Here is a 72,089-nt window from a genome sequence, read left to right on the forward strand (position 1 = left end):
CACTCTTCCTATCAGCTGCAGAAAAAACTCTATGTGCCTCATATCCCCCATGAGGTAAGCATTCCGGAGAAAAGCAGAGAGAAAAGCCCGGTTTCCCCAGTTCCACAGGATCCAGCTTCCACAACCACCAAAGCGCATAGCTGGGAGCCTGACTCTGGCTCTTTCTGATTTAAAGGTTTACAGAAGCACCAGCAGGTCAAAACACAGCTCCAACACGGCTGTGTAAACCGAGGCACAAGCAAATCATCTCGAAAGAATTGCAAAGGAAGGGCAGAGCAGACGGTCTGCTCTCAGTCCACTGGCCTTCTACTCATCTTCACTCTTGCTGCTGCCAGGGGACTGTGTCTGTATTAATAACCACTGCGAACTTGTAACTTACCACACATACATACATGAACATGCACAAATATGTACACTGTAAAGAATGATTGCCGATTGCCTTTGCTCATAGAAATAGATCCACGTGTGCATTGTAAAAGTGCCTGAGTGTTTCTAGCAGGCTTCAAAGCCTGTATGGTATGTGCTCATGGTGTCTCTTGGTTAGGACAGCCTTTGTCCAGGGCGCTATCTTTGCTAGGCAGTGCGTCTCAGGGGAGCCACCGAGTTTCCCGCAGAATAGGAGAGATGGTGGTTGAAGCTCTCAGAAGTCAAGGTAAGAGGGCTGTTTCTTCCCAAGAAATGCAACCCTGCAGCTGCCAAACCTGAGAAAAGCAGATGTGAGAAACAGGCTAAGCACCGGTGCTTTGAACATGAGGTGTTGGTGAATGGGCTCTGCAGGGCTCACTTGAACTTTGTAGATTTTAAAAACTCTTTTTAATTACAAAGGCGTGGTATCTCTATTAAAGCAAACTGGGGGGGGGGGGGGTTCGGCAAACATATGAAATGGCATCTTTCCATGGAGTTCAGCTAAAGATAACACAAAGAATAGATCAAGATAGAGCCTTCCTCATAGGCAGAGTGCTTCCCAACTTCTGTGAGAAGTGAATCCATTTTCTTCCGTGGCTCATGAATGTTCTATGCTTTTGTTCATTTTGTTTAATAACTTCCCTGCTGTGTTACTGCAGAACAGCCCTCAACGACAGCAAGATCAAGGGAACCCTGGCCAAGCTACCATCCAAGACAGCATCCTCGAGTCTTGTCCCAGATCCTGACGACTTTGTGATACCTGAAGGGACAGGCCCCATTCCTTAACTCCAGCCAGGCTGGTAGACCACATGAGACTATGCATGATAACATACAAAAACAGTCGAAGTCCCTGGCCACGGAGAGTGCCATCCCTGCTGAGGTGAAAACTGAGTTAAGGGGCACAAACAAACAAACCACCTGCACAGTATCCGCTCCCTGGGGGAACTTCCTCCTCCTCTTCTGCATTACTCATGACCCCTGCTTTCTCTGCTCATTCTTCATTTTCTTTTTAAAGGGTGTGTGATACACCAGGCCTGGCCTTTTTTTTTTTTTTTTTTTAATTTATTTATTTTTATTTTATGGGTTTTACTGTTAGCCTGAATGTATGTACCACTCGAATCACCTGAATGCAATACCCACACAGGCCAAAAGGGGGCACAACATCCCCCACCCCAAGGGCTGGACTTGTAGACCATTGCGAGTGTCCGTGTGGATTCTGAGACTAGAGTCTGGAACCTATGCCACACCCGTCAGTGCTCTGACCTGTTGAGCCATCTCTCCAGCCGTTGCTGTACTCCCCCTAATGCTTCCTACAGAATCGAAGGTGGCTGGGGCTCCAAAGCCATCGTTACTCATCAAAGGTGAGTCACCCCAACAGTGAGTCTCAACATTAGGTTTGAACCCCTGGTTTATTCCTCTCACCTTCACTGGTTCTGTTATTAGGTGGTTCTAGGAAAGGAGGGGGAAGGAAATAACAAAAAAAAAAGTAAGAACGAACGCAGAAACAGATCGCGAAGGACAGCTATTTATGGTTCTGACGGCCTCTGCAGTGTGCAGACCTGAGGCTGGTTTCCACTCCACATGCTCCTCTCAAGAGCTGGAAGGCAAAGACGAGCAATTTTTCAGGTGTAAGCCTGAAACCCAAGCCACTTCTCTGCATACTTTTGTAAGCACTCAAACGCAACTGCATGTTTTAATGACATCTATTTCTTGTGAGATTGGCCCCACCCCCAAGCTGAACTCACTCTTTAGGGAGGAGAAGCCCCCAGTGTAGGGAATTGACTGGTCCCATCGTCACGTCACACCGTAGGCTGGTCTAAGTTCCGAAGCTTCCTGGGACCAGACAAGGTGCAGACACTGTACAAAAGAGTTAAAGGGAACAAAAGCAGTGATTTTCACTCTCTGAAAGGATGGGTTTCTTCTAGCCAGTTAGGCTGTGTCCCTGGATAGGCATCGCTGCTCTGGAGTAAGGGCAAAGACCGCCACCTGGCTTTTCTTTGAGTTGCATCCCATCCTTTTATTGACTCTGCTTTGTGAAGTCACAGTGATGTTTCCGGCAGTTTCCTCTCTGTGGCCAGGAGGAGTAAACTGAGTTAAATGATGCTATAGATATGAGATAATATGAAGGAAGCAGGTTATAAGTATAAAATGGCTGGTTTTCAGTAGGAACACTGTCAGTGCTGTGTCCCTGTCTCTCTCTACACCTGAGGTTATACTAAAGAAGGCATCAACCCACAGCTACATAGATCTCTCGTCTTAGAAGCCTAGGCTCAGAGAGTGTCTATGATTTGGGAGTTTAGGACAGGGAAGCAGGATGTTGACATAAACAAAGCTCAAGTAAAAATGCTGCTGCCATGGATACTATGAACTAATCTGGTGTCCTTGATGTATCCTTAGGATAGGCAGCTTTCCTTTAAGACAATGGCTACAGGTTTGATGTGGGGTCTCTGTGGCCCTGTGGACTCACAGCAGTCTCTTAGAATCTGGGGTATTTGCTATAGAGATTTTTCCCGTTCACTTAGAATTCTAGCTGACCTGGTTCTACTCGCCAAGTACCTCCCATGTAAAAACCTGGGACCTGCCTTGATCTGTATTTTGGTGAACTTGGTCAAGGAGAGGTGACAGCTAAGGATGGGGTGCACACAAGGGACAGATGCCTTATTCATTTACGGGAAACTAGCCTGCCACTCTACTTATACCTGGAGTCAAGTCATATACTTACACACGCCAAACACCATACACATACACACATGCACATGTGCACACATACACATGCATAAGCACACACACACACACACACACAAACACAGCTTACTGCCAATGCCCCATCCACAGAGAGAAGCAGACACATGGAACAAACCATATTCTTGAACCACTGGTCAAAGTTGTCAGATTGGCAGTCCAGAAAACTGGCAGCTACCTGTTTTTCACCTGGCCCTCAGACCATTTTGTCCTTTCCCATCTTCATCAAGTGACATGTGTTTATAGAGTATCTAGCTGGGAATGATGGACCATCATATCGATGCCACCTGAATGAGAGGAAATGGCTTTCTTGGGCTTGACAAGGACCTTGAACATCCATTGAGTAAGACCTCATAAGACTCCACACTTTAGCAAAATAATTATTCAATAAATAGCCAAGCATATAATACTGAGCTTACTGATGAATCACACTCAAACTATACCCATGCCAGCCCAGGTCACGCGCTACCATTTGAGGCTATTCTGTTACCTGGCTCCAACACAGTTTGGCATATTCCTATTGCTCTGTTTCCTCCCAAACTCTGTTTTCCATTTGAAACTTCCGTTTTTACCATTTCCACTCAGTATTTCATGATCATTTAAATTTGATCATGGCAGTGCAGGCAATTCCATATGCAAATATGACTGCCAATGTCGGGGTCTCCCTTGGGAGAGCCTGCCACAGGCCCCAAGGGTTGTGACATGGGTAACAGAGAGGAGGAAGGGAGGGTTGCTCACTGATGCATCTACCTGGTCAAGGTCAAAGTCTTGATGAACATGGCAGAAGTGTTAATCACAGCTTCCGATCCCCATCCTGGAAACCCCAAAAATGAGGCAAACCAAGATTCTTTTGAAGCTTTCAGCAAACTCACTGGGTGGCAAAACAGACCTGAGTTGACATATATTTATTTATAGCTTAACATTTATTTTGCTTTATATGAATATTTATACATTTCATTAAAGAAATATTAATACATGTAATTCCAGATGCCACCACATACCCTGTTTGGGTGTTATGTAATTTATGGAAAATGCCTCAGAATACCTTTCTAAAATTCAAACATGCTGAATTCTTAAGCAGAATGATCTCAGATTTTCTTTATCAGAGTGGGTGTGATATGATACTTTTTTTTTCTCCCCAACCTGTCTTGTTATCTGACCTTAATTGTCCTTCACAGAAATGATTTTTTTTCTTCATTTTTCTGAGAGTCCAAATAAGGTGATTTTCTTTCTTTTCTCCTGTTAACTTATATATTTTTCAGCTACTAACTCACAAAATGAGCTCTCATCTCATGTATACTATACCCAACACCTTGAGTATTTTTGTAATTAAAAGATGTTGCTATATATTTTTCTTAAATGTTATGTGTTTTTCACCTTTTAAAAAAAAACAACCTTACTGAGATAATTTGCATATTCTAGTATTCATTTGTTTTGGGGTATATAAGTCAATGATTTCACGGTAAATTTACGGAGTTGCATGGCCATCATTATAATCTAGCTATTATACATTTCCTTTATTCCCCTCAAAGAAGCCTCAGGTGACACTGCGGTCACCCTGATTCCCACTTCTGTCCACCGCCACTCTCCTGAGACACCGGGCATTGTGCACTCAGACAACCTCATGGGGAAACTAAGGTTAACGTAACATGTAAACGATGAAGCTAAGCTTTGGCCCACGTCCTTCTAGAGCCCAGACTTCACGGCCTTTCTGAAGCTGCCTGTGGAGCTCAAGAGTGGCCTGTCATGGGGGGGGGGGGGGTACAGAAGTAAGAAGAGCGCCAGTCTGGGTGCTGGAGGATCCGTGACCCACAAACAGATTGTGACCTTTAGGCTCCAGGCAACCGAGAGCTCCTAGGGGGTCACCAAATCCATGAAATACATTCAGCTAAGCCAGGGACTTATTTTAATGACTAGATAAGAATGATGTGTCATGAACAGACTAATTGCATATAAAAGGAGCGCTTCTGAAGTGGGCAGTGTGTTCCCATAAGCACTTTAAATGACCCCCAGAGATGCTGTTTGAGCTGCCATTTGCATTATCAATGAAGAGGGGGTTTGCTGATCAAGGAGGGAGCCTAAGCCTGGTGCTGACTCAAATCTCCCTACATTCCAACATATCAATGGCTAAGTTAATGAAATGCTCTCCTAGGTTAATTTCTCTGCTCTTGAAATGTGAAGTTGGTCCTCCGATGTGATTGTCTTGATATAGCGATGTTACCAGGACCCAACAACCAATGATAGAGTACACACAAACCATGCTGCTTCTGTGCTGTTATTATTACTGAGAATAAATACCAACTTCTTTCGTGACTATTCAGAGAAGTCCATTTTTAAAGCCATCCCAGCCATCTGTTCTGCATCACACCTCTCTGAGACTTAGTGTCACCTGCATCTTCTGCCTGTCTCACCTTGTTGGAGTGTATTTACTTTCTATACTTTCTGACTGAGCTGAAGATAGCCTCAGGATCAGATATCCAACCCACAATTTATGATGACACTGAAATAACCCAAATCCCAAATACAGGGATTTAGGTCCATGGGTTTTAAACCTTGTAGAAATTTTGGAGTAACATAACCTGGGGTCTGCAGAGTGGGTTCATCACTCTGGAGAAAGCAGTGCTCCATGCTGTGAGACTGAACCCTGGAAGAGCATATAACTCACAGAGCAGAGAAACCCAGTGACCCTTTTCTGAGCACACTGAGGAGTGATGGAATTATGGGAAGGAAAATTGTCCCAGGAAATGGCTCAGTGGGTAAAGCACCTGCACTGCATATGTGATGACCTGAATTTTAATCCCCAGAACCCACATAAAAAGCCAGGCATGGAGCACCACACACCTGCAATCTTAGCACTGGGGAAGCAAAGACAGGATCCCCAGGTCTCTCTCAGACTAGCTAAGCAGCAAGCTCAGGTTCAAGGAGAGACTCTGTATCCAAAATGAAGACAAGGAAGACATCCAACGTCAATCTCAGACCTCCACACCCATGTGCACACACTCAACTGCATGCATAAATGTACACATAGAGAGATTTAGCAGGCACACACACAGAGAGCACAGGGAAGTGGTTGAGATTTCTTACCAATTTCTCTGCTCCCTTGAAATTTAAATAACATGGCCTTGTCCAAGGTCAGAGCTAAGAATCTAGATACACTAGATAATTGAATTTAATAACCTCTTCCTCTAAGTTCTAGGCCTTTTTAAAAAAATTCAAACTCTGCTCCTGCCATTGGCAGATTCCTGAATCAAGGGTCAAGCACAAGGCTTGCACTTTGAAAACACAGTCTAGACCACGGGGTTGTTTACCTTGAACTCCAAGGAGCAATTGTTTTGCAACTAAGCAGCTGTATATAAACTTAGAATGGCTATGTATAGATTTCTCAACCATCCTAATGCTTCAACCCTTTAATACAGTTCCTTGTGTCATGGTGACCCCAACTATAAAATTATTTTTACTGCTACTTCATAACTGTAATTTTGCTGCTGTTATGAATCATAATGTAAACATCTGATATACAGAATATCTGATATGAGACCCCCAGGTTGAGAACCATGTAGACACCTATGCACTTGAACAGTTTCAGTAGGAATATTTTTCTGCTGAGATAGACAGGACATTTCTGTACTGTGGGTGGAACACAGTGAGCTATCTCACACTCAGATCTTTCCAAAGACAAATTAACCCTAGCACAGCTGTCTCATCTTGACCCCGGGTTGTAAAGCAGAGTGTACAGACAAAAAAAAAAAAAAAAAAAAAAAAAAAAAAAAAAAAAAAATCAGGCCGGGCAGTGGTGGTGCACACCTTTAATCCCAGTACCTGGGAGGCAGAGGCAGGCAGATTTCTGAGTTTGAGGCTAGCCTGGTCTACAGAGTGAGTTCCAGGACAGCCAGGGCTATACAGAGAAACCCTATCTTGAAAAAACAAAAAACAGAAACAAAACAAAAAATCAGGCTTACCAAAATGTTTTATTTGACTCATAGGATTTTCAAAAAGTTTATTAGTGGGCAAGTCTAAACTATATGGGGAGATTCCATATTAAAACTATCTTTATTTCTGCTGTGTTTTAATGAGTCAAAAGTTCTTCATACTGTAATGACAACCCTCTAGTTCTGTTTTGCTGTCCTTTTAGAAGGGACATACTGACACCAGACTGTCTCCATTGCAGCTCTTCCTAAGGTCCTAAGCAAGTCTTAGCCCTAGAAGTTTGTTCACTGATTCTTGCCACAAACAAGCAATCAGAAAACAATTGGTGCTTTTGCAGATTTATTATAAGAATGCAATACAACTGTGGTATTTCAGAAAGGAGCACAGAGGTCAGCAGACACCACAGCATGTGCTTCCTGATTTATTGCAGAGGTGGGGCATCTCATGCACTATGTAGCCATGCCCTTCCCATCTTCCTCAGCCCTGGAGTAGGCAGAACTCTGGACTCTGGTGCTTCTTGGGCATCCATTGCCCCAGTATTCTCTATAAACTGAACATGAGGACTAGATAAACATACACATGTTTGTACATCCAATCCACATCACTACCTGGGCTGGTTCATTGTAAAAGTCAATTTGATGGGACCCAAAAACCACCCGCAGAGTCAAGCTTCCAGGCATGGCTGTGATGGAATTTCTAGGTTGCTTTAATTTAGGCCAGAAAACACACCCTAAAAGCAGGCATTTGCTATTGCCTACTTGGGCTTGGGTCTTGGATTGGGTGCATAAAATGGAAAGAGGAAGCTGGAGCAGGAACACCCATCTCTCTTGTGTTCCTGACCACTGACAGGCGTGACCAACTACTTTTTGTTCCTGCTACCATTCTTTCCCTGTCAGGATGGGCTGTGTGCCCTCAGACTGTAAGCCAAGATGACTCCTCTTTCTGCAAGTCCCTTCAGTCAGGTGTTATGTCAGCAACAAGTAAGGCTACTACTAGTCTATCACCCAGCACTTGGCCCCCTTGTCACATCAGCAATTAGGTTGAACCTTGCAAATCCCCTTACAGAACTGACATCCAAATTAGTTGGAAGGAAGGAAGGAAGGAAGGAAGGAAGGGCAAACAGAATCTTCCCTGTGGGGGAATGAAATAATGTGGAACTCTACCGGGTACAGACAGACCTTTCTGTTGCAGCCTGGACCTTTTAAAAGGTTCCCTGAAGGTGGTGTGTTCCCTCAGGGTGGACCTGACCACCCTTTGTCACACTCACCATGCAGAACATAAGAACGGGGATGAACTGTGATGCCTTTGAAAAGAAGGGCTGCGAATGTGAGATCAGATTTCAGCTTGAAGCCCAAGGCTTCCAGTGAAGTGTGAACATGGAGAGGTAACAATAGGGGGTGAGATATGCTAAAAGTGTTGCATATGAATTTACATTCAATAAAAAAACCTCCCAGCTATAATTATCACATTTTTGCTAATATTGAGATTCTAGATGTCAGACTTAATATTTGAGTAAACCAATTAAGGAATGTTTCTTCCTCAGCTTTGACAAACAATCTTGCTGAAAGTTTCAAATGTGTTTTTTTTTTTTTTTTTTTTTTTTTTTTTTTTTGTCTGTTGATGTCACTTTGTTTTTGAAACAGTATCCTGTAGCCCAGAATGGGTCCCAAACTCACTGTATAACCAAGGATGACCTTGAAAGTTTGACCCTCCTCTGGAGGGCTGGGATTATAGACACACATTGTCACATCGATGTGTCGTGGTGCTGAGACTTTTTAAATGCTAGGCACACATTCTGCCAACTGAGCTACATCCCCAGTCCCCAAATATGCTTACTAAAACACCAGGTCAGGGAATGGGGCTGAAACTGCCACATGGGACCAATTGACATTGTCTATGATGAAATTATCAGAGTCTCACTCACACCTTTTGCTTCAACTTCTCCAGCCTTCCCATAGCCCCCACCAACCCTCCCAGTTCTGTTTGCTCTCTTCTTGTTGGGAGCTGACTCCTAGCAGAAAGCGGCTACCATCCTTGCAGCCATCTCAGGCCATATACCCTGACAAGAGACTTGTTTTCAACAGCCTACACCAGCTGAGCACACTCTGATAAACATCTTGTTTATCCCACATAGCTTGTTTTGTTGTTTAGTGCCCCCAGCTGCAAGGTGCACGTGGTAGACTAGAGACTTGAGACTTGATCAGAACCCTCTGTCTTGTCTCCATTCTTTGTGTCTCTTCCCCTCCATCCCCACTCCCTCTCTTGCTAGACCAGGACACAGTGGCCCCCAAGCCGGGCATTGTGGGCCTCAACACTTCTAAGCCTTAGTACCTAAGGGTGCAGTGTTCGGAGTCTGTTAATGTATGTGTCTGAGCGAATAGAATCACCTCTGCAGATTTCCTCTTTGGCTGTGGTGCATCCAGACTCAAAGTGTCCTGTTCAGTAAGGCTGTTGCCACATGAAAATAGAGAAACGCTTTGTCACGTGTGGCAGAACAAGATGGACTCTCCTCTAAGAAGCTTGGGGATCCAAGTACAGGCAAAAGATTAATTTCTGTGCACCAAGTCATTATGGCGGGAGGAGGAGACAAGGAAGATTGCTGAAGATGTTTCTCATCTTACATCAACACAGAGCCTGTGTGTGGAGAGGACCGTGGGCTCAGTCCTCAGATTTGTTTTTCCCTTTAAAGTGCTCACATCTAGGTCATAAGCTTGTTTACACATATTTCAGGTTTCTGAAAGAGCCTCCTTTTCAAAAAGATATCATTTTCCCAGGATTTAGACACATTTGAAAATATTTTGATTGTTCCTACTCCATAAAAATGCACAGCCACAGTTCAGGCTGTATTGAAATAAAAGGAAAAATAACCACCACTCCACTCCTTCCTTTCCTCTCCTAATCCAGCGGCTCTGTGATGCTGCTTCATCTTGATATTGTACCTGTCAGAAAGCATACATGATCTTCAGTTCTGTCTCACTTGTTCCCCAATTTGATGCTGTAGACGGTTTTCCGTGCCTTTACACGGATTCTATCATGCACATGTGCCAATTAATTAAGCTTCTCTGTTGATAAGCTCCAGTTTGTTCTACACACACACACACACACACACACACTCACACACTACTGGAAATTGGTTGATAATTATGAAGTCTTCATTAGATTTAGGTAAACAGTTTGTTAGTTTTTGAGATAGTTTCGTTGTGTAATCCAAAATGGCCCCAAAGTCATGATTCTCCAAGCTTAGCTCAGCCTGCTGAGTACCGGGATTACAGGCAGGTTTAATTAGTGAAACGTACTAATCTGGCTTCTTTGTTTGCTTTTCTGTTGCTGTGTTAAACACCATGACCAAAGGTAGCTTGGGAAGAAAAGAGTTAATTTCAGCTTACAGCCCTCAGGCCGAGCTCCCATCACTAATAGGACTCAGGACAGGAACTCAAAAGCAGGAACATAAAGGCAGGAACTAAAGTAGAAGCCTTGGAGGAGTGATGCTTACTGGCTTACTTCCTGTGGCTTACTCAGCCTGCTTTATTATAAGAGGACCAGCTTTTCAGGAGTGGCATAACCCACTATAGCCTGAGCCCTTTAGAATCAGTCATTAATCAAGAAAATCCCCCTGCAAACTTGTCTATAGGCCAATATGATGGAGGTATATTCTTAATTGATATTCCTTTTTTCCCAAATGACTCTAGCTTGTGTCAAGTTCACAAAACACTAACCAGAATGTAGAAAACAAGTTATATAGAGATTTCTGTTTCCAGGTCAGCACAGTTGGCCAAGCTGATGCCCTGTACCAGGTAAAGTCTCTAAGTGACAGTGGACAGCACAAGATGAACAGAGCTTAAGAACCCTGTAGTTGGGGCTGGAGAGATGGTTCAGTGGTTAACAGCACTAACCGTTCTTCCAGAGGTTCTGAGTTCAATTCCCAGCAACCACATGGTGGTTCACAACCATCTGTAATGGAATCCAATGCTCTCTTCTGGTGCGTCTGAAGACAGCTACAGTGTATTTATATAAATAAATTAATTTAAAAAACAAAAAACAAAACAAAACAAAATAATCTGCAGTTGGAAGATGACAGCTTTATCCCAGCACTTGAGACAGAGGCAGAGGGGCAGAGGGGCAGAGGGGCAGAGGGGCAGAGGGGCAGAGGGGCAGAGGGGCAGAGGGGCAGAGGGGCAGAGGGGCAGAGGGGCAGAGGGGCAGAGGGGCAGATGCAGGTGGAACTCCTTGGGTTTAAGATCAATTTGTCTATATAGATAGAGAGTTCTAGGCCAGCAAGGGCTACAAAGTGTCTACAAACAAACAAACAACAAACCCTACAGCCAGAAGAGGATGGGAAATGTTTGTGATAACAAACTCCTTTCTCCCCTCCTCCTCTTCCTCCTTCTCTTTCTCCGACCTTCTCCTCCTCATCCTCTTCTTTTTCCTCTTCCTTCTTCTCTACTTTTCCTTATTTTTTCTGCACAGGCTCATCCAGGAAAAAGGAAAAGACACAGTGCCTGTGAACTACACAGGCAACTGAAAATTATCTGAATAAAATAAATAAATATAAATCAAACCAAAGCATTCAACTCTGTTGCTTAACACACATACATTCCCTCTCCAGGTACCCAGGCCGGACGTGATTCTCTCTAGCTTGTCTCTTTCTTAATTATCTCTCCCTCCCTTGCGTTGAGTGAGCAAAGGGTATTGTAAAAACTTTAGTGAGTGTTAAGTAAAAGTTATTCTTTATAGAAGAGGCCCGATCTTGGAGATTAAAATCCTTGAGTGTGAGGCCCCCAGTACCCTGATTTTGTTCCTGTCTCTTTATCTGCTCATGACATAATAACTGCTAGTCACAGATGTCCAGGCCAGCCACTAAAATTAGTGGGTGGGTTCCCTCACCCAGTCAATGCACCCCAGAGTCCCCAAGACACTACAGCGGTGACTCTACCCTGTAGCTACTCACTCAGACAGGAGCGGGTCCACATCAGCAGCTGCCACAGGCTGTAGGGCACTGGATTTTGCACCACAAGCCTGCTTTGTGACAGGTGAAACTAACTTCTGAAAAGAGACAATGTCACTTGACCAGACCCAAATAATCACCCCCTTATAACCATCACAGATGTCTTCCTTTGTTTTCCTTTTCAGCTGAGCTGCCTCCCCTCAATCGGTAGAGGGGTTATGTTCTACACACCTGTCAGGAGACAAATCCACTGTGCTACACTGACGTTCCTTTTGGCTTGGAGCTCCCAATGCTGTGGCTCAGTGGGAGTCAGGTGACTCAGCTAAACCTGATCAGAAAACTCCGTGGTAGCTCCAGCTGAGATTTCCTTTGCTAATAATTTGATTTGGGATTTCTGAGCAAATGTCGCCCAGCTTTGTAAAGGTGACTAGATGCATCTGGGTAGAATTGCAAAAACGGATTTAGCCAGAGAAATAAAATATTCTTATGCATGGCCATTGGGGTCCCTAAAAATGAGAGAGGATAGGGTAGGGGGTAACTGGGACTCGCCCATTTAGAATGAGGCTGTATGGCTATTGCTGACATCTGCGCAGCCAGCTACTGGTCCTCTATAGCATGTTATGTTATCCATGGAGAGTGATGTCTGGGCCCTCCTGATAAAATCAGACACGGGCAGTAAATGCACTCAATAAGTTCTGCATCGTTGTTGAGTCAGGAGCAAAAGAAAAAGAACTCAATCAAAACACTTTTTTTTCCCTCACTCTCAAAATAAAATACAGCTTAATTCAACATATTTCAGCCAAGTATGAATTAAGCTGTACCTTCTCTTCTCTTGCCATTTCTTCATAGCTGAAGCCACCCACCCCCTCCACCACTCTGTGCTTTCAGAAGATAATGATACCACTCATCATGTCTGTGACTGACAGGTACTTTCAAGTGGATAAACACATTCCCACACCATGGGGCCTTCTGGAGACTTTGTGCTATTATCCTGTTGTGCGGATGGGGAAACTGAGATTCAGATGATAACTTAGATGTCTTTCCCTCCTTTAATCCATGAGACACAGAAGACTTGCAGTGAGGCTCTAGAGCTCCAACTGCCCAGAATGCTTTCTTCTTCACCCTAGGAATGCTATGAATCCAACCTGTGGCCCATGGGCCACATGCTTCGCAAGGGCTCAAGACATTTGTAGATGCCAACAATGTGTCATAATGTCAAAAGGTTGGACACCCCTCCATGTCTTGGATGTTGCCTTCACTGCCTTTTGTATCAAAATATTGGTTTATAACTCCCCTGCTGGGATCGTGAGTTTAACCTGATGCAATCATTGTCATTGAGGGATTGTCTAGATGAGGTTGGGCTGTAGTCCTGACTGTGGGGGATGGTCTTGATTATGTTAACTAATGTGGGAAGACCAAGCTTACTATGGGCATCACCATTCCCCAAAGGCAAGGGTCTCACAAGGGTGAGAAATCAAGCTGAACATAAGCACACAAGCAAGCAAGCAAGCATGCACGCATTCATTTCCCACTGCTCTTAGCTGTAGGTGCAATAGGACCGCATGTCTTAGCTTCCCACCACTTTGGCTTCTCTGCAATAAACTGAAACCTGGAATTGAGAGCTAAAATAAACCTCTTTCTTCCTTAAATTGCTTTTTGTCATGGTATTTCATCTCAGCAACAAAAACAAATTCAGGACACATATGGGCCTGTATGGTACCACAGGAACAATGGGGGGGGGAACAACAGTACATCACCAAATTTCCTTTACTCTGCACTTTACCTGATGAACATCTGCCTTCACTCAGTGCTTCTTCTGGGAAGTGGCTGCCCTTCGCAGGGCAGAGGACACAGCTGTCCACATGGAGAGGTTTTACACAAGCATCTGAAGGCCCTGTGCTCCAAGCCCTTCTGTATCCAAGGACTGTGGTCTAAAAGTCCATGCTCCTTTGGGTGCCCCACTCTCTGAATCTCATTGAAAACACAAACATCCTTGAATAAGGGACATTGATTTCATCTGTGCTAAGGTGCCACCAATTCGCTCAATTCCCCTTCACACAGAGACCCCTGGCACAGCTGGGAAAGAGTCCTGCACAGAACTGGAGGGGCAGACAGTGATGAGGAGTGGCGCTTAAGTCAACACAGGTGTGTCTGAAAAGATCTCAGCAGCAGTTCTTGAGACCGAGAGCTCAGGAGTCCAGACTCCAGCACATGGCCACCCAGGAGCTCATGAGTACCAGCCCCACCTCTGTGGTTAGCAAAAGAACCTTGCTAGGCAAGAAGAGGCCTGGGCTCCCTGGCATCTAAGCTCTGGTCTCCAAGTGGCTGCCTTGTCTGGGCTGCATTAACAGCTATAGAAGCAATAGTGTAGACAGTCCCAACACAGTCCCTGGGGGGACCTCACACACTGTCAGGCTCTGGAAGCCAGGAGTAGAAAGTTTTTACTCTTGACAAAGCCTCATGTTGCGCCTAGCACAATGACTGATGCAATCATCCTGGAAATGGGTACAGAGAGAGGAACCTTTTGGGAAAGAGCTCCTGGTTATTGTCTTAAACTGACAAAGATTTGGGATTAAGGTTTAGGGATCTCTAGCCTCTGGCTCTTTTGTGGGTTGTTGGTCATAGGCAGAGAAATGTGGAGTCTGTCATGTTGGGGTTGAGGCAGCAATGGCCAGGGAGGAACTGCCTCCCTGCCTGTTTCTGGTCCTCTGGGTTTCTGTTCCTGTCCCCTTCAGCTTTCCAGAAGACTTTTCTGGCCAATTTGTTGTCTTGTGCCACTTTTAATGCCCCAGCAAAGTGATTTGAGTCCAGTGCTGTGTGAGAGGCATACATGACTCGAAAATGGAAGAACCTTGTCTTCCATACTCTATCTTCCAAAATGAGAAAGGGCTTCAGTCCTGTTATGTGAATCAGGTCCTCATACTTGTCCAGGATGCTCCCTAACTGAGCCATCTCTCCAGCTCTTTTAAATTTCTTTCCACAGACTCTGCATCTGTCAGAGGATGAGCTGGAGTACCAATGTGGCTAAACCCTTGCATAAGCAACTGCAGACCCTAGAAGACCTAGCATCCTGTAGACATACCAACCATTTGTCTGACACTGCAAGTCCTCCTGGCTCTGAACTGTTTATTCCTGAGTACCAAGTATGATGCTTTAAATAAGAACTGTTCCTAGAGGCCCATGCATGTGAACACTTAGTCCCTGGACAGTGATACTGTTTGAGGAGTTTGTGGATATGGAGCCTTACTGGAGGAAATACATCACTGAGGGGCAGGCTCTGAGTACCTTTGCCCCACTCTCTGCTTTCTGTGTGTCTGTAGATGAGATCTGTCAGTTTCCCACTCTACTACCTACTACCATGCCTCCAGACTCTCTCTCCAGGACTGAAACCCAAAATATGCCCCTCCCCACAATATGTCTCATTTGATCATAGTATTTTATCACAGCAATAGAAAAGTAAAGAATGCACTCAGTTATAAAAGGGCAAGGACTTCAAGAAAATGCTTCAGCTTCATAAACCATCAGAGTTCTCTGGGGAAACACACTGGAGGGGGTGGTGATAGTGATGGGCAGAGAGGGTCCTGATCCTCTTGTGCCAATGATTGGGGTGCATCGTCATGCAATCTCACCACAGGACAGGGTGCTTGAGATGGAATGTGCTAGAGAAACCCAGGAAGCATGGGCTATAATTACTAAGTCAATCTGTACAGACTAATGTCCAAGACACTCAGCTCCTTCTAGAAACAGTTTTACAGTCTAGAAATCCCAGTTCAGTATTTTCCCAGAGCCATGCAAAAGATAGTCTGGGTAAGTCTCCCTGGATACCTGAAGGGCTCAACACAAAGACTGAATGAGTTAATGGGTGGGAGAGAAACACATGGTCAGCTAGTGTGTGCTGCTGCCCATACGGGTCACCCTGACTGCTTCAGCTCCCTGAGAAGGAAACTGAGGCCCAGGGATGCATGGCCTTCTCTGCACATCACAGAATGCTGGTGTTGGGACTGAAACTAGACCCTCAAGACCCTGGTGATTTGCACACATTGTTCTTTAAGTCATTTCTTAGGTGCAGACTCCAGCTGGGGACCAGAAGCCCAACAGGAGCTTCTGGAAGGTGCAAGTGAAGAGCATGACCCATACATACCACAGGCGACACCTGACTGGATCCTGAAGATGATTTCCCAGTGATGCAAATAGTTTTGAAATTGCCAGTGACTGCTCTGAATAGTTATCATTCCCAGCACCAGTCATAATGATTTATTTTTAAGTGCTTCAAAGTGTGTAGACATCTGTGGAATTTTTGTGCAACTCATCACCTATTCAAACATGCTTTAAAGAGATGAGTGTACACACTGGCAACCCTTCGCCATCCACCCACTTCTTCCAGGAGCCATCCTTAGGATGCTTTCCTCAGAAGCACGATGGACTCCCTCAGGATCTGTTTCATTTTTCCAGATCCTTCTTGAAATGGTATCAGAATATATCAGGACAGTGAGAGCTGGTGCTGGATGCCACCTCTGTCTCCTCTTCTTCCAAGCCCCCTCCTTTCCCCCTTTTCCTTCTCTTCCCTTCCCCTTTCCCATCCCCCTTTCCTTTCTCTTCCCCTTTCCCTTCTCCTTTCACTTCCTTTCTCCTTATTTTCCCTTTCCCTCCCCCTATTCTTTCACCTTCCCTTGTGCACACACACCTGCCTCCCTTCTTTTCTCCTTTTCTTTCTCTTCCAACTTAGTTAAAATAAATGAAAACCAATAAATAATATACAGATGATTAGAAGTTAAATTGAGTACCATGTGAATGACTGCATACAAACTGACTTCAGCCACTGCAAGGACCTGAGAAAAGGTGACAATACCAGCATTGCCCTGGAGATGACATGACCCCATATGATGAGGGTAAGCCTTTCCAGGATCCTTGCCTATCGGAGACTCTGCCCCACACCAACATCGTGCAGATATCAACTGATGCCTGTGTTGAGATGGAATGGTTTGAATTTCTCATGTGAATATCATGGCTTTCCTTCCTAGTAAAACCCTTCTGGATAATGTCCCCTCGTATAGTGAGTCATACCAGGAAGTCAGTGAGTCTTCTTGGAGGTGGAGATGCTGGTTAGTTTTTGTCTAGTTGACACAAACTGGAGTCATCATGGAAGAGGGAACCTCATTTGAGGAATTGCCTCTGTCAAATAGGTCTGTGAGCATGTCTGTGCGGCATTCTTTTGATTGCTGGTTGATGTGGGATAGTCCAGCCCACTGTGGGTGGTGCCATCCCTAGGCAGGTGGGTCTAGGCTATAAAACAAACATAGCTGAGCAAGCCAAGGGAAAAATAATCCCAGTAAAGAGCATTCCTCCCCATCCAGTGGTTCTACTTCTGCTCCTGCTTGAGTTCCCTCGGTAATGGATTATGACCAGCAAGAGTAAGCCAAAGCAACCCTTTCCTGCACAAATTGGTTGGTTAGTGTTCTTTGTTCATTTGTTTTAATGTGTATGGGTATTTTGCCTGTATGTATGTCTGTGTACCACATATATGTCCTGTGTGTATTGGTGTTCCCAGAAGTCAAAAGAGGGTGTCAGGACCTCTTAAAACTAAAACTATAGACAGCTGAAAGCTGCCTTGTGGTTGCGGGGAATCAAACTTGGGTCCTCTGTAACAGCAGCCAGCACTCTTAACCACTGAGCCATCTCTCCAGTCAGTCTCTTACCACAGCAACAGAAAAGCAAACTAGAACAATATGGGTAGATATTTAATCATAAAAGGAATCAGATACTTGTGAAATCTGGACAGAGAAACCTTGAGAAGAAGAACATCCAAAAAAACTAGAAATACCCAAGAATGACTGTTTTGTTTCCAAGAGTAAATTCATCTTTAAAGCATTATTTAAGAACAGTTTCCCATTAAAACATAGTCATGGCAGCCTTAATATTTCTGTCACCCAGCATTTTAAAGATGCTTCTAGATGCAAGGGATTTGGATCTCTGCAAACTGGAGAGACCAGGCTTAGCTTCTTCAGAATCTGCATCTGAAAGAGGACTTTGGAGGCCACCATCCTGGTCCTGCATATGAAGAAAACAAGGCCTGAGAAGAAGGGAAAGGATTTGTGAACATCCACATAGCTCTTTAGCAACTGCGTTATAGCCAGAACCCAGGGCCTTTTCTATTCTGAGGGAATAGGGAACTTGGAAGGTACAATTGGAAATATTATAATCACCCTCCATCAAATTGATTCTGTAATCTGTACCAGTCATGAACAGAGATCTGAGAAGGTAGCTATACAGTTTGACCTTCTAAGATTCTGGCTGGAGTAAATTTGGTCAAGTAGCCAGAGATGTTAAAGCGGGTGGCTTTTATTTTCATGGTCAAACTCCAGCACAACCTCAAAAAAAAAAAAAAAAAAAAAAAAAGGCCGCAGAGGGGGGCTCAATTTGGGAGATAATGACCAACTTTTGGGAGGAAGAATAAGAAAACCAAAGAGGAAGGAGACGGATGGCAATATTACAGTGTAGAGCAGACTCCCAGGCAGGGGGCTGAGTTCCTCTTTCCAAACTTACAAACCAACACTGGCAGAGAACAGCAACACTGTGGGACCACCACAGTCAGTCAGCACCAGGCAGGGTGTGGGAGACACAGCATTGAAGGAACCTAAGATGAGGAAAAAAAAAAAAAAAAAACTCATAAATACTTTGGCAAGATGGAATTTCTAACACATTGTGTGCCTGGGGCTTGCAGGTGGGCTTTTGCGATCTTTCCTGGGGGTTTGGCAGCGTCACAATGCTCTCTGTGGGCCTTTATTGATGTATCCATTAGAAAGTGACATGATTTGCTTGCTAAGTTTCTGTTTAATTTGCATCTTAATGTCCTATCATTAGGGTTTAAATACAGGCAAAGGGGATTGAGCGATTTAGAAAGTCCCTCTGGGGATTGGTAACTTGGAACTCTGAACACACAGCACAGAAGGCAGAGGCTGGGAAGACATCTGAGCAGGTCCTTGATGGTCTGAGGGGAGCTTGCTGGAGGAAGCATCTTAAGGGAAGTCCTTGGCAGCCTCTGATGATGTCAGAGGTCTGAGGTCAGGGTGAACCCTCGGTGATCTAGGAAGTCCCAGATGGACATGTTTTCCTCTTTGTATTTGGGGATCCCAAGGTTTGTAGACAAGGCCACGGCCTCTCCTTCTGGTCCACTTTCTGAGTTCTTAGCTTAGCTCACAGAGCAAGTGCTTTAACCACTGAGCCATCTTCTCAGCCATGTTGTATACATTTTACAAAGCAAACTGATAACCGCTAAAACCCATGTTTATCTTTCAATTCAATGAATTCGTACGTGTCCCATGTCATGTTCAGCGTGAATCTGTTCTTTAACCTCAAGAGGTCTCTAATCTAGTTGGTGACAGATGGCAACGGTGGGACATGGACACTATGGTCTCTCTTTTCTGGTGCTCATGATAGGCAATGCTAATCGATGACAAAATGTTTTTAAATGTTTCAAACATGCATTCCTTTTCATTGATTGATTCTCTGTGAGTGCACGTGTGTGGGCGCACGTGTGTGTGTGTGTGTGTGTGTGTGTGTGTGTGTGTGTATACATGAGTGTGCCTGCATGCATGTGCATCTAGACCATGCATACTTTCAGAGGTCAGGACACAGTTTGTGGGAGTTGGTTCTCTATTTTAACCGTGTGGGATTCAGGGTGAAACTCACTGTCCGTTCTCTAAGGGTGTACCTTTAACAATTGAGCCGTCTTCATCGGAACCTATGATAGAACTCTCGATGCTTCTAAACTTGGCCTTAGAATCTTGTACCCATGTGGCAGCTTACAACCATCTGTAACTCCAGTTTTGGGGGACTCTGATGCTCTTTTCAGAACTCCTTAAGTACCTGCATTTATATATGCAAGAGAAAAGGAGAGAGAGAGAGAGAGAGAGAGAGAGAGAGAGAGAGAGAGAGAGAGAGAGAGAGAGAGAACATACACTAAAACCAAAAACAATCCAAAAATGATAGGTTTTTTTTCCCCTTCAAAAAAAAATTCTGTTCTCCTTCAGCTGGAGTGCTGAATCAGGGGAGATGGCCCTGGAACTTCCAGTGGAAGAACTTACTGGAACAAAAAGCAGACCTGTGTAATGGTGAGAGGAATTCCAGAGGAGTGTGAATCCCTGGAGTGAGACGCGCCTACAGTGCAACCCCTTGCACATGCCCACTCTTCTCATGCCAGTTTGAGTTGTACAAGACGGATTGATTGACTGTGGTCTCAAATCCACTCCACAGGCTTGATACTTCTTGCTTTGTTAGGAGAATTACTGTTTAAGGGTGGACTCACTAAGAGGTTATCCATGTTCCTGCAGATGACCCCACACCCATGCACACATGGGCAGCACGAACTGACTTTAGTGTTTTGGGATGTTTAGTGTTTTAGTGTTTAGATGTGTGTGTGTGTGTGTGTGTGTGTGTGTGTGTGTGTGTGTGTGTGTGTGTGTTTAAAAAAAGAAAGGAGCATGAAGTTGGGAAGTAGATTGAGATCTAGGGACCTTTGGAGGAGGGGAAGGTGGATAGGATCATATTTCATTGTATACAACCATGAAATTCTCAATAACAGAAAAATTCTAGAAGGAATTTTAGTAAATACTGACTCTAGTTACTGCTTGGTGGTAGAATTTTGATGACTATAAATATACTCGACTTTAAGAACAAATTGGGGGATGGGCAAATACTTTCTATCTCAAATAAAACAGTGCGTCCTAAGGAGAGGGTGGTCACCCTACAGCAGTCCATGTGTCTAACTGTGTCTTGACTTGTCTGCTTTTATTATTGTTTGGGATTTTTAGCCCACACTTGGTATCACAGAGCTGTCATGAATTGAAAGTTCAGGGGTACAGGTTTCAAGAGACATCTCTAATGGAGTTTCATATTTTGGATAGGGGTAATTATACTTTCCTGCTTAGAAGACCCTGGTGATGTATGTGTTTATCTTTGGAAACTATGTGGAGAATCCTGAGGTGACAATCATTCCAGGAGTTCTCCTCTTTGCTCACTAACACAAGATTTATGTTCCCATTCACAGAGCACAGTAAGGATAATGAATTAGACCTGCTGACAACCCTTCAATAAGGGAACTATTTTTCTGCAGTTAACAGTCCTTTTTTGATATTAATAAGCTTATTTAGTGTTAATCATCTAGTCATAGCAAAGCCTCTCCCTAAAGCCCAGTAGAAAAGCCCTAAGGAAAACCAACCATATTAAAAATGCTTTCCAGCTTATGCTTACTTACATTCTTGAAGGCAGCTTGTGTTCTTTTTAGGGCGTTGTACAGAACTACTGAAGGGATGAGGAGGCTAGACCCCTCAAGTCATTTTCCAGGGAAAAATGACAAGTGTGTTAGTACCTCTCAAGATGTTTGTCAAAATAGTAAAATGCACATTACCATCAATTATAAAAAGTTAAAAAATTTGCATCAGCTCACTACCATTCCAACACTAGAAATATTTTAAGATTTATTTTATTTTTTATTATTAATGTGGTGTGTGTGTGTGTGTGTGTGTGTGAGAGAGAGAGAGAGAGAGAGAGAGAGAGCGAGAGAGAGAGACAGAGAGAGAGAGAGAGAGAGAGAGAGAGAGAGAGAGAGAGTCATATGGGCACAATGAACACAGAGGCAGAAAGAGGGCATCAGATCCCCTGGAACTGAAGTTATAGCCATTTGTGAGCTGTCTGACCAGCATGCTGGGAACTGAACACAGGTTCTCTGGAAAGCTAATAAGTACTTTTAACTGATGAGCCAGATTTCCAGACCCCCAAACACTAGAAATATTAAAAAATTAAAGTACTTTGTCTATTCATAAAGAAATTTAAAAGTAATTTAAACACTCTTTGCCTTCTTACCACTGTGTAACACAAAGTTAGAGCCCAACCAGAAGCAGGATCTTTTCTATGCCTTGATGCGCTATGCAGCTCTCCCCAGGGGATTGGTCTGGGGTCCCCCAGTTCCAGACTCTTCCTCCTGTAAAAGGTATGTTTGCATATAAGCTACACACAGTGTCCTATATACATTTAAAAAAATCTCTGTATCACTTGTAATTCCCAATACAATGTAAATAGTTAATATACAGTACTGGAGAAAAATGAAAAGAAAAAACACCCTGTACATGTTACATACACACCTAATCCCCAACCTCCAACATTTCCAGTTCTCAGGTGAGTTGGCTCTGCCCACAGGGCATCTCTTCTAAGCTGGGATGGGCTTCAGGCATCTTGTCCTAAACATTTTTTGTTGTGTGAACTATTTCCCAAGACTCTTTTAAAGTGACCTAAAATTTCCAACATTTTGAGAGAAAAAAAAAGGCAATTTAAGATGCTTTATAACCTTCCTCTAATCATTTAAAACTCTGACTTATTCTCTAAGATATGCTTTGATCAAGCTCCATAAGATTTGGTGTGGACGACACTCATTGTCACACTTGAAATGTTTTCTGCTTGGTTTCTTATTCAGAGAGAGCATTCAAATGTGTGTTTTGAAATTTCCAAATTATTAAGTTTTCCCCTTGCTCTCCTTTTTAATGTAATTGCATTTTGGCCACACAAAATGAATATTTTAGACACTGTTTATGATCATGTAGGAATTCAATGTTGAGTTCAGCCAGCATGGTCAGAAGAGTAATCGTCTCCCACAGATGTCTGTACCCTAATGCTGGGTACACATGAGACAGTGTACATAAAAGAATTTTGTAAATGTGCTTAGGAGTATAGAGTGTGAGGGCTTGAAGGATGCCTCAGTGGTTGAGAGTACGTGCAGCTCTCCCAGAGAACCCCAGTTCTTTTCTATTATTCTGATAGCTCATAACTCCAGCAGCACCTGCAATTCCACTTGCAAGGGATCTGACATCTCTGGCATCCTCCGGCACCTGCACTCATGTGCACATACCCATACACAGACACATATGTATACATAATGAAAAATAAACATTTTTAAAATGTGAACTGTGGAATGGGGAGACCATCTTGGTCAGATTACCCAATAGTCCCAATCTAAACAATCTAATCTAAACACATGGGCACTTAGAAATGGGCCGATCTATTGTCAATCAAAAATATTACAAAAAACCCCTTTTTTGGGGGGGGGGGGATTTGCTGAATAGCCTAGACTGTCCTGGAACTTGATTTGTATAAGGCTGACCTTGAATTTGCAGAGATCTGCCTGCCTCTTCCTCCTGAGTGCTGGGGTTAAAGGTGTGAGGCACCATCAGCTGGCTGGCATTTTTTTGTTGGTTTGGTTTGGTTTGGTTTGGTTTGGTTTGGTTTGGTTTGGTTTGGTTTGGTTTGGTGAGAGGTTTGATGATTGTCTTTTAATGGTAGACACGGTTCCAAAGGATGTTTTCTTTCTCATGCTCAAGCACCCTGGTCTTGCATTTGGTGGGCTAATAGGTAGTCAACTTCTCCAGTCCCTCAACAGGAACCTCCCTATGCTAATTTTAGATGAAAAGACTGAACAAAAGCCACCAATCACCGAACAGAAAAACCTACCAATCCCTGATCTCCCCCAAGCTCAGGACTTGAAATTCCACCAATCCTCACCCTGGAACTCTTTACCCTAGAAAGCTCCTCCCCACACCCAAGAACCCCTATAGGAGCACTAAACTTTGTCTAATTCCCTGCTGCTGTCTGCTCCCTCCCAAGAGCATAGGCAGCCACTCCTGGATCCATCCCTCCACATCCTGGACCCTCCAATAAATCTCTTTCATGAGCTTTGCCGCCTGGTGTGAAGAAAAAGGCAAGAAGCAATGAGAGGAAGGGAAGAGGTGAAAGGGGGGGGGGCCTAGGCTCCTGAGCTCCCCAGCTCAGCTGGGGATCCCCTCCCCCTGGGAGCTGTAATGCTTCTGCAGAGGAGGCTTCCTCTCAGTGCTGTGTGGTTCCTGGCCTTCCATGTTTCAGAATGTCTTTCCCTTAGGACACTGTTCCACCTCAGATCAGTGTAGTTCCTGGGTTTCCAAGTCCCAGCACACTTTCCTTTCCAAGAAAGGTCAACAAACCCGTGTTAGGATGAGGTGCTTAACTGTGACTGGCATGTTAATTAGGTCAGCCAAATCGGGGCTTTTGATTGCTGGCCTTCAATACTTTGATAACTGTGTTGGTAGTCAGCCTCAGGAGGAGGAAGTAGTCAAATAAGGAAATAGACCTTGGTGGCTAGCTTTAGGAATGTATCTAATGGTTTTTAAAAAGGCAGAGGGAATTGGGGGGTGAGGGGAAGGCCAAGGCCTGCCAGAGCTGTTTGTTAGTCTGCGCTGGCCACAGTCTCTTAATTTCCTTTTCTTAGAAAGCCATAGGGTATGCACCTGCAACCCCAGCACTCAAGAGGCGAGGCAAGAGGAGCTAGAATTTGAGGCCAGTCAAGATTGCACAGTGAAGGTCTCCTCATCCCCCCCAAAGAATAGGGCTTTCCTTTCTCTCCTTTATTTTCTTTTAGCTCAATAATATTTCTCTATCTCATTCTCTCTTTCACTCTCTACGTTTAGTAGAGATAATTTTACACTTTATTTCTATACTTTTCTTGACTATCCTAAACACCTTTTAAATTTTTTGAGATTTATTTATTCTATTGTATGTGTATGAGTGTTTTGCGCACAGGTATAACTATGTACCAAGTGCATGCCTGCTGCTCAAGGAAATCAGAAGAGGGCATCAGATCCCCTGAAACTAGAGGTAAGGGGTGGTGGTTGTGAGCCACCACGTGGGTGCTAGAAGTCAAACCTGGGTCCATTGCAAGAAGAAGTGCTATTAACCATCTCTCCAGCCCCTATCCAAAAACATTTTAATATAAATAACTTTATATCTTTGTATAAACTTTATAACTTTATACAAAGTTTATATTTCAACCTTATAATATAAAGTTTATATTTCCATCCTCAAAAATAATAGGACTCCCTTTGTAAGCAGGGTCCTATTTTCTTCATATTTTACTTATATCTTCTTTTTTATTATTCTCACATATAAGACAATGTTTATGTTGGTAAATTTTATTTGTTCTTGTATGTGTGGGGTGTGTTTGTGCTTGTATGTTTGGGGATGTGGTTGTGTGTGTATGTTGTATGTGCATGTGCACATGTGTGAGAGTACATTCCTTCATGCTCTGACATATGACAGTTTGGGACAACGAGGTATTTTCCTCAATCTCAGCTCTATCTTATTTTTGAGATGGGATCTCTCACTAAACACGGATCTCTCCATTTCAGCCATACTGGCCAGGCAACAAGCCTGGCTAACCATCCGTCTGTCTCAGCCCCCAGCCCTGGGGTCGCAGGCATCTCACCACCATGCCCAGACATTTACACAGGTGCCTGGGATCCAGACTTGGTCCTTGTGCTTATGCTCCAAGCACCTGACTCACAGACTCATCTTCCCAGACTCTTTATTTAGTTTTTTCAACACACTTTATCTATTTTTCCTTTACACCATATACTAGTTTTATCAACATTTATGCTTGTTGTTGTTTTTTTCTCCTTAAATATCAGACTTCCATTTGTGATCACGTGTATGTGTGTGCCTCTGTGCACATTTGCGCATGTTCACATGCGTACCTATTGTTTGTGCCCACACTAGTCATGTAAAACATGAGTGTGCAGAGGCCAGAGGACAACCTCAGGTGCTGTCCTTCCAGTGCTGTTCACTCCTTATTCTCCCTTATGCATTTGTGTATTTATTCTTAGTGTCAGGGTCTCTGTTGGTCTGGAACTTGGCAACAAGAGCGAGCCCCAGGGATGCACTGGTCTCTGTCTCCTCGGGACCAGGATTCCAAGCATTTTGATACGGGTTCTGGGGAGCCAACCTTGGACCCCTGTGCTCGCAAGGCAGGCGCTTCACCCACTGAGCCATCTCACAAACTCCCTTCTTAGAGCTTACCGCATATCCACCTGTCCTATTCTCTCTCTAATGTTTCTGTTCTCATGCTGCCATGCAATGAGTCCCTTTGGGTGTGTCTTATCTGCAGCTCCCTTTTTCATGGGATTTATCTTATCCATCAGATTTTTACTTATTGGTTGATATTTTATTTCCATGTTTTGCCTTAGTTCCTTTTCAAACCTACTTTATTGCCTTTAAGAGTCTATTGTGCCTTTCTTATACTAAACATTAAGAAACAATTCATCCTATTTGCATTCTGGAGGCTGTCCCCTGGTCCCCACTTCTTGCTTGCCTCTGTCATTTATTGTGTGAGACTACTATGATCTTACTGTGAACTCAGACTTCATGGAAATATTGAGGTATTTAAGTGTGCTCCCTAGAGAGTTTAAATATTTGCCTTAATACCATTTAAAAATGAAAATGTTGGGCCTGGCCTAATTGAGAATATTCTGCTAGTGTCTTTCGAAATGAAATTCTGTGTCGTGGCTGATTGGGGGCTACACAAGATCTGTTTGCTCTGTATCTAAGATCATGACAGGCAAGTTTCCATTTTGCAGCTGCATTGACCTCTGGTCCATTGTCTCCCTAGTGATACAACTTCCTGTGGTCCTGGATTCATGCAGGTTGTCTCCCATCACCCATCCCGGCTGGTCCATGAGCTTTGTCCTGTGTTTCTTCCTTCTATACAATAGTCCAAATGGATGTTCAATGTCACCAAATTCATCAGAGGCTCCCTAGGCAAAAAGCTGACTTCTCGCTCAATGAATTCCCATCCACATCTAAGAACCTCCATTTTATTTTCAGCTTAATAAAACATTTCTGAAAAGACTCTTTGTAATCTACCCAGGGAGAGATATTTAGGGATTCCATTCTACCATCTTATTAGAAAGGAAATTCCTACAAACACTAATGATATTCACTCGCCTACTGAGGATTTGGCGCTAAGCACATGACACACGAAGAATAATGAAGCCCAATCCCTGTTCTCAAGAGATAGCCATGGCAGTCGCCAGCTCTCTGAGGTTTCTTGTGGGAATTCTCAACATTATACATATTCTATTTATGTGAGAAAATAAATCCAACCAGTATCCTTTCAACAATTATTTAACAGGAGTGTATAAATGGAGCAGCAGAGTTGATTCAGTTGATCTACTGCTTGCCTGACATGCATAAAGCCCTGGGTAGGATCTCTAGTACCACATAAACAGTGTGATGCTGCACACCTGCAGTCCCTGCACTCAGGAGGTGGAGGCAGGAGGATCAGGGCATTATCGGTTATACAACAAGTTTGAGGCCATTCTGAGATATATGAGACTCTGTCTCAAACAAAAAAAAGCACACAAATATCTGTTGACTAAATATTTAAACTAAATGTTAACTGCTTAACGAGACAAGTTAGTATCTGTTGTATTATGCTTGAATCTTCTTTTCCTGAGTCTAATGCTATACAAGAAGCAGGGGGGCGGGGGGGGGGGAGTGTTACCTAAGCGACCTCACTGGAGCTGGGCTTGCAAGCCCCATAACACCCCTTCTGTGTTTCTTTTGCTGGTCTGCAGCTCCTGCTGTGTAAGGATATGGGAGAGGCACCATACATAGCTGATGCTGAACCATCAGGCTGCCTCTCATATACTTCATATGCAAGAAGGACTCTTTCAAGTGCCTTCCTAATCACTTCCTGATCCTATCTGACACGCTTTGCTGTGTGAAGGCAGCCTGAAACAGTGTGATGGGGGCAGGGCTGAGAAATGAGCACGGTACCAGCATGGCCAGCCTGTTCCATGATTTCTATAAGCTCCTTTTTACAGGGAACACTTTCAATTTAGTTTTCAGGACTCTGGGAGACTGGCACTGTCAGAAAGGTCTGGTGAATAACCACTTCACCTCAATGCCAACCAGCTCTAGTAACGTTTTCAGATTTATTTTTATTTTTAGATTGAGGGGAGGGTGCCTGCAGAAGCCAGAGGTGTCGAAGTGGAGTAAGTGCATTTGTAAATCCCCTCACATGAGTGAAGGGGACTGGACTCGGGTTTTCTGCAAGAGCATTGAGCGTTCTTAACCACTGGTGCCATCTCTCCAGCCCCTGATACTTCATATCTCTATAAAGCTATGTGAAACCATCCTGTAATTGACAGGAAACTAGATATGGACACAACGTGAAATGCTTCTGCACTGAAATAGGGGGTTCTGCATTTATCTCACATATAATTATCTATTTAAACTTCATGGGTCAATTTATTAGCACCTTATTCATCAGGGTGTAACCTTTATTAGGCTTTATTGCTACAAGAAATTATATCCTACACAAATACAATAGAGATGTAAATGTTCTGGAGAACGAGCCAATAGCATCTGCCTTTCCAGTAATGGACCTTGACCAGCAGAAGGTTTGATAAGTATAAAATATGACTGCTCCATGCTAATTTGGTTCCTTTTTAATGACTGATAATCCTTGTCGATTTAGTGTTGATCGTCACAATCCAGCACCATCTCCCACCCCAGATGTGATAGTAACTGAAGCCATTAAACGTGTCTGCATAATAAAATTAGTCAAGGAAGCTCCTTACATTGTCTCTAGGCGTTCAGAATTCTGAAACAGCAGTGTGGTTCATCCAAGTGCAAAAGTCTGTCTTCAGCTCAGCCCAGTCCACAGCTCTCCTGATACTAAGCTGAGGTCTGATGATGCCAAAGTTAAGAAATCTGAATCCTAAACATTTGTCATATATAAATAGGGGCTGTAGATTTTGAGCTAGAGGATGGTTTGGTCATTGATTTGCCTAACAAAGCTTTACACAGCTCCAAAGCTTAAATACATAATCAGTCTTTCGAGGCCACAATTTGAAACGGGAGAAGCCTCTCTTCGGTTCACAGATTTATCATTCCGTCAGAAGGCTGCTGCATTAAAGAAGTTGGAATTGCTTGCCGTCTTTGGAAATAATTTAAATGTACGATCTGATCCCACCGCCCCCTTGTGGGGATTTATGGGGCTCCAGGAGGAGGCAGAGATGAGGACTTCATCACTATGTAAAGGCAGCGAAATAAATAAGTGTATCTGCCTCCTCACCCTTCCCATTTCCCAGGCTTATGCGGGATCAAGTTCAGATGCCTTCCTCCTGAAGCGCCATGGAGACCCCTGAGAACCAGTTCCCTAAGCCTTCTAGGAAAAGGGGGAGGGGACTTGGTTCCAGTGAAGAATCTGGTTTTGCTGCAGGAGTTAAGTAGCTCTCTCTCTCTCTCTCTCTCTCTCTCTCTCTCTCTCTCTCTCTCTCTCTCTCTCTCTCTCTCTCTCTCTCATTTTAACAGCCTTGGAGTTTGTATTTGTAACACTCAAAGGCTGAAGGGAAGGTAGGAGAGTCATTCAATGACCAGTCAGCCTCAGATTTTCCTGCAGAACTGGGTGATATTACTCGTGGCAACGGCAGAGTTTTTGCTTGCTTGCTTGCTTGCTTGCTTGCTTGCTTGGTTTGGTTTAGGTTTTGTTGTTGTTTTGTTTGTTGTTTGGTTGGTTTGTTTGCTCCATGTCTTTGGCTTGGTTTGTGAAGCTCTCTGGAGTATTTATAACTTAGGCTCTTAGAAACAAGAGGACTCCTGTCAGTGAGGTGGCTCCACTTCATAAGGCACTCTCTTTGAGGCCTGATGACCTTTGTTGGTTCCCCAGGACCCATATGCGTGAAAAGAGAGAGCTGAACTCAAGGAAATTGTCCTCTGACCTCCATGCTTGTGGAATGTGCTCACTCGTGCACACACACAGATACACAGACATACAGACAGACACACACAGACACACACACACAGACACACACACAGACACACACACACTTGAATAGAGACAGTCACAAAGCAGATAAATAAAATACCATTTTAAAAATGTTTAAGAACAACAGAACTTGCTTGTCACTAGACTGGGAACAAGCAGCATAGTAAACCAGCAATTCATGATTCAAAGTAATTAATTAAAAGCAAATAAACAGAAAACATATAAATGTATATTAGCATTTCTCCTCAGCAGGGCTTCTCTGTTTGATCAGAAAATATTAAGCAAACCAGGACATGGTTTGTTTCAGGAAAGACTGTAGATCTGGCAACCCATTAGCAAGCACAGATCTTCCCCTCAGGAATTCATCCTCCTTATCTCTGTCTTTGTGTCTTCAGTGTTGTCATCCCCGAGGCAGAGCCACGATCAGTGGCTACCGCCAGCCTGCTCTAGGAAGCCTAATCTTTTGAAGGTCTTGTTGGAGGTGACCTAAGAGCAGCCTGCCCCTCCCTGTCACAATGATAAAGACAGCACTGCATCTGTGAAGCCCAAGGAAGACTTGTTTTCAATGTCGCAGTAACCTGCCAGGCTGCCTTCATTTCCAAGCAATAGGCCTTTCAGCCGGACTTCTTGTGATGGAGGTCACAAAGGCTGGGTTTTTCTGGAAACAGCTTATCATTTTCCCTCCTTGATGCCTACAGATGTTTTCCATCCACCTGTCCGCCCCTCTCCAGATCACAGATCTCTTCCAGGGATTGTTGTTCTCACATCTCCAACTTCTAGCACAGGCCTGGCTGTGATTTAGCACCCAGTGCATATTTGTTGAATAAGCCATTGCTTCCTCTGCCCCCATTTCCTACCTGAAACCGCCTGCACCACCTTAAAATCTGAGTTAAGCCCCCAGAAACACCTCTCAGATGGCTTCACACACAGAAGCAGGGCACTTCCTGCCTGTTGCTTAAAAAAAAAAAAGCTACTTACAATGTTGTCTTATTACTGGTGTTTTATATTGCAACTTCAAGGTTTAGGAGTAAGATGGCTATCTCATCTCTAACCAAACTGCAGATCTCTGGGGAAAAAAATCCATTCTGTCTTGGAAGCACCCCATAATAATATGGTATTTTAGACATATATTCATACACGATAACTGTTTAGTAAGTGCTAGCTAGGTAATAGCTAACAATGCCTAGACCAGTATTTCTCATATAGTATATATGTACTTACTGATAAATGGGTTGATAGTGGGAAATACGAAGAAGGGCACCATGAATGTTAGCAACTATTACTTTTTCTGCCATCTGTCTGTCTACCCATCTCATCTAAGGTATCTGTCCAACCTCTGACTGCTGATGCCTCATTTGTCGCTTCTCAAGTTAACTTCATCCTTCCAGTCATGGATGATCAACCCAACCCATGACCAGGAAAGTCTGTTGTCAACGATCAGCCAGAGTCTTCAGTGTCTCTGGACTTGGCTCAGTATTAGAAACTGAAGGTCAAAGTGATAAGATACACAAGAAGGTACAGCATATCAGGTGAACCGGAGTGGCCATGAGGGTGCACGTGCAAGCCAGACTATCGAGGAAGCAGAAATTATAAATAAGCAAATAGAGGCACGCAGAGTAACAGGAGGGATTCAACTGTGCTATGAGAAGGCCCGCTGCCAAGGCCGCTAGAAACAGATCTCAGAGAATTTCATCAGCTCCAGGTCCAGTCCTTACTACTATTGTGTCTCTTTATCAAAACCCTGCACCCACCAGGATGCTAACTACACAAACACAGAAATGTTGGCCAAAATGTGGGGAGACTGAATGAACCCCAGCATACTATTCCTGAGGAGGTAAACTCAGTATGATGGATCCTCAAAGAGCCAAACATGGAATTACTCTGTGATCCAGCAATGTAATTTGGGAAATATACCCCAAAGAAGTGAGAGCATTAACTTGCGTTCAGTCACAACATTGGCTCTCCCCAGTCCACAGTGGACCTTTTGACTTTCTTTCCCCACTGAGCAGAGGATTCATTCATTCAGCCATGGACAAAATTATCATTAAATCCATTTCTCTATACTCTGGAAGAGTCAGTCACAAAATACTGAAAGTCACTGACTGGTTGACCTAAAAGATTGAAAGAATACTAAAAAAACTAAGGTAGCCACCATTATTTGTTGTGATACAGGGGAAAAAAACCTGTCTACTTCTACATATAAGTTCTCATAAAATTTGGAAGTATATTTATACATATTTTCTGTACTTTTAGCTTCATAAAGGAAAGTTTTAATCTACATTCTTTTTAAACTAAGAAGACTAAAGGATCTTCTTGCAGCTTTCAGAGGTTTGCTCCAACAGCTCTGAGAGCCCTGACTTGTAACCTTGGGATTATAAATATTTGCTAGCAAAAAAACCACATTTATCAAAATATTTGTTGTGCAGAATTGGATCTGTTCACTTAAAAGTTGAAAATTCTGTTTGCTCGCCAAACCTGTGTAGTTGACCACTGAATAAGACCTCATTCATTTAACAACAATTAATTCAACAAATATAAATGGCTGTGCAGATTTTTGGTTTTTAGTTAAGACCATTTTTAAAGGAATTTGCCCTTGCAAAACTTGTCTTGAAAGTAAAATTAAAACAGGACTCTAGGGCTGCAGAGATGGCTCAGTGGTTAAGAGAATTGAGGCTCTTGCAGAAGGTCCCCCTTTGGTTCCCAGCATCTATGTTGGCCGGCTCATGACCACATAAAACCCCTCTTCTGGCCTTCAAAGGTACCTGCTCACACTTGCACACAACCACACAGAGATGTACACGCAAGCACATAACTTTTAAAAAATAGACTAAGTAGTTTATATTTTAAGTAACTCTGGTAACAAGCCTTGTAAATAGTTTCTTAAAACCTCTGCTTCTTGGTTTCTTACATTGATTAATACCCTCCCCTTGAATCTGACCTGGGTCAAATGACTTAGTGAATAAATATGAAAAAATTATACATTGACTGAAGTTTTTGATATGTCAACATGACTTGGCTATATAGTCTCCAGTGTCTCGATTAAATGCTAATATGAGGTGTTTCTGTGCAGGTCTTTCTCAAATGCGACTGAAGTCCTTAGTTGTACCAGAGATGATACTGTTTAATTAAGGTGGATAAGATTCAACTAACTAACTAATAAGATGTTAGACACAGCTGAGGCTTCCCTGAAGAAGGGCAATTCTGCCTGTGAACTGCAGCTCACGGTGCACCTGAGAAATCCAGCCCACCCTGGTGGCCAGCCCTGCAGATCTTCATACTACTGGTTGAGCCTTGAAATAGTCATGGCCTCAGCCAACGCCTTGAGTACATCCTGGTGAAAAAGGGTAAAGCAGAAGACTTGGTTATTCCACATCCAGAACTGTGGGATAAAGTGCCATCAATTGTCTGATAGCCACAAAGCTTTAGGATAATTTTCTTATGCCACAGAGCACAGGGCTGTCGAGCACACAGGTGTATATGGAGTAACTATTCAAATGACGAGTTTTTCTTTCTTTCTTTCTTTCTTTCTTTCTTTCTTTCTTTCTTTCTTTCTTTCTTTTTATATTTTATTTACATTTCAGATGCCATCCCCTTTCCCCATTTCCCCTCCCTAGAAAACCCCTATCCCATACCCCCTTTTCCTTTTTGCTTTTATACATTTTTTTAAAAATGTTAATCAAAGGCTTTATAAGTTTGGTAATGCTCAATCAAAAGTGTAACCCAATACCCAACCTAGATATATAAACTGTCTTTGACTGGTGGAGACACGTGAACATCTGCCTCCATGCCCCACCCCCTCTCTCTCTTTCTCTCTCTCATCACCTAGCTTCACCCTTCCTGTTAAAATAAAACTTGTCTCTCAAAATGCAATTAGAGCATAGTTATTCTTAATTATACCAGTGAGGTACAAGATAGTCCTAATACCCAGTCCATCATTTTGTTGACTAACCAGAACCTCTGTCATCTCTCCTAACCAAAACACTTAGTTTTGAACCTGGCTTTTTTCTTGACTTTAGAATGAATGTCAGCTGAAAACCATCCACTCAGATCTTTTCTCTCAAAGTAAATAGCCAGGAAAATGACGAGTTTTCAACTGGAGCCACCCTTCTCTCCTCCCTGATGGTAACCGTGACAACTGTAGACTATTTCAGGAAACCCTGAAACATCAGAACCAAGTTCTGAGAATTCTCTGCTGGTTCTTGAGGATCATCAAAAGACCGTTTGAGGATTTTTAGTGGTTCATCTTTTCAGGGTGTTCTTAGTAACGTTCACAAATGAAACCCCCTACTTCTGGGATGGATGTATGCAGAATACATCCTAGCTAATTCCTATGCATTCTTCCCTTTGTAGGCAGAAACAGGTTATAAATTCAAGGTCAGAAAAGAGGATGGTAAATATGAAATCCTCCTTCACTTCCAGTCTCCTGAGAAGAATACACTTCCCCACCCTTTGATACACACTTGGCCGTGTGCCTTGCTGCAAAATAAGAAGCAAGTCTGATTTGGGTCTGGTCAATCAGTTATTTGCTCTTGGGCCAAGGGAGTAGTCTCGATGCAATCAATAGCTGAATTGACACTGCTCTGCCAATCAGATGTGTGTTAATTACTCTTCTATTGCTGTGAAGAAAAACCTGATGGAAGAAACTTAAGGAAGGGAAGGGCTATTTGGGCTCAGTTGGAGAAACTTGTCCATCACTGCAGAGAATGCCTAGCAGCAGGAGCTTGGGGTGGCTGCTCGCGTTACATCCCTAGCCGGCAAGGGAAGAGACATGGCTGCTGCTACTTAGCTCGCTTCCTCCTTTTTATTCAGCCCAACCAATAGGACAGTGCTTCGCAAATTTATGACAGAGTCAAGAAGCTCCTCCAGTGACGGCCCCAGAGATCCTGTCATGCTGATAATCTGTATTATCCATGGCAAGATGTTAGAAGACTTGACCCAGGATTTGAAACTAGCTTGCATCATCTTACTATAGAACACGAGGGCCTTAGAGAAGTTATTTAATCAGGAAGGATGAGGCTAGCCACAGAACAGAATCCAACCAACCAGGGGGAAACATGTTGTGGGGGAGATTTCTCTTATCATTTGTTTGTTTTTTTAAAAATTTGTTTCTCTAATTATATGTGTGATTGTGTGAGTATCTGTGTGTATTTATATGTACCCTGGGTGTGTGTTGCCTGTGGAGGCCAGAAAAGGATGTTAGGTCCTCTGGAACTGGAGTTACAAACAGTTGTGAGCCCCCTTGTGGGTGAGTGCTAGGAAGTGAACACAGTCCTGTGCCTGAGCAGCATGGCTCTTAACCACTGAGCTATTTTTCCAACCCTTTTACCTTCTATCATCATGTTCTCTCTCTCTCTCTCTCTCTCTCTCTCTCTCTCTCTCTCTCTCTCTCTCTCTCTCTCTCCAAAAAGAAGACTTTTATTCAATTGTAGCCAAGCATAGTCCTCCTGACTGTTCAGAGGTTATCATCTTCACTGATAGTTAGATAGGTAGATCAGATAGATAGATAGATAGATAGATAGATACATACATACATACATACATACATACATACATACATACATACATGTTCAATGGTGGCCTTGCAAGGTACCAGAGAAACTCCTAGCAGATGAACAAGAGGCAGCACAAAGAAGCCCCATGATGGGCCTGAGCTGCACACCCAACATCAAGGACCATCTCTACAGATGTGCCCAAAGAAGTATAACAGGCAGCTTAACAGATGTCCAAAGCTGCAGATCAGAGGGGATATAAAACAGTTAAACCTGCTCCAAGGCACAATGTGTCACCATCTAACAGTTACAAGCAGCCCTGACCGCACTGAGGAGGAACATGCGCAGGCCGGTGCTCCTGGCTGTCCGCATGCCAGGAAGATTATAAAAACGCCACGCTGTGATATGTATCCCTCCTGCCGGGGGAAGCAACGATTAAGCTGAGTATTTGGCACCTATTCAGACAGGAACGGCCTGCGAGGAGTGCTACCTGTCTTCTGGTTGGATAAATTAGTTGTGAGTGTCACAAGATTAGAGCTGCCTATTGTTCTGTCTGTTGAAGGTGGGAAGGGACGAAAGCCCCCCATCTGCCCTTGTAATGTTCAGTGTGAAATGCAGGAGGCGGCCTCTTTTCTTCCTGCGCTAATGGTAAAAACAAGATCTCGACTGGCTATATTAGAGTTTGGGGCATCGTTAAAAAGACAACACGCAGCAAAGGAGGAAGAGAGCCTGCTTATTTATAGCAGGAGGGTGTGTGTATGAAAGGGAAGGGAGGCAAAGCCAGGAACCTGGGAGAATCAGGTGTGAGAGGCAGGCGAGGTGAGCTCCTGGAGTCACCGTACAAATTGGTACCATAATCAGAGCGGAAATGCTTGCCAGTCAGTGCAAAAAATGATCTTCCATTTGCTCAACTCCTCTCAAAATATTTTCTATATAAATTGTTTTGCCCTCACATTTCCATGATCTATGGAGCTATGAACCCTAAATTAGTGTTAACAGGAATTGACAAGCTCTGTACTAAAAACGATCAGCCAGGCAGCCCGCCCTACGGGCTTAATTATGGAAGGATAGTATGGAAGGAGCAGAAAACCCTCTTTCAAAGTTTTACCACATGCAATATAAATAAAAGATTATCTCATCCACTCCTAACCTCGCAGATCAAACGGAGGACGGGAAGGTGACTTTGCTGGCTTCCATAATTATTTATCGTGCCTGAACAGTTGTGTTGTGTTTTGACAAATTCAAGATTCTTAATTTGTTGTTGTTGTTGTTGTTGTTGTTGTTGTTGTTGTTGTGGTGGTGGGGGCAGAAGCAGCAGTCGCCCTATTCTCTGAGTCTCAGGCGTAGGCTCAGGAAATGACTTGAATTAAAATCAATGGGGCCGGCCATGTTCCCCACACACCAGATATAATGGTAGGGGTTGAACTCTCAGCAGACATCTGTTGCCTGTCTGTTATGAGGCTTTACAGGAGCTTGTGTGTGTTTGTATGTTTGTGTGTGTTCATGTGTGTGCATGTTTGTGTATACATGCTCCAGTGTGCGTATGTTCCTGTGTGTGCATGTTCCTGTGTGTGCCTGTTCCTGTGTATGCATGTTTCTGTGTGTGCATGTTCCTGTGTGTGCATGTTCCTGCATGTTCATGTGTGTGCATGCTCATGTGTGTATGCTTGAGTGTATGCATGCTTGTGTGTGTGCATGTGTGTATGTATACATACTCCTGTGTGTGCATGTTCTTGTATGTGCATGTTCATGTATGTGCATTGTGTGGAGGCCAGAAACTGATGTTTACATTTTTTTTAAAGACAGGTTATCTTCCTGAAGTTGGAGCTTACTGATTTGCTAGGTTGGCTCATCAGTGAACTCCAGAAAATACCCTTCCTCTCCTCTGCTCTATATATCCAAAACCATATTTTTAAAATGGAGGGAAATTTTTATTTAAAAATGCAGTCCATACATGCAGCACATGCCTATAATCATAGCACTTAGGAGGCAGCAGCAAGAAAATCAGGACTTGGAAGCCTTTGTGGTCTTCATGAGACCCTACCTCAAAAATACAAAACCCAAAATATGTAACTGTATAACATATAATGGTTCAGGAACTCACAGACAATTCAGGCTCAGAGTTCAGTCTCCACTCACTGTGTTGGGCAGTCTGTTGTGTTTTGATATGAAACCTCCCCCACAACCTTGTGTTTTGGGTGCCTGCTCTTTACCTAGTGAAGCTTATTTTGAGAAGTTGGCAGAAACTTTAAGAAGCAGGGCCAATGCAGAGAAAGGAAACCATCAGGGGGTTGGTTATCCATGACCACTTTCTGTCTCATCCTTTGCTTTCTGGTCCACCCAGATAGGAACTAAACTGCTCTATCATGCCATCCCACTGTGGCAAACTAACCCCTAAAAGCACATGATGGTGCATGCTAACAATTATAGTGAGCAGGCAGCGGGGACAGCCAAATCCCTAGGACTTGATAGCCAACCAGCCTAGCATACTTGGTAAGTCCTAGGCCAAAGTGCACTACACCTGAGAAATGACACCTCTGACTGCCACATGCACATACATATATACATACATATACCCACTCATGCATGCTCACACACCCTCCACGCACATGCACACCATGACACTTTGACTAGTTGCCCCAAGGATTAGGTTGCTGCTGCTGCTGTTTTGAAATCCAGTAACCTGACTGAGATATGTCTTGGTTGGTCCTCTGTGCACATGCACGCACATGTATGTGTGCATATGTGGAGCACATGTGTGTGTACGTGTGTGTATATTCTTTTATTTAAAAAATGCTAAAACTGTACTACAAAGCTCTGAGTCAGTGTTGTCCTCTGAAGCTTCAAGTGTGTATGTGGTTAACCTTCGTCTTCCACGCCATCGCCTTTCTCACTCCCTTTAACACTGTTTTTACTAAGCTGGCCTTCCCTCCATTCTGACTTCTACTCTTCTTAGTCTCTCCAGCATGCCTTGCAATCTCACTTTCGTCCCTATGATTGTTTCCATCTCTCCCTCACTTCTCTCTCGACCCCTGCCTGATCTCACCTCTGCTGCTTCCAGATCTCATCCTGATCCTGAGCTTTTCCATCTCCTGCTCCTGTCTTTTCTTCAAAGAATCAGTGGTTCCAAATCTCAACTTTCTTTTCATTTGTTTGTTTTTGTTTGGAATCAGGGTCTCAGTGTGTAGCTCTAGCTGGCCTGAAACTCACTATGTAGACCAGGCTATCCTCAAACTCACCTAGATCCACCTGCCTCTGCCTTCTGAGTGGTGGGACTAAGGGCATGTGCCACCATGCCCAACCGTTTTTTTTAATTTAAATTTGACAGCAAAATATCTGCTCACATATCTCGTCTACCCTGTGGAGATATTTTCTCTGGTGCTGGTGACCATTGTCTTCGTTTTTTCTGGTGCTTATATAGATCGTCTGCTGGTTTCTTGTAGATTTTTCATCTGAACATGAGTTTTCCCAGGGTCTAATATTTGCAGAAGTCCATGCTAGGGAAGGGCCAAGGCCAGCCAGAACTTTTCTTATGTTGTTGAGTTTTACAAGTTTGTTTTCCTCGAGTTAATGGCGTTAAGCCAATGTGAGTTTCTTCCAAAGCAATTTTTTTTTTCTCTGCCTGGGGCAGAAGCAGATTGCTTCCCAGACAGATGACTCGTGTCTGTGGTGTCTTTTCTAGCTTCATTTTCTTCCTTTCTGAAATAAAAACAGGCACAGAGAAGCCTCTATGGGAGCAGCATGCTCGCCCTCTTCTGCCACTGTGCACAGATTTTAGGTTCCATACCTCAGGGCACACCTCCCTAGAGACGTGCATGTTGTCCCTTTCTGAGATAAGTACACGGTGCCATGGCTTTCTGTCTCCCTAATTCACCACTCCAGGCAACCTCCCCACTTAGGTTACAGCTATTTTCTCCTTTTGTCAGAAATGGGGTTTAATCTTTCTCTCGTTCACTTTTTCTGTTGCTCTTGAGAAAAAATGGGAAGGACCACTGGATTCATGTCCCTGTCTGCAAACCTGAATCCCTTCCACTCTTGTAAAAGTGACCATTGCTTTTGTGTTTTATAATGCTGACAGCATACTAAAATTATATGTAAATTATATGTTTAAAATTATACGTGAATTCACTAATTTATAATGCAAGGTGCATATGTTTATATTTATTTGTAATGCATTCTTACATAATCCCCAATTTCTTATTTGAGACCAGTTCTTATTTATCCCAGGCTGGCTTCAAACTCACTATGTAACTGAGGATGACCTTGAACTTTGAATCCTCCAGCCTCCATCTCCCGAGAGCTGGGATTGCAGGTGTGTACCACCACTCCTGGATTGTAAGGGTGCTGGGCATGGAACCAGGGTTTCATGCATAGTGGACAAACACCTGACTGGCTGAGCTACATCTAAACCAGCATGGCTTTCACTTATTAGATAACTACTCAAAGGAGCTTAAAGGAAGCTGCCGGAGATCAGTGGCATTAAACGGTGCTGTAAAAGCAGAGACACAGAGCTTTGGGTCCAGGGAACAAAATTTCCCTCTTCTAATAAACCTGCGTAAATATCACATGCTATGTGGTCATCACATATGAAAGAAAGGGTTTTGCGGACTAGTCTCTTTAGAAATATATAATAAGCACAAACCCGGATGGTGTTATAATTTTATAGTAGAATATTTTTTATGTTATGTGTATGGAGTTTTACCTACATGGATGTATGTATGTAGTGTGTGTGAGTGTATGTGTGTGTGTGTGTTGCCTGTGGAGGGCAGAAGAGGACATTAGATCCCCTGGAACTGGAGTTAGAGATAGTGGTGAACCACCATATGGGTGCTGGGAATCAAACCCGGGTCCTCTGCAAGTGTGGCCTGTACTCTTAAATGCTGAGCCGTCTCTCCAGCCCTTAATAGTATAATATTTGTAAATTGTTTCATATTTCTTATTTCATTTGATCTTCCAAATGACTCATTGAGGAGAATGTCGCAAATCTTTTGTATAACTGTGAAACACAAGACTCAGAGTGGGAATGTGTCTTCTTAAAAGGCCACATAGCTGAACAGTAAACCTTGGTCCCTGAGATTCAAGAAGCAACAATGTCCTTTGGTAGAACATGTAGCCAACAAAAAAGCAAATCTCATTGTCTAGAAGCTGCTGAGTCACAGAACTGTCCAACCAAAACACATTAGCCCTCTCTTTCTTCTTTGTAGTTTTAAAAGGTATTTATAATGAATGTTTTCTTGCATGTACGTAAACACACCTCATATGTGCAGTGCCAGCAGAAGCCAGAAGAGGGCATCAGATTCCCCTGGAACTGGAGTGACACAGTTGTTAGCCATCATCTGGGTGCTCAGAATCAAACCCAGTTCCTCTGAAACAGCAGCCAGTGCTCTTAATAGCTGATAAGTCATCTCTCTAGTCCCACCTCCTGTGTTCTTAATATTTTTAAAATAAAAGTAGAACTATTGTTTTTTAAAAAATCTAAAATAATCTCTTGATATTGGTTACATAACACAAGGTAAAGTAGACACTCATACATACTTTTGTCTGTTTGGTCAATGTATGTGTTCAATTTGGGTAACTGAACCTTCAGAGTTTTCTCAGTGAGATCTGGGAAAACAGCCTTCATTAGCTTTGGTGCTTGCACACGCACATGCATGTGCATGTGTGTGTGTGTGTGTGTGTGTGTGTGTGTGTGTGTGTGTGTATGTGTTTAAATATACACAATGTATGTTTATATAGAGAGATTTAGTTAACGTGTGTGCATGTTTGTGTGTGTGTGTGTGTGTGTGTGTGTGTGTGTGTGTGTGTGCAGGTGCAAGCGTAAACTAGCGTATGGGTGTACATGTGTGTGAGGCCGGAGAACAACCTCAGGTGGCATTCTCAGGAATGTTGTCCTCTTTGTTCTTTTGAGAGAGGGTCTCTCACTGTCCTGGAGCTCATTAAGTAGACTACCCTGGCTGTCAGGACTCAGATCCACTTGTCTCCATCCCCTCAGCACCAAGGTTGGAATGTGCCACCATGCTCAGCTTTCATTCACATGGATTAGGGGATTGGACTTGGGTCCTCATGCTTCCAAAACAAGCATCTTAGCAACTGAACCACCTCCCCATCCCTCATCTAATGTACCTACTTCCAGATGACCAGTGGCTTGGTGTTGAGCCAATTACTATTAGAGAGTACATCACACAGCCATCAATTAGTCTGTCAGGAGAGCTTCATTCTTTTGAAATAAACTGCCTCTTCTATAACTCATTCTGACTCTTGGTGGTCAGATGCTATGCAATCAAATAATTGAGATTTCTATAATATCTAAATGTAGTAGCATTGTTACGGCAAGTACATGACATTTGACTGATTTAGTGTGTGTGTGTGTGTGTGTGTGTGTGTGTGTGTGTGTGTTTGCATGCACATGCACGCAGTGCGCCTGCAAGCTGGGGGAGGCAAGGGATGATTGTGATAAAATTAGCTGTACACAAAATATTTTAAAGACACCTCAATAACGTGTGAGTTGGGTCTCATGTAACCAACCCCTTTCACAAACGCATGAATCACCACTGTTAAAATAGCTGGTCTGATAGAACTGAAAGAACTTCCAACATAGGCCTCTGATGGGTTCTTTTTCCACGAAGATTTTATCCTTAAATATTTATATTTTATGGTTTTTTTTCTTTTGCCTGTATGTCTGTCTATGCCATGTGCGTGTAGTATGCATAGATCTCCTGCAACTGGAGTTTCAAACAATTGTGAGGTGTCGTGTAGGCACTAGGGATCAAACCTGAGCCTTCTGAACTGAACTATCTTCAACCCCTATGGATATTTTTTTTAATGTTATTAAAGTGTTGATTTTATAAATTCTAGGCTTTGGAAAGTAATCTCTCCTTTAAAATAGTATCATGTAAGAAGTATTCAGTATATGTGGCTGAAAGATAAATCAAAGCCAAATTACCAGAGGAGAGAGGAAAGCAGGATGAAACGAGAGAGGGAGTCAGATATGACTAGAAATATAGATGCTTAGAATTCTGTGTGAAACTAAAAGCTAAGAGGAGGGAGACATATATATATATGCATCCATGCATCCATGCATACACACATCCATGCATACATATACATACATACATACATACATACATACATACATACATACATACACAGCACACATATGCAATCATTACCCTGCCTTCTGCACCTAATTCTACAGGCCTTAAAATGCTAATTAAAACTTAACTGTGGCACTTAGTTAATTCAGCTGACAGCCTACCGCGGGGAATATTTTGGCAGTTAATTATATACATTGACAGTTTTTATATGGCGGGTATAAATTTATAGTGATACAGCTATAAAAAAAAAAAAAAAAAAAAAAAAAAAAAAAAAAAACCTCACCCCAGCAACCAAATTTTTGTTCCTCTGAAGGTCCAGATTAATCTTAATCAGTTGTAGGAGATGTGATTGGGCAGGTTTGATTACTGACTTCCTGACATACTTCACAGGGTGCGTCATTCTTATGAATTGGTTTTTGTTTTTCTTTTCTACTGGAACACAGTCAGCAAAAAGATCAGGATTTTTTAAAAACAGATGCGTTAGCCAATAAATTACAATTCTCTCTCCATGCCTCTGTCTCTGTCTCTCTCTCATCTCTTCCACCCCCCTTACACACACACACACACACACTTTAAATTAAGATTTCTGTATACCTTCAAGGTTTGGTTCAATTCTATTCCTATTTGTCTTAACAATCATAATATGCAGGGTCACATAGGGGCATTTCTGTTCAGTTCTCTGATGTTCTTTGCTTCCTCCCCAACACATTGCCACCCCTCCTGTCACATCGCCACCCCCGTCACATTGTCAACCCCCTCTCCTTCCCTCATGTCCCCTTTGTTCTCTAAGTAGTCTCAGTTCTACTTGCATACCATCTATACATATATGGGATTTTACATATCCATAAAGTCTAGAGCCCACAAATGAAAGAAAAGTTGTCCATTTCTCTGAGACTGGTTTAATCCTCTTCATGCCATTCTCTCCAATTATATCTGTTTTCCTATGAAAAAGAAAAAAAAAAAAACTTTATGACTGAAAAAATCCATTGCATACACAAATACATTTCTTTGTCAATTTCACACCCATGATAAATGACTACCCTGAAGAGAAGATGTTATATAGGTGAAATATATTATATTTAGGTTAAATATATTATAGAAACCCACACCAAAAATGTTTATGGTCTAGTTGATCTGTCAAAGTGTTAATGATATAAAGTAATCAGAGAAGACTCAGGGTACAGGGAGGCTGGACAGATGCCTCAGTGGATTCAACACTTGCTCCTGAGGTTGGAGGGCTGGAGTTCTGCTTCCCAACACCAAGCCTGATGATAGTGCAGCTCTCCTGTAATCCCAGGGCTTAGGAGGCAGAAGTGGGAATCTCAAGGCAAACTGACTAGCCATACCAGGTGAATTGGCAACCTCCGAGTGTAGTGAAACACCTTGCCTTGGTAAATGAAGAGGAAAGCATTTGAGGAAGACGTGTAATGTCAACCTCGGGATGCTAAGTGCACCCACACACATGTGAACATGCATGTGTACATGAGTGTGTGCCACACATACATATTGTGGTGACTTGAATGAAATTGGTTTCCATAGATAGGCTCATAGGGAGTGGTACTATCAGAAGACGTGGCCTTGTTGGGGTGGGCTTTGAGGTCTCAGGTGCTCAAGCCAGGCCTAGTATCTCACTCTCTTCCTCCTGCCTGCCAATCCAGATGTAGAATTCTCAGCTACCTGTCCAGCACCATGTCTGCCTGTGTGCCACCTGAGATGACAATGAACTATAAGCCTCTGAACTGTAAGCCAGCCCCAATTAAATGCTTTCCTTTATAAGAGTTGCTGTGGTCATGGTGTCCCTTCGCAACAATAGAAACCCTAAGACACATACATATGCCAAAATAAATAAATAAATAAATACAAACAAATATTAGGGTTTAATTGTACTGGGCAGTGGGTCTGGGAAGCATGGATTTCAATAGGTAGTGGGGCTGTGGGGATATGAGCTGGGAGACTGGCGTGGTATGAGGAGCACCATGAAAGACTTAGACACTCAGGGCTAGAGAATACTTGGCACAGATACCCACTTTACATGGGAGGCAGGGGTGATGTCACTCACAATACCATGTTCCACTTCTATGTTATGAAGAACCTCCATGATGTTTTTAAAAGGCAAGTGCTCATGGATTCCCAATCCTGCCTTTTTATTCTTATCTTTTTTATTTTTTTTTTTTTGCTAGTGGCCATTCTTCCTAGATGAAGGTGATGTCTCACTTTTGGGTTTGTTTTTATTTCTCTGATAATTGGTGATACTGAGTGTTCAATTTACGATCATTGCACACAGTTTTCATGTTACAAGTTTATGGTTGTGACTACAGAGACAGCTCTGAGGGTAAGAACATTTGTTCTTGCAGAAGACCCAGGTTCAATTCCCAGAATCCACATGGCAGCTAACACTGTTTATAACTCCATCTCAGAGGAGTTATAATGCCCTCTTCTGACATCATAGATACCAGGCATGCACATGGTATGCAGACATACATGTGAGCAAATTTTCGTTACAAGAAAAAGTTTGTGGTGTGTTTTTAAAACATACTGTCTGAGATAAGTTTTAAAAGGCAAGAGTTTGTCAAGAGGAAGAAGTCGGACAGAGCACACAAGTCAAAGGCAGAAAGTATTTTTAAATGCTAAGAAGTTACCTTTTCCCATAAAGTATTGGGGACATGGCAGTTATTGAATAAAACAAGAGCGTGTCTCTAGCAACACCCTGAATGCATCTGATGTTCTCCAATCTCAGAAGCTACGCAAGATTGAGCCTGGTGAGTTCTTGGATAGGAACAAGAGAAGGGAATGATAAAGGTGGAGCTGATATATCCTCTGCTTGGTATAAGTTTGATGGTTTCTCTGCTTGCTGTTGGGATGAAATACCCCAGAAGAAGAGATTCTCGGGAGGGAAGGTTTATTTTGGCTAATTGTTCTAAGGAATGCAGTCCACCGTGATAAGGAAGGCAGGGCAAGCAGGGTGGTGGGACACCTGATCACAGCTCACCCAGTCAGGAAGCAGAGAGTGGTGACCACTGGAGCTTGGCTCACTTCCTATTCATTGAAATGAGATACCAGTCCTTGGGATGGTGTCACTCGCTTTCAGGGTGGGTCTTCCCACCTCAGGTAACCTAGAACCCCCTCACACATGCCCAGAAGTCTGTCCTCTTTGTGATCCTAGATCCTGTCAACCTGATGATTCATGTTAGCCATCACAGGGAAGGGTGGAGAGGGTCCAGAAAAGGACTGTATTAGAGATGGGGTGTCACAGAGGATAGTGCCAGAACAAAGGAAAAGTGGAGGTGAAGGTCAGAAGATCACCTGGCCACCACATGAAGGGAGTCTGTAGATTTATGTATGTCATAAATACACACTCCAGTATGCATTCATTACTAGTTCTGAGCACTTGCTCAGGAAGGCTTAGCCAAACATAGATTATAAATGGTTACTTTCTCCAGAATTATAGAAACTATCTTCTGTCTCCATCTGTTTTGTGGAGTCTAGGATTCTCAAACAAATTGGGAGGTGTTTTTGGATCCTGAGAGTGGGCTCAGACCTAGGCAGGTAGCTTCTCTGTGCTTCACAAGCTGTCCTCACCATCAGAAGGAAACTCAAGTCACCTACAGGGATAGGCTTCCTACAATTGGCCAAGCAGCTAGGTCTGCAGCCTCGAGGAAGAGAAGAGAGATCACCCCCATCTTCCACTGCCTGGTGAGCTCCATCCTTCTGCCCTTCCCAAAAAGTCAAGTGTAAATAAAGGAGCATAGCCAAGTTCATGGGTAACACTATTAATCCAGGGAACTAAATCTCTTTTTTCCTTTCTTTCTATTCTGGAGCCTTCAATAATGTAGAAAGAAAAATGGTGACACAAGGTCAGTTTACCTCTAGGTCTGTGACACTTCATCAATATAGTATTGACAATTCAGTTAAGGTGAAATATAGGGGCATTATTTAGCTGTTAGGAACTAGTAAATATATTATTTACTATGTTGCCTGCAATCAATCATAAACAAGCCATTGAGACATGAGCATTCTGAAAATTCTGCAAAGATCTAAAAATGTTCTCTCTCTCTTTCCCTCCCTCCCTTTTTCTCCCTCCCCCTTTCTCCCTCCCTCTCTCCCTCCTTCTCTCCCTCCCCCTCTCCCTCTCTCTTCCTCCTTCTCTCCCTCCCTCCCTCTCTCCCATTTCTTCTTTTCCCCTAGTCTCTCTCTCAATATTTATCTCACTCCCAGTCTCTCACCTCTTTCCTATGACTCTCTCTTCACTCCCTCCTCCTTTCCTATCTTCCCCCTTTTCTCTTCCATCTCCCTTCTCTCTGTATACATACGTTTCAAATGATCATATTTTTGATTGATGAATATAGGGATTTATTAGCAGGAAATGAAAACTGATAGGTATTTAACATTTAATGTAAAATAATCTACTATAACATAAAAAACTCAAAATAATACTAACTGTCTTAATTGTCCCTGATAATTAAACTGTCACTGTGGTCATTAGAAAGATAGGTGGACATAGTGAGTTATTGACAGAAGTTCTTCAAATAGAGTGGCATAATTTTAAATCTAAATTTAATTTAAATCGAAGGTATTTTCCTCTCCCACTCTCTTTGTCTCCTATTTCTTCTCTCTCCCTTAACTCTCTGTCATTTAATTAATATATAGTGACAGAACATAGATTAGTTGTTGGGGAATATGTTTTCTACTCTCTCTCTCTCTCTCTCTCTCTCTCTCTCTCTCTCTCTCTCTCTGTGTGTGTGTGTGTGTGTGTGTGTGTGTGTGTGTGTGTATGTCTGTGTTCATCTTAAATTGATATCTAAATAAACCAGAGAGCTTTAAGTTTTTTGTTTTGTTTTTTAAGTTTAATCCCACCACAGCTCACATCCTGTTTTCATCTTGGAGGGATGGCTCAGAGGTTAAGAGCTTGTCCAGGAAACCTGGGTTTGGTTCTCAGCTCCCATAGATGGCAACTCACAACAGCCTATAAATCTAGCTTCAGGGAATCTGACACCCTCTTCTGACCTCTACAAGTACTTAAAGACACACATATGTACACACACATGCATATGCATGCACACACATATACATGTATACACGTATGTATGTACACACATATGCATGCATGCAAAAAAAAAACCCAAAACTTGTTATTGAGACTAAAAGTCCATTTGGAAGAACTTACAATACATACAGGAGGCTTTCCTTTTTCCTCGTTATCAAGATGCTTTTGCTGCACTTGCTGGGGCAGTTAAGACAGCAAGACCACACTAGTCATGGAGCTTGGATCCACATCACGTAGTGGGCAAGAGGCACTCCCCACCAGGGTGTGGTTACAGGGGTGAGATGCAGGTCTCCATTCTAATGGTGTGGCCACAGAGAGCTCCAAGCAAGAGCATTCAGTGGCAGCATTAGAACTCAGAAACAGGAAGTACAGTGTTGGCTTGGAGTGGAAGTGTGGCGTTCCCATTTAAGTCTGACGGCAACAAGAAATTATCATCAGGACAGTCACGAGCTCAGTTTACATATCAGGTGCCAGTCCATTTCATGTGACAGAAGCTTTCTGCCCAGGTAGCCCCTCAGGGGTGATCATTGATACAAATGGTTTTCCATGAACCACTGTGACACAGAACTTACAGATTGACAGGTGGCCTCTAGCTGTCCATCAATGGGCACTAATGTGTCACACTGCCACCTGCCATCAGGAGAGCTTTTCACCACCATGAGATCACTTGTCATTGCTGTACAGAAGGCACTCAGCTGGATCCGCTTGTAATACACAGACTCCACTGTGTAATTTCAACTGCGCTGCAGCACTAAATGCCAGAAGAGCAGGGTACTTGTGGCAGAGAAGAAAGAGAATGTGGCAACTATCATTACCTCCCTAAACTTCAACAACTCGAAAGAGCCCTCTTCCCAAGAGGTTCAGATCCCCCAATTTCACACGGTGTAATGGCAGCCAGCTTCGCAGAACACACACAGGCACTTGTCTGCTGATGAGATGTCTTTCCGCCATCACTGAACAGGTGGGGATGATCCCACGGCATCAGCTCCAGACCAAGCTTTAGGTCGTCGACCTCATAACCAATCTGAGCCTAAAGCAGTTGTACACCATTTAGAGACTTACTAAAAGTCAGTTCAAAGTATAGACTCTTCAAGACAAACATGCAAACACACACACACACACACACACACACACACACACACACGCATACACACAGAGATGTTGCATGGTTACTATTGTTGGTTTCTTAAAAATTCCCCCAAATCTTGATCCTCAGTCAACATGCTATTGGGAATTAGGACTTTGAGGTTGGACCTCACTGGAGGAAGTTAGGACATGGGACACGTTCTCGAAGAGGATATCAGGACACTGTCCCATCCTGCGATGCTTAGTTTTTAGCTGCCAACTTTCCACAACCTAGGATCACCTGGCAAGAGCCTCAGCTGAAGAACCGTCTAGAACAGGTTAGCTTGTGAGCATGCTTGTAGGGGGCTTTATTATTAATTAATATAGGAATACTCAGGTCATTGTGGGTGGCACTTAGTCCTTTGGCAGGGTGCCCTGAACAATATAAGCAAAGAAAAGACTTTCTGGAAGCTGGCAACCAGGCAAACACAAGGATATGTTTATTCTCTTTGCTCTTGATTGTGACTGTCATGTGACTAGCTATTTGAGACCTTGCCTTGTGTTCCATTTGGCAATGGTCTGTCACCCGGAATTGTAAATCAAATAAATCCCTTCTCATCCAAATTTCGTTTTATCAGTGTATTCTATCATAGTAACAGAAAATTAGAATGACTCAGTGTGTCTTTCTCTGACTCCCTGGCTTTCTACGAGCTGAATGGCTTTCTCTACCAGGCTACCACATAGTCCCTGCACTGTGTGGAAGCCTGTCATAGGCCCAAAGCGATAAGGCCAAAATTCCTTGTGAACCTCTAAAACCGTGAGTCTTTGTGAAGCCTCCCTCGTTATAAGCTGTTTGTTTCGATAAATGAAAGCCAAATAATGCAAGGATACAGTCTCAGTAAAGCCAGACTTCAGAGGTCCATGCACAGAGCCCTTTAAGCTGCTGGCCAGCTCCCTCTGCCCTTGTGCCTCTGTGCTCCATTCTCATGTCTGCTTCAGGCCTTATTAATAGATCAGGCAGCTTTATTCTGCTGAACTCAAAAGCAACCTTGTATGTTTTGTTTTGTTTTGTTTTGTTTTGTTTTGTTTTGTTTTTGTTTTTTTGTTTTTTGTTTTTTTGTTTTTTTGTTTTTTTGTTTTGTCTTAGTTAAGGTTTCTATTGCTGTGAAGAGACACTATGGCTAAGGCAACTCTTATAAAGCATTTAATTGGGATTGGCTTACAGGTTCAGAGGTTCAGCCCATTATCATCATGGTAGGAAACATGACAGCACCCAGGCAGGCATGGTTCTGGAGGAGCTGAGAGTTCTACATCTTCACGCAAATGAAGCCAGGAGCAGACTGTCTCCCACGTGGCTAGGAGGAGGGTCTCAAAGCCCAACCACACAGTGACACTTTTCCAGTCAGATCTCCACTCAGACTAAAGTTCATGAACCCAGCAGATAAAGCATCCCTGTCATTTTCACCCCATCCACACATGTGGGGTTTGAATAGGTATGGCTCTCATGGACTCATGTGTTTGGATGCTTGGCAATAGGGAGTGGCACTATTAGGAGGCGTGGTTTTGTTGAAGTAGGTGTGGTCTTGGAGGAATTGTGTCACTGTGGGGGCAGGGTTTGAGGTCGCCTGTGTTCAAACTAGGCGCAGTGTGGCACACAGTCTCTCCTTCTGCTGCCTGCAGATCAAGATGTAGAACTCTCAGCTCCTTCTCCAGCACCGTGTCTGCCTCCACACTGCCTGCTCCCCACCATCGAGATAATGGACTAAACCTCTGAAACTCTAAGCCGGTCCCAATTCAATGTTTTCCTGTATAAGAGTTGCTATGGTCATGGCATCTCTTCATAGCAATAAAACCCAAACCAAAATAACATACCTGTTCAAGGGGCTGGAGAACTGGCCCAATGGCTTACAATATACACTGCTCCTGCAGAGGACCCGATTCAGCTCCAGCACCCACACAACAGCTTACCACTGCTTGTAACTCAAGCTCCAGGGCGTCTGACACTGGCTATTTGAGGCACTTGCACACACACACACACACACACACACACACACACACACACACACACCCCTAAAAATAATAAAATAAATCGTTTAGAAAAGAACGTCTGCTTATGACAAGCCCTGTCTAGCTGAGTTCCTCTGTGGACTCCTGTATGGCTCTTTAATGGTGTGGAAAAGCAGCCTACTCTGGTGCTTGGGGAAAACAAAGCCACCCACAGTAAGAAAATTAAGAGCAAAATTACATAAGGCTTTACAAAAATAATAGTATTCTAGCCGCATTTTTCAACCAAGCCATAAAATCGTTCCCCAAGCCAGAAGGATCATTATCTCCATTTCACAGGTGGAAAACTGGGAATTACAGAGAGGTTAATGGCTGTGTCTAAGAGCACACAGCACGCCCTCATCAGAAAGTGCCAGAAATACAGGTAGAGTGCAGGGCTCACACTGCTCCACGACAGCCCGAACTTTCCTGAGCAAGTTAGACTTGGCCTAATTGGCATTCAATTTTAAAAAATGTCTTTCATTAAAAATATAATTTGAAGAACTGGGTAATTGATTCACATTTGATTAAGGCAGATTCTGTTGGATTAACATGATTAATAGATAAAATTATAATCAAACAGAAAGCAGTACAAAAGGTGTTAAGCCACAGTTCACATTAAGACTCTACATTTTAAGATGGATGTGCTGGGGCTTGTTTTGTATTCGAAATAGTCATCTCATTGTCCAGCTCACACTGTCCAGTTATCACTGGGGATGGTTAGGATGAGGCCTGTGTCCAGGATTAAAAGAAATATTTGGGAGGTTTTGCTTCTCAGTGAAGAACACCTCTACGTCCTCCTTCTGATACTCCCCAAGTCAATTGGTTCAAGCTAGGTGGCAAATTTCTTAAACTGATAATGAACTAGGCCACAGTGGTTATCCATGCTCGGACCTGCACACACTTAACACCACATTCAACTTCCAGGAACCCGTATAGGGCTGTCACAGTTTACAGTGTCACCTGCAGATGCAAACCACACTCCTCCAATAGCAACTCGGGGATTCCCCTACCAGTTAACTGATGTGAGACAATTTCTGCACTAGCTACATCCTAGTGGGCAACCCAGAGGTTAAAACACATTTGAGGATTTGATATCCAGTCATAAATTCCTGTCTACCAGAGGTAGGAGATGGGGTCCTGGCATAAATGGAGATGGGCAGTGTGAATGGGGGTGGGTGGCATGAGTGGAGGTGGGTGTGAACGTTAACTTCATTCTCACCACCGAGGCACTCTTGCTTTATGAGGACTGACTGGGTAGTAACAATGAGGACTGACTGGGTAGTAAGAGCTTTCTTCCCTAAACATCCATGTCTGTATAACTGAAGCAAGAAAGAGGACCAGGAAAAGCTTTAGTCATGTTCAGTCTTTGTCAGTGCCCCAAAGCCAACTTACATGACATACAACATGACAGAAACTCTTTATCCCTGCAAATCAACCCCAGGGTGGCCTCTGGCCAGCACCTAGGTAGGTTTGCCCTTAGAGTACACCACTACAGTCCTACTGTATCCGCATTTATGATCAAATGCTCTGATTGAGTAAATATCTAAGAGCTAGAACTGAGAGAGAGAGTCTTGCAAGGGTGTTAGCTCTTTTTTGCACACAAAACACAGACTGTTTAAAGGTGGGTTGTATTTTGTGTTGGCAAGGGTTTTTATTAAAGTACAAATTGTGAGGTAACTTGTTAGCGTCAAAACAGCCATATATTTGCGTGTCCTGTGAGTCATTCTGCCTGTGTCTATCTATTGTAAGATCAATTCAAGACTGCTATTGCAGTAATATTTGTAACTGTATTTAAAATTAGCATAAGCAATCTAATGTCTCACTAACAACAAAAAGTCCGATAACTCACAATATAGCTATATCATGGAATATGGACCCAAGACAGGCACAGTGATTTCTGCCCACAACCCTAGTACTTTAGGAGGCTGAGACAGGAAGATTGCTGTGAGTTTAAAGCCAATCTTGGCTACGTGTTGTTTCAATTTAAAAAATCATTAAAGGGCTGTAGATATTGTTCAGCAGTTAACAGTACTGGCTACTCTTGCAAAGACCTTGGTTTAGTTCCCAGCACCCACATGGTGACTCACAGCTGCCTATAACTCTAGTTTCAGGGTATCCAACAGCTTCTTGTGGCCTCTGAGGGTATTGCACACATATGTTGTCCCCATACACATGCAAGCAAAATACTTATACATATAAAATAAATAAATTCTTGAAAATAAATAATTCAAAAAGACTAGAGCCAACCATTATGTCAGAGAGTGATTTTTAGTGAACTTTTTTAAGTGGTAAAACTAGAGGTTTATATAAGATATTCATTTAAATATTACAGCATGTCTATGCATTTTAATGGTTTTTAAAAACTAGAATGGACACACCACCAGATATACACACACACACACACACACACACACACCAATAATAATTTTTTTTTCTTAAGCCACACATGGTAGCACACGCTTGTAATCCTATCTCTGGGGAGGCAGAGACAGGTGGATCCCTGGGACTCACTGGCCAGCCAGCCTAGCCTACCTGACAAATTTCAGCCCTGTGAGAGACATTGTCTCAAAATAAGGTGGACAGCATTCCTCAAGAGCAACATCTGGTTGCTCTGGCTTTTACACACACACACACACACACACACACACACACACACACACTGAGAAAGAAATCTTACTCAAAATCTCCTACAGTTTTATCTCAGATGTGATTGCCAAGATTTGTTCTCTTCTCTTGAAATTGCTCTCCTTGCAGACTGTCTTGCCTGCTTGCAAATCCAGACCCCACTGCAGTTTGCCTTGACACAGTTGGACCCAAATAAATGGGTGAAAGAAAACATTCAAATTCTGTTTTACTCAGATCTGGAAGCCATTGGGAAATAATGCATTGCCTGTAACCTTGGGAAGCTTCACTGTGCTAGCAAGCTCCATCTGTATTGTAATCGCCACACATAGCCCTGAGTTCTCCAGGCACTGCCCCCCAAGTCTGAAGTTGCCCCCACGAAGAGCAGCCATTGCCCTGGATTTACTCTGCCTGTCTATTTGAATCAGATGTAATGATAGCAATAATAGCTGCTAACACTTCTGGATGCTTCCCACATCCCAGCACTGTCCCGACCTATCTAAGTGTAAATTAGATACAAACAGCTCAGAAAGCCTCCTGGTACTTGCCGTCTCCTCCTCTGAGGTGCTTCTGAGGGAAATAAGTAAGACAGAGTTGATCCTTCACCTCCCAGCCAATGAGCAATGGTAGGCATCATCTATACTGGTAAGGTTTTGAAAACAAAACAAAACAGGGAAACTAATAACTGTTAAAAAGATAATCAAGAAATATGCCATGTGACCTAGAGCAAGTGGCCACTGAAATCACAGAACATCCTCAAGGGCAGCCAATGTTGCTCTGAGAATCATTGGGTCAAGCTCCCTCTCCTCTAGAAGATGCTTAACCTGCAGTTCTAGTTGCTAACAATGTATGTATTTGCCATTATCTAATTGGTTTCTTGCTGATGGACAACTGAGCTGCTCTTGTCTTTCACCTGTTAAATACACGGAACACTTTTAGAATTGTCCTGTGGTCTATATCCTAGAGTAACACACAAGAACTTCCCTTTTCTCTCTGTATCCTTCCCTTTCCTAAAAGCACTGTAGCAACTAACCACAGTATCTTATTAGCTCCCTCACTTAGAAGCATGCTTATTTCATATTTGTATAAGAGCCATGATGTTGTTTCTTTTTAAATTTTTATTTACTTTTAAAAATTGTCTATAAATGTGCTAGTCTGTGTGGGAATTTGTGCACATGAGTGCAGTGCCCATGGAATCCAGAAGAGGGCATCAGCTTCCCCCAGATTGGGAATTACAGGTGGTTGTGGGCCACTCCATATGGGTGCTGGGAACTGAACCCTAGTCCTCTGCAAGAACGCCCTGTGATCTTGACTTCAGAGCCATCTCTGCAGCCCCTTGGAGGGGCTTAATCATCTTAATTATCCTTCCACAGTTTTGATGGCATGCACCAAGAAACTCTAACCAAGCCAGGTAACTGTGTTGCCTGAGAATTCAGTTCATCCAAAGAGCAAAGTGGGACAAGAGTTGTTTAAGACCAGGAACACCTTTTCTTAGCTTCTGGAGTAATTGATCATCAAATGTCACTGAGACGTTATCTCTGTCTCTGTTCCTCAAGATGCCCCACCCATCATGCACCTTCCTCCCTTCTCTACTAGTTTTCCAACTTGGTTTGATTCTGGTTCATGAATGAAGGCTAAGTTACGGTGAGGACCACAATTATTAAAGTTTGATTTCCTGTTCATTTGGTAATAAAGTAAATTAACTAATGAAGCATCGGGGAATACTTTACTCTGAACAAAAGACAGGAAGTTTAGTTCTTAGACTTTGCTTATATTATTTAACAGATTTTCCACCTTAAGTGTGAATTGAATAAGAGTTCCAGCAGAGTAACAGCTCCATGCTATGTGAACCTGTAAGTTTTCATCTGTCTTAACTCTTATTTTTGTTAATGGCTAAGCTTTGTACACTCAACCACTGAGTCATAGCTTCATCCCTTCTGTTCCTATCCCTACACTGTAAATAAATCCATAGAAATGAAGTTATAGGGGCTGGAGACATGGCTCAGCAGTTAAGAGCACATATTGCCCCTGAAGAGAACCCAAGCTCAGTTCCAGCATCCGCATGGAGGTCCACACTGCCTGGAATTCTAGCCCCAGGGGATTTGATGCCCTCTTCTGGACTTTGAGGGCAATGCACATACATGGCACATATACAGACACACATAGACACACGGTTAAAAATAAAACCAAGTTTTTAAGTGAAGGTACATACAACATTCTCTTTATATGTCAATATGCCTAGAATCCAAAAATCTGTTTAGCTCTCCTAGTATGGAAAGAAATATTTCCTGCCTCTGGAAGAAGGCCAAGATGGAAGTCACGTATCTGCTCTAATTCCTCACTTTGATGGTGTATTGTGGCTACACAGGAGAATGCATTTATTCATTTGTAGGAAATGTATGAAGGCAGCATATCGACATTTACTCTGGAAAAAAAATATAGAGAGTCTTTTGAGTCTGTTTGCGATTTGGAAAGTTTTATATTGTTTTGAAAAAGAAAACCCACTTGGTACAAAGGTGTGAACACTTTAATGATGCCTGGTAGAAACTGCTAATTTGCTGTCCACATCTCCTAACCATGCAGCTCTATTTTTTCCTATTAAGTTCTTGTCATGTAAGGCAGACATTAGCTGTATTCGGAGACCTTTTTTCAGTCCCACCTGTCATACTCCGTAACAGAAGTGCTGATTCTCATGGACTCACTTATTATCTCCGCATGGGGGCCATCACTCATTGTATCATTAGCTGATAATGACCAGAGGAGTTGATTGAGCTGTAAATGACCATGGTTAGAGACTGCAGCTTTAGCTGATTAGATAAATATGCCACATATTTCATTTTGATCATATCAATTTCACTATCATTCTACTGAAATGTCTCCTGTCAACCTCAAGTTCTCATTAAGGCATGGTAATTTCCCTGAAATATGACTGTATGCCTGGCTTCTATCAGCCAAAACCAATAGTTACAGAAAAGGAAGGTGATTTTATATTTTAGCCTCCTGCTCTGGCTGGTCTTCCTTTGTGCGAAGGGATGTCGCAGTTACTCACCGAGTTGAGGGCCAGGGAGTGCTGCCTTCAGTGAATTGGATTAAAATGTGTTGGACCTCCTCACCCTAGGAGGTCCTGAAAAATAACTGCCCTCGGCACCTCACATCTGACATTGCTAAGACTTTCTAGTCCAGTGCCCTGCAAACTGAAACACAAATCCTCAAGGGATTCAAAGGGTTTAAAATGCAGATGCAACTCCAGAAGACCCAAGAGATTGCATTTCTAATGAGCTCCCAGGCAGATGCCAGCATTGCTGGTATACAGACCACACTGAGAATGAACACCAGGAGCTAGCAAATGGGTCATTTCCACTGCTTGTCAAGAACAGAACATCGAGGTTGTATGAGGAGAAGTTCAGCTAAATGTCGAATCTTGGTTCACGACTGTCTACCTATTAGAGAGTGCAGCTGATCCAGTTATCAGCTAGGTGGACACAATGACCACAGGGGCTGTTTTGTTGTGTTTATATGGTTATATGTTTAAGAGAAGAGCCGAAGGGCGAGACTGTAGCTGTGATAGAGTGCTTGCTCAATTACCAGCACACAAAGGCCTGGATTCAATATGAGGTTGGGAGACAGTAAAGGAAAAATTTTTTTTTAAAAATGTATCTTGTTCAAGTAATGCTATGATCCTTACTGGAATGTGAACTACATCTTCTTTCCCTCTTAAAATTCCATGTACAGCCCTAGAAAAGAAATGCACTGTTCCTCCATGAATGACAACACTCAGGGGAGTTTCACCAGCCATGTTAGATGCCTCTGGGTGAGTAGAAGCATGGTCTGGTCTAAAAATTCACAAACTGACCTGACAATAAAGTTTGGATTTATTATGTCATCAGTGTGGTGGCCGGGAAAGGGGCTCTTTCCTAAGTAAGCAGTGGTGTGTTGTTAAGGCTCTTCCACAAGGAGCATTTTTAGAAAGGAAGGTAACCCTGGTAATGTGAATGCACTTAATAAGTCATCACTTTCCATTTTAAATAGTCTCTTAAACTTGAAAAACAATGGGTCTTACTATTCTGGGGTGTTGTTCTGCAAACTGTGTTTTAAGGAGTCAACTGACTTGCTCAAGTTTGCACAGCTAGTGAGTGGTGAAGGTGGGATTTGAACTCTGCATGCATGACTGCAAAACTCAGCAGCTTGCTAGCCCTCTATGTTTCTTCTCTATAAATATTTGTAACAAGAAAATAGTTTTCAGAAATGTGTGTTTTGAGTTGGCGGAAGGTTTTTAACACACTGACATTTGTTATTTGACCACAGTTCTGCAGCTGTTAAGTGAAGGAGAAAGAATTAAAACCCCAGGTGAACTGATGATACCCACTGCTCTTAAGGACAAAGAAGGTTGCACAAGTAGCAGGGTATACTTGTGTTGTCATGGTTTTGGACAACATTTTACAGAGTTGATATGTTGGCCTCTGGATGTCCCAGGATGGTCATAGGTAAGATGACAGCAGCATATGACGAGCACTTGCTTGGATTCTAAGTTCTGAAAGTGAAACCCAATGTGGTGGTTTGAATGTGCTTGGCTCAGGGAGTGGCACTATTAGGAGGTGTGGCCTTGTTGGAGTAGGTGTGTCCATGTTGGAGGAGGTGTGTCACTGTGGGTGTAGGCAATGAAACCCTCCTCCTAACAACCTGGGAGCCAGTCTTCTCCTAGTGGCTTTCAGATGAAGATGTAGAACTCTCAGCTCCTCCTGAACCATGCCTGCCTGGACACTACCATGCTCCAGCCTTGATGATAACATACTGAACCTCTGAACCTGTAAGCCGGCCCCAATCAAATGTTGTCCTTATAAGAGTTGCTTTGGTCATGGTGTCTATTCACAGCAGTAAAACCCTAAGACACCCAAGAACTCACAACCATGAGGTGCTGGCCCCAAAACCAAGGTTTGAGGTATCATATGCCATGGGCCCTTCACCTTCACTATTACCCAAAGACTCTGTGTGTTTCTGAAGCATTTCTAATGGGCACATCGCCAGCCCTGCCTGAAAAATCTTTATCTCAGTTTTAAAGCTAGCCAAGGCCTTGAATTGCTTTAGATTCCAATGGGAATAACAGATAATAAATAGTGATATGTTGAGAACCTACAATCTATAAAACTGAAAATGGAACAAGCCCTCAAGGAGCTTGCACACCAGTACACACGCAAAGACACAGACATTGCTACTTGTACAAGATGGAAAGTCCATTCAACCCTATGTACAGAGATAAACTGACTCTGCAACTTCATGAATAAAGAACACACGACTCCTTAGCACAGTAGGCAGCGCACCAGCCTCATGAACAAAGAACAGAGACGTCCCTTCTGCAAAGAGGATTACTTTTGTATTTTGCGGTAAATTCTTGATAAGAGACCATTGTACTTTGAAAAGTTTATTCATTTACTTACCTATCTACTTTATGTATATGTATGTTTGCCTATGGAAACTTATGTGTGCCATATGCCCCTGGGAACTCTTGGAGGCCAGAAGAAGGCATCAGATCCTAAGGAGTGGGAGTTACATATGATCGTGAGCTACCATGTGGATGCTGGGAACCAAACCCAATTTGTTTGCAAGAGCAAAACACATTCTTAACTGCTGAGCCAGCACTCCAAGCCTGAGACCATTATATTTTTGGTCCACAGATAGGCTGTGTCTTTTCCTACATCCCAAAGCTCAAAGAGGCCAGTTAGAAGTTGTTTAGCATCTTACCCTGACATGTCTTAATGATTATAATTCCCTAAGGATTCTCTTACAATGCAGTGAAAGACAAAAGCAAGCGTCTTGCCAAGACATGCTGAATTCTTACTGTGCCCAAGCCTCACCCGTGTTGTGACCCCTGGAACACCCCTGCCTTCTACTCTTTATGTAGATGAACCCGCTTTCATTCCTTAGGTCTCAGCTTGTAGCAGTTTGCATGGGTCAGGATAGGTGTGAAGCTAAACATCTCCTATCTGGCCTTTGAGGCATGAAGGTCTATGTATCCCACATAGTGAATTTCTTAGCTGGTGCTGGGCTCCATTTCACCTTCACTCAGGTTCACAATAGAGCTTTCAGCTTCTGAAGGGAAGAAGATGATGACTATTATTTCTGTAAATAGGTAACCTGGGTTGTCTTCCACTCATGTTGCATTAGCCAGAGTTAAGTCTTAAAGAGGTACAGTGGGGGTCTTGCCATAGGCAGAAGAGAGCTTACAGAACCTCAAGTGAAAAATCCCTATAGTCACCCACAGCTTCCTCTGTTTTCTCCTGGAAACTTCAGGATGGATTGCATCACACCACCATGACCTGATTAATAGTAAGCAACACCCTACAAGTTATGTAGCTACCTCTTAGGAATTGAGCTATTACTTTCTGGTGGTGGGGATCAGGGTAAGGGAAACCCAGAAGGTTCAGTAGTAAGCACAACTCATAAGTCTTAGGAAATGCCTGAAACTCACAAGATTCACAGAGTCCTTCACCATGGTTGTATAAGCAGAAACAATTGCTGGGGAAGTGGAGAGTCCCTGATCAGTAAATCTGTCTCCAGGTTCTGCAGGAAGCTCCAGAAAGATACAGCATTCATGAGTCATCACCCAGGTTGGGTGGGCCTTTTGGTGACTCAGCTGCCTTTGAGATATTATGCTCCTATAAGTAAGTACTCACCCATGCTTTTTTATGTAACCCCAGTAGATTCACTAGTCCTGTAAGGTATACTTGGGGGGAATCATTTCTTTGATTTGTCATAACCTCCATATGGCATGAGGATATGTGTGCTCATATCTCTTCAAGAGAAGTCATATAACAACCCAGCATCTCCAGACAGGCACCCAAACACATCTTCATATCCAGCACCACCATCTGTGGCATAGCCACACCCAGCACCACCATCTGTGGCATAGCCTGTCAGAAGGCAAGAGATCAGTGAGGAAAATAGTGTTTCCTTTTTATAAATGAAAGTCTGTGTCTTTAAATGTATGATTTCAAAACAATTACCATTCAAACTGCTGTTTGTGTCTTCCATTCCTTAGATAGGATATGCAGCTAGCCTAAAGCTCTAATTCTAACTTCGCTTGTGAATGCAAATATTTTAATAACACACAGAAGCTTGAACTATCAATTACTCCTAGCAGCATATGTAAAATACCTTGTTTATCCGAGAGATCTTGCATCAGGCTGAAGGAGAGAAAAACATTACCTTAAAAATGCATCTGAGATTCTACCTTGATTCTGAGCTTTTCTTGCAAATTATTCACAAGTTACAGCTACTTAAGGTTTACAGAAGCTAAGCAAAGTCCATTTTCTTAGCTGTGAGTGAACTTTGATGGTTGACCATGGCAGATAAAGGAAAACACAAGTTATCTGTCATGACTGTCCATGCTTACAACTGGGAAGTAATTGTCTTGTATACTTAAGGATTACACAGATATCAGCTGAGTTTCTAGTTCCTAAATTACGGTTTAGAAAAATCCACCAGGGCAAGGGAATGTATTGTTCAGTGGTGAAGTGTTTGCTCATCAGGTCCTAGCTTGAGAGGGGGTCAGAGGTGGGGGGAAGGAAGAGAAGGAGGGAGAAAGAACAATTTGCTATTGAATTTAGCCAAAATTATAAATTCTTTGAAAACATCTAGCTACTTCCAAGTAGTTCAGACAAATTATATGATGTGTTTTCTGCAAGCCAGGACATCTAAGTGTAGACACAAAGTACTTTGAGAGAAAATAAATGTAACACACTTAGAATAAAAACTGTACTTAACTAAAATGACATATTTTAAGTATAAACTTTTTCAGATCCATATAATTTTTAAGTACAAATGTGGGTTTAAATATTTATTTTATCTAATCTGTGTATACCAGTCTCTATGTCTGTGTACATGTGTAGGAACCCTTGGAAGCCAAAAGACAGCATCAGATTTTCCTGCAACTGGAGTTACAGATGTTTTTGAGTTATCCTTTTGGTTCCAAGAACCAAAATCCAGTCCTCTACCGAAATAGAAAGTGCTCTTAATGGCTGCACCATCTCTCCAGTCTTCCCGGGACAAATATTATCTAGCCATCATTCGATTTAGCGCAAAAAGTGCACTAGTTTTATTTCTGTCACTATGAAAGTTTTTAAATTGAATTGGCTCTAAGGAAAAATCTGTGACCCCATTTCTTAAACTGTGGGTCACATAAGAGAATGTGGGAGTTGAAAAAAACAAAACCAAAAAAGGACAATGGTAAAGGCTTTCTGAATGCCGAGCAATCAAAATTCAATTCAAAATAAATGCATAATAAATCCAGGGTGTTCCTTGGCAGCGTCTGTGTGTGTTGCATCATGGGACTTCACTGCAGCCTTCACTCTGAATGCACATGCGCACTTTGCCCTATGACTGCAGTTGGGTGCCACAGTACTGCCAAACACTTCCTGAAGTCCTCTGCTCAGTTTTGAAAGTATTGTGTGTTATGAATGGCAGTGTTTGTTGTTTTTGTTTTGTGTTGTGTTGTACACATGAATTTCTCTGCTCTTAAAGAAGCAATGGTTTGATTACAGAAGTCAGGGACCTTACACATTTTCCTACTGTCATTCTACAGCATGTATCAAACGCACAGCATTTTTGGAATGGGTTGTGATAGAGTGTGTGGTTTTTAGATTTCCTGTTTGAGTGGGTAAAGGCACATGCTGCCAGGCCTGATGACCCAAGTTCAATCCCCAAGACCTGCACTTGTAGAAGCAGAAAGCTGGCTCCACAAAGTTGTCCTCAGACTCCGGCCCCTGGGCTGTGGCATGCTGCTCCTCCCACCACACAAAGTAAATATAAAAACAGAAGAGACAAGGAATTTTGACTGTGTTTCAGTTTAGAGTATAGCTCACTGGTAGAGCGCTCGCCTAGCATCTGCCAGACCCTAGATTCAATCCCTAGGACTGAAAAAGAAAAGAAAATGTTTGAGTTTCTGGGTTTTTTTTTTTTTAATCTTTAAATGTTTTTTAAAATCATTAAATGGATTTTAGCATCAGATTAGGACAAGTTTTCTACTATTTTCTGTTCTGTCATTTTGTATTCTATGCACTCAAATGAAGCAGTGCTCTCAGCACAGATAATTATTAATCAAAATCCGGATCAACTCTGAAAAATGTTGGCTGCGTTCTACATGCTGCAGTATCAAACATTCAGCCAAAATTTAATTCTTTATGTAAAAATAAACAAGCACTCCCATATTGTTAGTATGCAAATTTGTTTTCTTCTACAGCCAATGGTAAAAGTGTGTACATACTAAAAATACTAAGTAAATTCCTTTGTTCTGAGAGATCACTCAGTGGTTAAGAGCATTTGCTGCTCTTGCAGATGACCTGGGTTGGGCACCATTCATATTAGGTGACTCACAGCTGCCTATAACTCCAGCTTCAAGGGATTCCATATGGATTCCATACCCTCTTCTGGCCTCTGCGTGCACCTGCACAGATGTGGAACATGCCACACACATAAATAGAAATAAATCCTTAAAAGAGAATGCTACTAATTCAGCATCGGTAAATACTTGGTTGTATACCCATTACACACACACCTAAATGCCAGGATTATGTGAAAAATACCTGGAGGGAAAAGGAGGTTGTGAGTGGAAACAATTCCTGAAGTCTGCTCTGTGGACTGCCTTTGTATGTGCATGGGATTGTCTTATTGTGATGGTTTGATTATCATGATGTCTCTCAGATGAATGAGATGCCTTGAGCTCAACCTAATGTAGTTGCTTTTCTCCTGATGTGCACTGTGCTCCTCAGACAGTCTGCTCTGTAAGTTGTCAGACTTTAATAGAGAAATTCTCACGAAGCCTCTCCACAGCTGACATTTGAATCAGCTCCCCCAAGCTAGAAGTGGGAGAGGAAAGTCTCCAACAAGGGCTTCTTTCTATGTGATTTTGTCCTTTCTTTGCTGAAGAAAACTATTCTCGCACAATATATCATGGACATCAACTGGTGAGAAATGTGAACAACTGGCACATGTTAGGCAAGCTCTCTACCGCTGAGCTATATTCTAAAAAGACAGCTAAAATTCCTTTTTTTTTTTTTTTTACATTTACATTTACTTTGTGTGATGGGAGGAGCAGGTGCTTCCTTTTAAATTTCTATCATCTTGCTTTTCCATTTAAGAAACAACTACAGATGTAGCTCCAATGGTACACTGTTTATGCGGCACGCAGAAAGCCCTGGGTTCAATTTCCAGGAGCATGTGAACTAAGAGTGGGCAGGATACACATCTTAACCCTAGGAGGTAGAGGCAGGGGGGTCAAAAAGTTCAAGGTCATTCCATGCTACAAAGAAAGTTCTGGGACAGCCTGGGCTATGACAGACCCTGTAAAAATAAAATCCCACTATGGCATTTGTTTGATCCTGTTTAATACCATGAATGAATAATCAAATTGGAATTTATGAAAGACTCTTGAAGTATGGGATAGTTCACATCCACGATCTCTGCAAAGCTAGAGTACAGTTTAAAACTAAGTAAAATTGTAATGAATGAAATTGAACCTGCCTATCCATTCTGACTCTTCAGTCTTTCCACAAATACTGACTAAGTACCAAAGTATATGCCAGGTCCTGTGTTTGTGGTCAGTATAAAATGAAGAGAGAAAAACAAGCCTAGGGGATAATGGGGAGATGGACATCTCATCAGATAGTCACACCAGGAACACGGAGGCATGAACCCTGAAGGGTGATAGACACCCATTGCTAGTGAACAACACTGAAACAATGTGACCTAGAGCAGGGTGGTTCAGGGGGTGGGATTCAGGGAAGCCTTGTATAAAAGAATGGGTCTTATTCTGAAATCTGACAGGTGACAAGGTGACAGTCCTTTCGAGAGCAAGCAAGAATGGGAGGGAAGTTGAAACCTTTAGAACAAGTGAGGTAGTGGTGGAGGAGCTAAACTCAGATCAGATGCAGCAGAAAAGGATCCAGAAGATGTAAAATAGGTGCCGATACCTTGTTCTTCATTGTGACTCCCATAGACAGAATGCATTTGGATACATTTCAAACAGAATGCTACTAGATTTGTGTTCTGGTAAAATAGCTCTCCTCCCATTGCAGAGAGTGGAGTTAAAAGACTCAGGGGAAATGAGATGTCTAGACAAGAGGTGAGATTGTCTTGGATTTGATGTCCCAGGATTGGAGACAGAATGTGCACAAATGTAAGAGGTAATTACATAAACCTGAGAAGATTGGAAGGAATATTGGCTATAGAAGTTAGAGAGAGAGCAAGGCTTGTGAGTGAGTGAGTCTGAAATCCCTCATGTACAGGCATTTTGGATGCTGCAACTAATGAGTTGGGTGGACGACACAACAGGGTCAGGTTTGCATCTGGTTCTTGGACACGCTGAACTTGTGGTGCCCTTAAAACAGTCGAGTGGAGGTGTGATCTGGGTACCTGTATAGCCCAGCAACTCAGAGATGGTCTGAACTGGAGACTCAAACTTGGGGTTCCTTAGTTAGCTATAGTGGGGAATTCATAAACTGATTTTCAAAAAAAAAACAAAAGAGGCAAAGGAGCATGTGTAGACTTCTGTAGACTCAAGTGGGTGGGATGGAAAGCTGGGAGGTGACCCCTGGAGAGCATTCAAGGACAGAAGGATCAGTAGCATCTACTTCTGCTGAGAGATGCAGAGCACTGAGATGGGTGCATGCACACTGGACTTTAAAAACAATGGAAGCAGTAGCCGAGATTCAAACATGCTCTAATATCAGTGAGAATCATCTACTCAGCAGGGTGAAGCCACACCAACCACAAGATGGATGAGCTGAACCTTATCCCGATTCTTCTGCAGCATCCCAGCAGCCCGACCACTTTGCACTGTGCTGGACAGAGCATCTCTCTGAATTGCATCTCATAAAATAGCAACAGCACTTCTCCAAGGCTCGGGAAACACAGTAGAAGACGGAGCAAAAAGAAGGCAAGAGCTGGTGTGTTGTAGAACACAGTCTTCCCAGCATGACACGGATGCTGCACCCTTGAACTCACTCCCTGCCTGCAGGAGACCTGCTCGCAGAAAGTGAGTGGCAATACCGCTCTGTGGCGCAGGACTGTTAGGAAGATTCCGGTAAAACAAGAGGTTTTACTGCACAGTGGGATTAAATGTGAGACATCTGGATTTTAGTTTTCGACCTTTAGGTTAGCATCTCAAATCCTCTTCCTTCCACTTCTTGCTAGATGGGTAACTCAGCAAGTGAGCTTCTCTGTGACTGATCATGGCTTACTGAGCTGCAGTTTCTAGCTGTCAAAGGGACCTCCTATAAGTTCAATGGTAATGCATAGAAACAGGGTCTCTGCATCCTTTGTGAGCAGCATGGATGACCAGCAGCAAGAGATTGCTCTAAACAAGGACCTTTTAATCCAGTGTATATACCTAAAATCACAACCCCTGTGCAATTGCCTTCTCCACCTAGTCATAAAGTAGTGCTAATTCCATAAGATTAAAATGTCACTTTCTCCCTCTCTTAAATAGAATCACCCAACCTTGTGAGGATTTCAGGTTTTGTGGAGATTTTTTTAAGCCAAAGAAATCATTGAGAAAACTAAGGCAAGAATGCCATCTTGGGGCTTCTGCTGACAACACAGTCTACCTGAGCAGCAGATGCCAAAGGGAGGGGCTTCTAGAGGTTGTCACCACAGCAACAGTCAGTCTTCCAGGGCTGTCACCCATCACCTGTTTTAACCATCATCCTACAGTTAAACAAAGGCTAACAAGCAGACTACTTCACCAGACTTGGGGTCTGGCCTCTGCTTAAATTGACCTTCCAGCTGGATCAAGCTCAGCTTGTGTCTGCTTCAGAGTATCCTATCTAGTCCTGTTCTGGGCGACAGGATGACTCGAAGTCAGGTTCCTTCATTTCCCACCCTTCTTCTCTGCATAGTTCAGATGAGACAGAACCGCTTGGGGTTTTGTTAGATTTGAGGATGTGTGGGGTCTGTGACAACTCCCAAGATTGGATAGTGACAGGATTCTTTACTGGAAATGAGATTTATCTCCTGATACAACAGTGTTATAACCTGTTCACTTGCACAACTGCCCCTTTGTAACTTTGCTTGGGTCATGAAATATTATGGTTAGTGTTTTTCATGCATCTTAATAGTATCTTACCTGCATTTCCTAAAGACGTGTGAAAATTCAGCCAAGCTGGCAGGGACTCTTGTAGGCAATAATTTACAATGTTGAGTTTTGCACGTTTCCTTTCTTAAATGTTCAAAATTGTTTCATTTCGTCTAGTTATCTACATAATTCAGTGTGTCAGAGATACAATATAGAATGAGGAAGAAATTTGCAATATGTAAACACTTTACATTTTGACTTTGATTATAATCACTTCTATGACCATCTCCAGCAAACCCAGTACGTCTTTAAATGTTTGTTTATTATTAGTGGATTGAGGGCACGTGCCACAGTGCACACAGGGAAATCAGACAGACTCAGTGCAGTCAGGTTTGTTTGTTTGTTTGTTTGTTTGTTTCTCCATGGATTCTGGTAAAGGCGATATTTCTGCTCTCTTGGTTTCTTTTCCTCTGATAAAATACCCTGACAAAAGAAACTTGTGGGCGAAAGGTTTTCTTTTAACTCATGGTTCAACATTTCTCATAGGGAGAAACCCAAGCAAAGGCATGGAACAATAGGTCGCACCGTGCATGTAACCAGAAGAGAGCAGTGAACGTATGTATGACAGTGCTCACATATATGCAAGTATCCATGGGGTCCAGAAGACGGCATCAGATACCCCAGGGCTGAAGCTACAGGCAGTTGTGAGCTACCCAGTTGGTGTTAGACATTGAATGTGTGCCTTTTTAAGAGTATGTGCCTCGACAAAGTGTGGGACAGAAAGTCAAGGAGGGGCCATCGGGAGACCACTCTACCTTGAAATCCGTCCCATGTGCAGTCACCAAAGATAGACGCCGATATGGATGTCAGGAAGTGCATGCTGACAGGAGCCTGATGCAGCTGTCTCCTCGAAGGTCTGCCAGAGTCTGACGTATCCAGAGGCAGATGCTCGAAGCTACCCATTGATCTGATCAAGGGTTCCCAATGAAGAAGTTAGAGGACTGAAGGAGCTGAAAGGGTTGGTGGCCCCAAGAGGAGAGCAACGGTGCCAGCCAACCAGAGCTCCACAGGGTCTAAACCACCAGCCTGGGAGCACAAAGGGAGGCGCCCATGACTTCAGCTGAATACTTAGGGGACAATGGCCTTGTCGGGCATGGGTGGGAGAGGAGATCCCTGGTCCCATGAAGGGTGAACACCGATCGGGGAGGAATTCGAGGGTGGGGAGGGGGAGGGGGTAGGTGGGTGCACACCCTGTGGAGGCAGGAGGGGGGACGGGATAAGGGGTTCCTGGGTGGTGGGGGGAATTGGGTGAGGGGATAAAATCTGAAATGTATTTTAAATAAATAAATTAATAAATAAATAGAGTATGTGCCTCTAACCACCAATGAATCTCTGCTAAACCCTCAGAAACTTAACCCGAAGTTCAAACCAGAAGAAGTTCTATATAGACTTTTGCTTTCCTATTTCTTTCTTGAAAATCTAAGCTTCACAGCAGATAAGTGTGGATTTTAGGCACCTGCTTACCTTTACTAAAGACACTATACTCAGGGAGGGAGATAAAAGCCCAAAAGGTATAATTCCTGCCTTGCAGGCGGGCTGGAGTGCAGCCCCCAGAACTCCTGTTTAAAACAAAACAAAACTGCATGTGATGACACACACTACAGTCTTGCTGTCGGGAAGGTGGAGTCAGGACTTGATGATCAGCCAGCCAAGCCTACACAGACTGTTCCTAGCCAGTGACTCTGTTGGGGGAATCTATACCGTACTCTTCTCTGTATAACTCAGAAAGGTAGGGCATACTAAAGCTCTGCCAGGCATCCCTGATGGGTGTATATAGCTAATTTAAGGAGAGTACCATTTTGTGTGATGAATATGCTTAACTACCTATGGCCCTGAGGTCAGAGGCCTTGAGCCTTTGCCAGCCTGCATGTATATTTCTGTCTATAGGCTTGTGTGGCCTACTCCCATGCTGGTTTATCTGTACGTCTATGCCCTTCTGGGCCCATGTGTTTCAACTGACATCATCCTGCCTTGCATTCTGGGTGATGGCATTTGCTCAGAGAGAATCGCCTGTGTCTTAGCTGTCTACAAGCCTTCAAATTCTCTTCAACCTCCCAGCCTCCTGTTACCGGCCTCCTTTCCTGGCATGGAAACATAGAGCTCATAGCTTGCAAACTGCTATAATGTTCTCAAGATTGCAGATCTTTAATGCACACCCATCAGGGATGCCTGGCAGAGCTCTAGTATGCCCTACCTTTCTGAGTTATACAGAGAAGAGTACGGTATAGATTCCCCCAACAGAGCCACAGACAGGAAGCCAAGACTGGCCATGATGCGGGCTGTTGGGGGGGCACCATCAGGTGAATACATGTGGAACTAGCTGAAGCGAGCAGAGAGCTGGTGCCACTGATGAGGTTACTCTTAAGAGGTGAGTCCTATGCTGCCAAAGTGGAGCAGAAGAGGTGTCTAATGCGTGACACATGTCACACAGAGCAGGGTCAATAAACACTGTCTCAGCGGGAAGACCTGTTTCCGCCTACTTTTCTGGCCTAGTTGACCAACTCAGACATTTTCAAAGTTGCCCCTGTCAAAGGATGAGCTCACCACAGTGACAGAGCTTCCTCCACCTTGGCCAACCCAGCCCCGCCCCCAGCCGTGACTCACCGCACAGTGGCTCTTTGCATCCTTGGGCAGCTTCTACTCGCCTCTGCATCGATTAAACCTTGATCTCATTTATTATCTCAGGAAATGGTCTCAAGGTCACAGGGCTGGAAATTTAATTATGGTAGCAGTATATTAAGTGGCACATTTAAAGATGCTGAATGGTAGTAATTAATTTTTTGGATGGTGGTCTCGGAGGAACAGGTTTTCTGCACCCTGGGTGTTTGGCATCCATCATGGCCGTTGAGCTTGGCAGCTGTCTTTTAGCTTTAAACTGCCTCGTTATTCATCTTTTATGACTAGCTTTTAAAAACACTAGGCGCTGATCTCCTCTTTTATTGTAATATATGTGTGTGGTGGGAACGGAGCCATACTTCACCTTTGCTATAAAACATGAACCAAAGGTGCCTGCCGCTACCTGAGCTGGCCTCTAAATTGAGACAACAATTACCCTTCACTGACATCTAGTGTCAAAGCATGAGATATAGCCAGAGTACAGAATCCATTGGCCTGGAAAACCTAGGCTTCTCCAATGACAAAGCCTCTCTCCAGCCCACGAGGCTCCAGCCCCAGCTTCAAGAAAGGAGGGGAGCCGAGGGATTAACTTGACACTGACTATTGACTTTGTTGGGTCTCTAGGTTATCTGGAGGGGGGAGAAGGACCCCTGTCTGCAAGGGCCTCACACAGCTTGTGATGTTTAATGAAGGGACAGTCATTAAATGTGTTTGGTTCAAATATTAGGCTTCATGAGGCTGGGTGCCATTTAATAGGGAGGTGGGAAAATATGAATTAAATTAAAGAGATTCATTAAAGAAATTGGCCTGGGGCCCAAGAAGGGTGGTCATCATTCTGGGCTGTCAGAAGTCTGGCTCATCCAGGAGGACTCTGGTTTTAGTTTTAGACTTTTGTTTTTATGTTCTAGCATAAGATACGTTTAGACACTGGTTTGTGGAGAAAAGAACAGGTAGAAAATATTTTTCTTAGATAATTTGTTCTCTTTGGATCCAACAGGGAAGGGCACAAGATGTGCTTACATTGTGTCTCTTTCTTTTATATTCATTTATTTCTGGGGTGGGGATAATGGGTGCATACATGCCATGATGAACACGCTGAGGTCAGAGGGCAACTGGTAAGAGTCATTTTCCTCTTTGAACCATGTGGGTCCAGAGGTCAAGTCAGGTCATTAGGCTTAGTCACAGGTGTCTTTGCCTTCTGAGCCATGTCTCTGGCCTGTATGTACAGATTCTAGTTTCTTCTCACTTCACATAGTGTCTATCCTGTTTAAGGTTTCTCAGCCTGGAAGACTGGGATCCAGGCTAGATAGCTTTCTGTGGGATGAACAATAGCATCCTTGCTTGTATTCATTAAATGCCAGACCCTTCCACCAACCGTGATGAACAAAAATGTCCCCAGATACCATCAGATGCCTTGGAAACTAAAATTGGCCCCGGTTGAGAGATCTTTTCTATTTTGACTTTAGGTGAACATCCCTAGAATGGTTAGATCCATGGTTATATCCTTAGAGTGTGCACTGGTAGCCTAACAAATGGAGTTGCCCTAGGTTTCCTAGTAGCCACTCAATCCTGATTTTGACTGTGTCTCTGTTTGATGCTTCGGGTGGTGGCTCTTGGCCTACTTAGCCACAACCCTTGGCTTTGGCCACAGCCACAGGTCTTCTTACAAGGGTGTGTTCTGGGATCTCCCGACCTATGTTTGGTAACACTCATCCTGTAGCCAAACTTTCACACCAAGACTTAGGCACGTTTGCCAGGCCATCACCGTGCGTGCCTTCATTGGGATACCATAGAAACAGCATAACCAAAACCACAGTGTCTCATCTTGCATTTGTGTTCTCAAAGGGCCTCTCAGTGCCAGATAAATAAGCTGGTTCAGAGGATAAGGACAGTGTATTAGTTACTTTTCTGTTGCTGTGATAAAAGGTCACGACCAAGAGCAACTTGTAGGAGTAGCTTATTGTAGCTTACAGTTCCAAAGGAAGAGTCTGTAATAGTGGGGAGCAGGAAGCTGAGAGATCAAATCTCCATCCACACACAGAAATGGGGAGAGTAAAGTAAAAGAGGACTGAGGCGATTGGACTCTCAAAGCCTGTCCCTGTGATGTACTTCCTCCAGCAAGGCTGCACCACCTCTCCAAATGGTGTCACCAACTGAAGACCAAGTATTCAAATACGTGAGCCAATGGGGCACTTTTCTAATTCAACCCACCGTAGATTATGAGGAAAACAAGCAGGCAGCTAGAGAGGACATGGGTGAAGGTGGGAATCCTCTAGCCATGGTCAGTGATGGCCTCTCTGAGTGAGTAAAGAGAATAAGAGAAGAGCCAGAGGAAGGTGAGCCTGACCTCAGGGTTCCTTGCAGTTACAAAAGCCCGCATATAAGATTGTGACACACAGAGGGTAATGCCAGTCATAGCACATTTCTCAAACTTACACACACACACACACACACACACACACACACACACACACACTCACACAAGTACAAGTGTAGCTGCCCAGACCAGGTATGCACCAGGTATGTAGCATTTCCTGGAACCAGTCCATAGAAGAGTCATTTGCACTACCATGTGTACTGTGGGCCCTGATCCCAATAGGCACACATGGAATCAACATGGGTACTTCAAGATAGAAGAAACGACACAGGAACACAATAGGACCCAGTTCAGACACACACACACACACACACACACACACAATGATGCACACTGTCGTTTCCAGCAATAGAAATAGGAGAGAAAATTGGGGTTTGGTTCCATGGCAGAGTGCTTATCTAGTAAGGGAAAAGCCCTATATTTGGTTCATAGCATTGAAAATATAAATTAATTAATTAATTAATAATAAATAGAATAACATTTCCTTCTGTGGGATTAGCCAGGCTCAGGAAGACATGCTAATCACATGTAAAATACAAAATAATTGATTTTATTCCCATAGAGTAGACCAGCAGAGGCAGGGGGTAAGGTTCACAGGCTGAAGGGAGGAATCCTGATGTTCTATATCACGTAGATCTATATCTGTGATCAGTAGTAATGGTGTGTATTTAAGAACAGCTGAAAGACAAATGTTTGAATGTTCATTGCCTTTGTGACGTGATGAATGTTTGAGGCGGTGAATGTACATTTTGCCCTAATTCCATTAATACACAATGTATACATTGCATACACAACACCCTTATCCCATTAATATACAGTGTATACACAAATTGAAATCTCACATTGTATACTATAAATATGTCCGACTCCTCTCACAGAAGAATTTACTTTCCCATAGAAAGTAAGACCCTATAGCATAAAATAGAAACAAGACATTCTCAAAATGGAGAGATCACTCAGTGATT

Source organism: Arvicanthis niloticus, chromosome 27 (assembly GCF_011762505.2).
Source record: "Arvicanthis niloticus isolate mArvNil1 chromosome 27, mArvNil1.pat.X, whole genome shotgun sequence".
In the NCBI taxonomy this organism is placed as follows: domain Eukaryota; kingdom Metazoa; phylum Chordata; class Mammalia; order Rodentia; family Muridae; genus Arvicanthis; species Arvicanthis niloticus.